The 72089-nt window shown below is 40.6% G+C and overlaps 3 protein-coding genes and 1 long non-coding RNA gene across 5 annotated transcripts; 2 read left to right on the top strand and 2 right to left on the bottom strand.

Moving 5' to 3' along the window:
• The first annotated feature begins 38937 nt into the window (after nt 1–38937).
• Nucleotides 38938–39917, top strand: LOC120105188. Its single transcript, XM_039117425.1, has 2 exons — nt 38938–39249; nt 39343–39917. Exons 1-2 carry the CDS (start codon nt 38957–38959, stop codon nt 39449–39451), a joined length of 402 nt encoding a protein of 133 aa, XP_038973353.1. The 5' UTR covers nt 38938–38956; the 3' UTR covers nt 39452–39917.
• A 22759-nt stretch (nt 39918–62676) lies between these two features.
• On the top strand, nt 62677–63752 carry LOC120105185. Its single transcript, XR_005507558.1, has 2 exons — nt 62677–63432; nt 63540–63752. It is a non-coding gene; the product is annotated as an uncharacterized LOC120105185 (long non-coding RNA).
• Nucleotides 63753–65500: 1748 nt separating this feature from the next.
• LOC120105187 lies at nt 65501–67097 on the bottom strand. 2 transcript variants are annotated; one of them, XR_005507559.1, is made up of 5 exons: nt 66901–67097; nt 66625–66750; nt 66453–66546; nt 65942–66370; nt 65501–65857 (listed from the first exon to the last, which is right to left on the bottom strand). XR_005507559.1 is itself a non-coding variant. In XM_039117424.1 (5 exons), the coding sequence occupies exons 1-4, from the start codon at nt 66952–66954 to the stop codon at nt 66215–66217; spliced, it is 468 nt and encodes a 155-aa protein (XP_038973352.1). In that variant the 5' UTR covers nt 66955–67097; the 3' UTR covers nt 65501–65857; nt 65942–66214. The 2 variants fall into 2 exon arrangements, 1 of the variants encoding a protein (XP_038973352.1); XM_039117424.1 differs by having other exon boundaries at nt 66625–66788.
• Nucleotides 67098–67175: 78 nt separating this feature from the next.
• Nucleotides 67176–68901, bottom strand: LOC120105189. The gene is made up of 5 exons (XM_039117426.1): nt 68214–68901; nt 68029–68130; nt 67823–67912; nt 67484–67663; nt 67176–67400 (listed from the first exon to the last, which is right to left on the bottom strand). The coding sequence occupies exons 1-5, from the start codon at nt 68874–68876 to the stop codon at nt 67176–67178; spliced, it is 1260 nt and encodes a 419-aa protein (XP_038973354.1). The 5' UTR covers nt 68877–68901.
• Between the last annotated feature and the right edge of the window lie 3188 nt (nt 68902–72089).

Here is a 72089-nt window from a genome sequence, read left to right as displayed (position 1 = left end):
ACCAAGTTTCGGAAACTGAGAGCCGAGTCGACTCCGAGGAAGTTCGAGTCGACTCCAAGACTGGACGAGCCAAAAGACAGAGGATCGGGAGTTCGGGCTCTGAGATTCGAGTCGACTCCCAGGACAGTCGAGTCGACTCGAGAGGACAAAATTCAAAATTGGATCCACGGACTTCAGTGGAAGAGCCGACTCCAGAATTGCCAAGTCAGCTCCAGAAGTTGGCGAGTCGACTCCGGGTTAAGTCGAGTCGACTCCCAGTCGAGGCATGCACTTTAATTCAAATTTGGAACAGTGGCCGAGTCGTCTCCAGTAAAGCACGAGCCGACTCCTGCAACAGGCGAGTCGACTCCTGATCGCGCGAGTCGACTCCGATCCCAACGGTCATATTGTCAGGAGGTGCAGACTGGTTCCAACGGCTCTATTTTTGTCTCTAACGGCTATATTCTTGTCTCCACGCCATCTAAAGCTATAAAAACAAGAGGAGAGCTAGGGGAGAAAAAAAATGGAAGTGGGAGAAAACATTTAGGAAAGAGATTACAAGGGAAATCTCCCATAAGCACAAAAAGGGCCATCCAAAGAGAAATAGAGAGAAGAAGAGCTTCCAAGTGTATCCTAAAGCTTCCTCTCCATCCGTGTGCTGCCGCGGTGATCCTCTACTTCGTGCCAAATCAGAAGAAGGTCAAGTAAAGAAGAAGTCGAGCTCCTCCATCTTCAAAACTCGTTTGAGGGCTTCTCTTTACTCTATCTGTTTATATTGTTATATTTGCTTGTTTAAGAAGCTTTGATTTGTTTTATTCTTTGTTTTAATATCTTGTAACTTGATTCAATCAGGGGATTGAATCAAGGGGTTAAAGGTTTGTTGGTGAGCCAAAGGAAAAACCAACGGTGTAAGGTTTGTTGGTGAGCCAAAGGGAAAACCAACGGTGTAAGGTTTGTTGGTGAGCCAAAGGGAAAACCAACGGAGATAGGTTTGTTGGTGAGCCAAAGGGGAAAACCAACGGAGATAGGTTTGTTGGTGAGCCGAGGGTAAAACCAACGTGTAAGGGTTTGATTGTGAGCCCGGAAAAACAATCGGGGTTGGTTCTAGTCGGTGAGCCTGTGAAAACCGACCGAGTTCGTTGTGATCTCGCAAAACAACAAGTTGGGTTGTGAGCTTGTAAAACAACCGACTGTAATCTAAGGGATTATAGTGAAATTCCCAAGAAGTCTTGGGGAGTGGATGTAGGTGCTGGGGTGCACCGAACCACTATACATCTTTGTGTTTGTGATGCCTTATCTCTTGTATTTCATGCCTTCCATTCATGCTTGATTGTGTAATATCTCTAGCTTTGTTTTCTATAGAGTTATAAGTGATTTGCTTAGCTTCCACTCCATTCTTACCATACACATAGATTAAAATTGATCATACAACTATAAGTTAGTTTTAGATCAATTGCACCCTAAAGCCATAGTATAATTGCTCTAGCTTAATCTTCCACTGCTTTACTTGTAGTTGCCTAGAGCTTAAGTAATTAACATCTTATTATTCCGCTGCATTCTATTCAAAGTAAAAATTAGGGAACATAATTTTTAGAAAACCCAATTCACCCCCCCTCTTGGGTTGTCACCTTGGGCAACAAGTGGTATCAGAGCAGGTGCTCAAGATTGATTGTTGATCTCACGATCAAGAGCCAAAGATCATGACAACTCAAATAGATAGTTTTCTAGGAGAGGGACAGTTAATTGATAGGCCTCCACTGTTTAATGGCATAGACTACACATATTGGAAAGCACGCATGCGCATTTTTATTCAATCACAAAACTATTATTTATGGAAAATCATAATAAATGACCTTCATACACTCTCTCAAACTATTAATGAAAAAGACTTAGCACAATTGAATGCTAATGCTATGAACATATTATATTGTGCTATTCATGAAACAAAGTTTAATGAAATTTCTGCATGCTTATCTGCTAAGGAGATCTGGGATACTTTAGAAAATATTTATGATAAATCTCAGATTAGCTCACATGTGCTTCAATTGCGTACTAACAATGAGATTGCAGAATCCTCCACAGTAGCCGAGTCGACTCCCAGTTTGTCCGAGTCGACTCCTAGAGAAGAACAGTCTGAAAGGCAGAGACACAGTCTTGAAGACCCTGTGAACGAGTCGACTCCAAGTAGTTCCGAGTCGACTCCCAAGTTAGCCGAGTCGACTCCGACAAGGCCCGAGTCGACTCCGAGGCAGAACAATTCAAAAGACAGAGAACCATCTTTTAGGCCTCTGAGAACAAGACGTCTCCCGAAGATCTCGAGTCGACTCTCAAGTCAGTCGAGTCGACTCCAAGTAAACTCGAGTCGACTCGAGGAAGAAAGAACAGCAAGAAAATTCAAAAGCTTCCTAAAGACAAAGAAGAAGAGGAAGCAAGAAGAAAGAAAGAAAGAGATAAAAAGGAAGAACGCCTTGACCAAGGAAGAGTCAAGCAAGAAAATGAAAGCTAGGAGCAATAATGATGATATTAGCTCCAATGAACTACAAAAGGTAACTAACATATGTTTTATGGCACTAGAAGATAAAGTAGAATCTGAATCTAATGAATTTCATGAAGAATATTCTTATGATGAACTATTAAATGCTTTTCATAATTTGTATAGTGAATGTAGAAAATTAGCTATCAAAAATAAAAATCTTAAAAAGCTAAATCTCGAAATCTCAAAAGGAAAAAATTCTATTACTGAAATATATGACAAACTAAATTCTGAAAATAAAAGCTTAAGGTTAAATTCAGAACAATTGATTCAGAAAAATCAAAATTTAATTAATGAAAATCAAAACTTAAGTGAAGAAATTAACCAATTAAAATCTTTTATTAAACAATTCACTGTAAGTTCAGAAAGATTAAAAATAATGTTTGAAAGCCAATATGTTGCTTATGATAAATCAAAATTTGGCTTGACTCCTTTACTTAATAATAAATCTCTAGAGAAAAAGGTTATCAATTCACCAAGCAAACCATTAAATAAGATAACTTATTTCAAACATCAAAAGAATGGACATAACAACCTTACCTATAGTTCTAGTACAATTAAATCAAATGGAAAAGTTATTACTATTAAACAGATTTGGGTTCCAAAAGGAACCATATGTCCTAACTCTCAAGGACCCAAGCAAGCTTGGGTACCCAAAATGAAATTATGAGGATGTAGATATAGGTGTGCCAAGATACCCATGGAACAAATAGAACTTTCATGCAAATGGGTGTTCTAGACACACGTCAAAAATGAAACTTAAAACATACTTATGAAAAGTAATTTTAAATAATAAAATAATAATAATAATAATAATGAAATCAGTAAACCTTGCATTTCGTCATTATTTTTGCTTTAGTATTTGATCAAAATATGAATTGCAAGTATTGACCAATTTTATGATATAGAAAATACTTTTGAAAATATAATCAAATCACTTCTTTTTATAGTATACTTTACTCACTATTGGATAAGTTGCTAAAAGATTAATCAATTTATTAAGAATAACTCTATGAATTCTCTATATGCTTGATTGAGAGTTTTTATCCATGGCATTATTGTTTATTGATCATAGATATGATAATGTGTACTTGGTGTGCTTTTGAATATATGCACTATGAATACCAAGATTAAAGAAACCATCCTTGGCATATAAAATCAACTCATGCTAGTATGTACTTAATCTCAAAAGACCTTGCCATTAGCTTACTTAGATTATCTTCTGAAAGGTCAAAGTTTACTATGCATGCTAACTAAGGAAACAAACAAAAAATCAATTCCTAAATCTAAAGATGTTGTTTCCATCACTAAGTTTTCAAAAGCTTACATTGGATGTGTTCTTGGCAAATAAACTTGAAATATTTTCTGTATTTGCTAAATCTTGAAAAGTGTTTCAAATGATAAAGGTTTCCAAACTATGAAGATAAAGAGTATCATGGCACAGTGTTGAAAACCAACATCCTGATAAAGTCCATACAGAAATTAATTATTTCAGTACCAAGGACACCATAAGTAAAATAGGGTTAATAGAATTCTTGAAGAAATGAAAAAGACAGTTGTGTATGATAGTCATCTACTTAAATATTCTTTAAAGCTATCATCACTGCTTGTCATACATATGATTTCTATTAGATCTATTTTTGATGAAAACTCCTTTTGATCTTCTGAAAAATAGAAAATAAACTATTGCATATCTTTCATATTTATCAGTAGTATATGTTATACTTGATATGGTTTCTTGAAAGTAATGCCAAATCTGATAGAGATATGTCTATCCTTGGATATCATTCATCAAGCAATGCATATAGAACATTCAATGAAAAGATCCTAGTTGTAGAAATATCAATTCATTTTATTCTTTATGAGACTAATGATCTTTCATCAAGTCACTAAAATCAGATTATATGTGTATATGTTAATCTTTTTGCTTGCATATAACAATCTAAAACTAAAATACCTTAAGAAGAATGAGCAAGATTATAATTGGTCAAGTTAAACTAAATTATTTTTTAAAAAAAAGAAAGAGAATTTGAAATCTTGCCGATAAAATCGGAAAACTTGTTAATAATTAGAACCAAATTGAGTTTTCAGAAATGCACTTAATGAAGAAAAATTGGTGACTACTAAAAGATTCAATCAAGAAAAGATCTTGATGAAATCCTTGCATGATTAGAAGTAAAGATCACCATTATCATTTGCTTGCTTCATGAGCTTTATATTCTATCAAATGAATGTGTAGAATGCACTCCTAGGTGCTTATTTTATTAAAGAAGATATATGTTAAATAACCACCATATTTGAAAACATTCATTACAAATATGATAAAGCAATATATAATTTGGAACAAGCATGATATAAAAGCTTAAGTAACCTTTTTGATAGAAAGTAATAGTGATAAATCTATGCATCAAAAAAAAAAGAATTTGTGATATCTTATTTGCTCAAAATATGCATTGATGACATCATTTTTGGTTCTACTAATGAAGAGTTATATGAAGATTTTACTTAGCTCATGTAAGGTGAGTTTGAAATACGTATGATGAATGAATTAACATCTTCTCTCAAACTCCAAATTAAGACAAACAAGAAAGGGGATCTTCATTGACCAAAGTTAGTCCACAAGAAAACTCTTATAGAAGATTGGCATGAAGAAGGTATGTCTATAACCCCATCTTGTAGAATTTGAAAAGGATGAGCAAAGTAGATCTATTGTTTTAAAGCTGTAGTGAAGCATGATAGAATAATTATTTTATCATACAGCTAGTAGACCAGATTGTATGCTCATTATGTGACCTTGTGCAAGACTTCAATCTAACTTTAATGAATTATATTTTATTAATAACAAATAAATCAGAATCAGAATCTTGATAGAAACAACTGTTTAAGATAAAGTTGATTAAAACTTAGCTAACATGTCTTATTGATAATTATCTTAAGCAAATAGAATCTAAGCTAAATTGATTCTGAAAGTAAAAAAATTGATTTGACCTTGATAAATCTTTCCATTGCCTCACATGCTTGTCCTTGAACCAGCTTGGTTAATGAAACTATCTCTTTAGTTCAAGTGATATGTGCTTGCTTATATTTAGGCAATCTCTTGAGTAAAGTGACTCAACATGCAACTATTGTCATATTGAGTCATCTAGTTAAAAAAAAATATGTTGGATGAATGTTTTGTATCTTGAAGAAACCAATGACTTTCTTTCAAGAAAGAAAAGGAGTTTGTTAATAATGCAGGATCCTTGAGCAAGAAAATGAGAGATCTCAACTTGAAGAATATCTCCATGTAAGATACAATAAACATTCACTTGCAAACAAGAGAGAGGACCTTCTTCAGCCAAAGGTTCATACATAAGAAATCTAGTAGGTATTTGACTGAAGAATGCAGAATGGATTGGTAATTCTAGATACTTCTTGAGCAAAGTCAACAACTTAAGTCTTATTATGGCATGATTAAGTTCTTTAATTATTAACTTTTGATATCATGGCTCTATACATATTGATTGACTTATGCTCTTAGAAATTGTTTCATGGTTTGCCTAAACTAAATGATTTCTTTGCCTATATCATAACCATGAAATACACAAGTATATGCTTAAAAGTTTGATGTAAAATAACTTGTGAGAAGTTATGAATCCATGAGCATAATAAAAATGTTGTTTGCATGATATACATATATATGATACACAAGATTAATTCTTTATTCTGCTCTTTCATGTAAATTACTTGAGGATAACAAAAAGAGAGAGAGATAAAGAAAAGAAAATGAATATTATTCAAGAGGTGTAGAATCTAAGCAAAGGCAAATACTCCAATCTTAAGGAAAAGTAAAACAAGCATAATATATTTGGCACATTTGGAAGGGATAAAATCCATAATTAATTACACTTAAACAGGGAGAATTCGAAGCAAACATTTTAATCCTTCTATATTGCTCATCATAGGGATGGTGCCAATGGGGAGGCTAGTGGTAGTACCCGGCACTATTTGACCTAACTATTCGGTGTAGGACATATTAGGGACGGCACAAGAGGGAGGCTAGTGGTAGTACCTCGTGCCCCTTCCCAACTCCACCGGATAGGGAGCAAATAGAATATAAAGCATAAGAAAGTTAAAAATGAAAGACAAAGTAAATGAAAATATATAAGAAGAATCAAGTCTAATTATTAGTCACTTGGAAACACACCATAAGGATGAGGTCAATGCAAGATGATATTTAAATAGGGGGAGTGTATTTGAAAAGAATTGACTTTGATCCTTGACATGCTTGTTATTATTATTTTAATGCATGACTTAACACTTAATATATTTTGCATATAGTATGATGTCTTGATTTATGGGTTCTCAATATTTTGTAATGTTTCATACTTGGACAATTTGATTGAATGCATGAATTGCTACATAACATCTTTTGTTTAGTTTTATTGAAAAGAAATTTCAGATTTGTCATTCACAATCATTGTTAAAATCTGAAAGCTAAATAAAATTGTAGAAAGGAGAAGAGAAGAATATCTCTATTTAGGAAAAATAAATTAATTTTGATCTATCTTTCTACTCGCCTAACTTTGATACATAATGTCCTAATACTTGTTAAAATATCCTTTATTTTGTATCGAAACTCAAAATTAAACACAAAGATTCTGAAAGTGCTTTAATGGTATTGAAATATGTATTTTTCAATCATAATAATTTAAGATGAGCCACAATATGAAAGATACATATCTCAAATTATGACTTAAAAGGCCTCTATTGAAAATCTTTATGAAATTCAGAATTTGATTTTGTATAAAAGCTTAAACTCCATATGATTACTAAATAAAATGTTAATGTAAGAAAAACAGAATTTATTTTGATTGCTCCGATACGCATCCGAAACATATCTTTTCTTATCATTAAAATGTACCAATATTGGTCTAAATGATGTGTCTTTCAATGATCTTGATTGCAAGCAAAGATTTTTAAATATATGATTGTATTTTGATATTAAAAATATTTATTGTGCTTCATGCATACATTGCTGAAAAACTATGATTAAGAAATTGAGTTCTATAAATATCTATACCTCAATGATTATCAATATGTTTCTCTCCTACATTCTTAAAGTCTTCCATCAGTATATGTATAGAGTGAATGATCTTAAAGCTAGAAATATTTCAACTCACTCAAATGATTCTTAAAAGAAAGAAAATGTAAATACTTTTGAAAGGAACTGAGCTTCAAATGAATCATTTTCTGATTAATATTTCAGTACATTTTCTCAAAGATTAAGAGGAAGCATAACTTGTTCTTGAAAGAGTAAAAAGAGTGATTGCTATAAATTTTGAATAATTCTAGATCACTCTACATTCTTGATATCATAAAGTTTCAGTTTTACTCACGTTTATCATTAAAAACTGAAATTCAACAAAAGAAAAGAATGATTAAAGAAGAATGCATCTTTTTAGGGGGAGCTTTAGATATTCAGTACTTATCCTAAAGATACTTTAATTTGATGCATACCTTGAATTTTATGGATTGATTTTGATGAACCTCCTTATATTGCAAGACATGCTTTAATTACCATGAGATGAGTTCTATAAAGGTTGTCTTATCTCAAACCTTGAGTCTCATGAAAATAAGCTGAAACTTATAGAAAATATATTTTTGAGATTGACAATTTTGTTGAACATTATCTTAGGATTCTAAACTCTTAAATGGAATGATCAATTGAGGAGGAGAAAGAAAATTTCAGAAGGAGAGGTCTTATGGAACTTAATTACATACATCTATAACTAAAGGAGAGGGAAAGAATACTAAATGAAAAGTGATCCTAATACTCTCCAATTTATATTATCTGAAATTTAAATCTGAAAATCTTCATGATACACCTTGAGGCGTGTTAGTTGGTTAGGATATCTTATGCATCACTCATGAACCAAATTGCAAATCTTAAGAGCCTCTAATTTAATGAAAAAGGGGGAGAATAATGTGTTATATTTTCTTAGAAAATCTATTTTGAACTTTACTAATGAATCCTAATTGGCTTGCTCTTTAGAACTTCAATTCTGTGCCAATTCATCTTTTTATGTATCAAATTGTGCTTATGTTTTAAGGAATAAAAGAATAAGGTCTTAAATGAACAAGCTTTCATACTTATTGAAGAGAGGTTAGATTTCCACTCATGTTTTTCCTTGAATATCATTTGTGGTACTTCTTGAATTAACCTAAGGAAGATTCCACCTACACTTGATTAGAAAACTATCTGTGGTATCAAATTAGAAAACCTATTGAATTCACACTCGATGTGTTCTGCTCTGATCTTTGTGCTTAATGTTTCACTATCTTTTTGATGTTGTCAAAAAGGGGGAGAAATATCTAAGTATATGCTATATACTCATAATGCTTTATTACTTTGAATTGAATACAAATCAGCTTAAAATTTAAATATGTTGATTGTGTTAAGCTGATTAAATCTAAAGCATTATCATGAAGTATGTTTTTAAATATATATGTTTTCCACTTCATGCAACTTAGCTATGTATTACTTCTAGAAATCAATATCTTTTATATTGCATATACTCCAAGTTTTGTCATCATCAAAAAGGGGGAGATTGATGACCCAAAGATTGATTCATAGATTGATTTTGATGATCACAAAACCTTGAAGTATAGATACTAATGTTTATGTTGCAAGGAGAAAGATATTTATTTTGCAAGGAACATAGCAAGTTGGAAGAACACAAGAAGGCCTCCAAAGCTCTCAAGTTGGAAGAAAGCTACAATTTATTGGCCCAAGTTTAAAGTTCAAAGGATTCAAATTGGAGGAGTAAAATCAAAAGAAAAATTCAAAAGAACAGTCTTCGAGTCGACTCCAGTGGAATTCGAGTCGACTCCGGAGAAGTATGAGTCGACTCCTAGGAGTCACAGGCAGAAAAGTCAGAGAGTAGTTTTCGGGTCTGAGATTCGAGTCGACTCCAGTGGCACGCGAGTCGACTCCAATGGTTGGCAAGTCGACTCCAAAGAAAGCATGAGTCGACTCTAAGCGGAACACAAAGAAAAAGTCAGAGAGCATTTTTGGGACTCTGAGATTCGAGTCGACTCCCGCATTGCACGAGTCGACTCCGAGACTCCGCGACCATCAACAGACAGAAGACCAAGTTACTGCCTCTGAGATTCGAGTCGACTCCCAGACAGCTCGAGTCGACTCCAAGACAGCTTCACATCAAAAGGCAGAAGACCAAGTTTCGGAAACTGAGAGCCGAGTCGACTCCGAGGAAGTTCGAGTCGACTCCAAGACTGGACGAGCCAAAAGACAGAGGATCGGGAGTTCGGGCTCTGAGATTCGAGTCGACTCCCAGGACAGTCGAGTCGACTCGAGAGGACAAAATTCAAAATTGGATCCACGGACTTCAGTGGAAGAGCCGACTCCAGAATTGCCAAGTCAGCTCCAAAAGTTGGCGAGTCGACTCCGGGTTAAGTCGAGTCGACTCCCAGTCGAGGCATGCACTTTAATTCAAATTTGGAACAGTGGCCGAGTCGTCTCCAGTAAAGCACGAGCCGACTCCTGCAACAGGCGAGTCGACTCCGATCCCAACGGTCATATTGTCAGGAGGTGCAGACTGGTTCCAACGGCTCTATTTTTGTCTCTAACGGCTATATTCTTGTCTTCACGCCATCTAAAGCTATAAAAACAAGAGGAGAGCTAGAGGAGAAAAAAAAATGGAAGTGGGAGAAAACATTTAGGAAAGAGATTACAAGGGAAATCTTCCATAAGCACAAAAAGGGCCATCCAAAGAGAAATAGAGAGAAGAAGAGCTTCCAAGTGTATCCTAAAGCTTCCTCTCCATCCGTGTGCTGCCGCGGTGATCCTCTACTTCGTGCCAAATCAAAAGAAGGTCAAGTAAAGAAGAAGTCGAGCTCCTCCATCTTCAAAACTCGTTTGAGGGCTTCTCTTTACTCTATCTGTTTATATTGTTATATTTGCTTGTTTAAGAAGCTTTGATTTGTTTTATTCTTTGTTTTAATATCTTGTAACTTGATTCAATCAAGGGATTGAATCAAGGGGTTAAAGGTTTGTTGGTGAGCCAAAGGGAAAACCAACGGTGTAAGGTTTGTTGGTGAGCCAAAGGGAAAACCAACGGTGTAAGGTTTGTTGGTGAGCCAAAGGGAAAACCAACGGAGATAGGTTTGTTGGTGAGCCAAAGGGAAAACCAACGGAGATAGGTTTGTTGGTGAGCCGAGGGTAAAACCAACGTGTAAGGGTTTGATTGTGAGCCCGGAAAAACAATCGGGGTTGGTTCTAGTCGGTGAGCCTGTGAAAACCGACCGAGTTCGTTGTGATCTCGCAAAACAACAAGTTGGGTTGTGAGCTTGTAAAACAACCGACTGTAATCTAAGGGATTATAGTGAAATTCCCAAGAGGTCTTGGGGAGTGGATGTAGGTGCTGGGGTGCACCGAACCACTATACATCTTTGTGTTTGTGATGCCTTATCTCTTGTATTTCATGCCTTCCATTCATGCTTGATTGTGTAATATCTCTAGCTTTGTTTTCTATAGAGTTATAAGTGATTTGCTTAGCTTCCACTCCATTCTTACCATACACATAGATTAAAATTGATCATACAACTATAAGTTAGTTTTAGATCAATTGCACCCTAAAGCCATAGTATAATTGCTCTAGCTTAATCTTCCACTGCTTTACTTGTAGTTGCCTAGAGCTTAAGTAATTAACATCTTATTATTCCGCTGCATTCTATTCAAAGTAAAAATTAGGGAACATAATTTTTAGAAAACCCAATTCATCCCCCCTCTTGGGTTGTCACCTTGGGCAACACTTAAGGATAGAGCTAAGCAGTGGCTACATTCATTAGAAGCCAATTCCATTCTTTCATGGGCTCAAATGCAACATGAATTTCTAAAAAAATATTTTCCCATAGGAAGAACAAACCAATTTAGGCGTGCTATCACGAGCTTCTCCCAATCTGATGGGGAAGAATTTCATGAAACTTGGGAAAAATTTAGAGATTTACTCCGAAAATGCCTGCATCATCAAATACCCAAATGGCAATTAGTGCAATGTTTCTATGATGGGTTGTCTGAACGAAACCGTCAGATGGTTGATGCTTCTTGTGGGGGTACTTTCATGCTTAAAAGTGAACATGAGGCATGGCAATTGTTTGAGAACCTTAATGAAAATTCCCTCCACCATGCCTCCTCCGCTCGTCAAGCACCCCCGAGTTCTCAAAGAAAAGGAACCATATATGAAGTTAGCCAGTCCATAGGTCTATCTGACAAAGTAGATGCACTATCCCACAAGTTGGACCAGCTAATGTCTAGAGAACAGTTTCCAAACTTTCCCCAAGCACAAGTTTGTGCTCTTTGTTCTAGCCCGTCTCACCCTATTCATGAACGCCCTTCGGCAGCTCAATTCCCTGAATTTGTGCAAGAACAAGTAAATGCTGCCCAAACACAATCCCGACCGGGTAATGACCCATATTCTACCACTTACAACCTGGGATGGCGGAATCATCCAAACTTTTCTTGGAAGCAGCAAGCTTCGAATACTGCCCAACCCTACTCCCAAAATTTTCAAAACCCTCAGAATTTTCAAACCCCACAAAATATGCATCCCTACCGTCCCTCGACTTAATTTCAACACAATCCTCCTCCACCCCAAAGAAACACAGCCTTTGAGGAGAAAGTGTTGACCGCCCTTCAAGGTTTGGAAACCATTACATAATTGGTGCACTCTCACACGCAATCCATCGCCAAGCTAGAATCCCAAATGGGGCAACTAGCTAATGCACTGAATAAAAGAGAGGAAGGCAAGCTTCCAAGCCAACCAGTGAGTAATCCTAGGGGACAATACATGGCTCAAGAAAATCAATTAAATACAATTCATCATGAACAAGCCAATGCTTTGACTACCCTAAGGAGTGGACGTGTAGTAGATAATAAGATTGGGGAGAGAAACAATAAGGAAGGTCAAGAAGAGGATATAAATGTGTCAAATGAAAATCTAAAACCTTCTTCTTCTTCAGCTAGTCCACCTTCTGCCAAAACTCACATTCTAAAAGTCCCATTTCCTGAAGCTTTTAATTCACCCTCTCCCTTTGGCAAAAAGGGAACTTCACTAGAGGAGATGATGGAGATTTTCAAACAAGTTAAAATCAATCTCCCACTCTTTGATGCTATTAGACAAGTTCCCTCCTATGCCAAATTTCTCAAAGACCTTTGTACCCAAAAGCGAAAATCTAGTACACATGTGTCTAAAAAGGTCTTCCTAACTGAGCAAGTGAGTTCTATTCTCCAACACAACACCCCTCCGAAATTCAAAGATCCTGGTGCTCCCACCATCTCCTGTGTCTTAGGAAATAATTTCATTGATCGAGCACTCTTAGATCTAGGGGCAAGTGTCAACCTTTTACCTTACTCAGTTTATGAGAAACTTGGGTTAGGTGAGTTAAAACCAACCTCAGTATCCCTTCAATTGGCTGATCGATCTGTAAAAACACCACGTGGGATAATTGAAGATGTTCTTGTCAAGGTAGACAAATTCTATTTTCCAGTAGATTTCATCGTCCTTGATATGGAACATGAGCCTAATCCTAAGAAACAAATCCCCGTGATCCTTGGGCGCCCCTTTTTAGCAACAGCCAATGCGTGCATCAATTGTAGAACGGGGGTAATGAACATATCATTTGGGAATATGAAGGTAAAATTAAATGTGTTCAATACGGCCGACCAACCCACGAGGGAAGTTGAGTGCTTCCTAATAGACAAAATGGATGATCTTATAGAAGAAGCCCTTCCCTATATTTTGGCAGATGACCCTCTGAAACTATGCTTGACCCATTTTAACTTTAATATAGAAAAGGCCATAGAAGCAGTCAACTCTGTGCCTGGCAATCAGTTTCCCACAAATTTCCTTCCTTGGAGAACTCGACATGAATCCAGTATGATTTGATAGGGATGCACTACGTCTGGCTGAAGACGTTAAACTTAGCGCTTGTTGGGAGGCAACCCAATTCTCGTAGGTTATTTTTGCATATTTTCTTGTCGTATTTTTTTTTGTTATATTGCATTAACAGGATCCCTCATATTACTAATGCAACTACGGTAAAATGCTTCTATCCTCCATATGCATCATATTTTCGTCCAAAATAAAAAATATATAAAACAATAAAAATAATAATATAATATTCAAAAAAAAAAACATTCAGGACAATGTCTGATCTAGGTTGGGGGGTATAGGATTCGAATTTTTGAAGGAATTTTTCGCATTTTCGCATTTTCGCATTTTTAAGTGAATTTCAAAAAAAAAGTGAATTTCAAAAAAAAAAAAAAACCTATTTCTATGCCTTAGTGCTGAAATGATAATCACACAAAGTATATAAAATCTAAAAAGCCCAATGATTAGTCAGGAATAAGTCAATTTGAGTTTTTTTCATTAAAAATTCTTTTAGCGAGTTGTAAGATAATTTTTACTTTGAAATTTCACAACACGTATGGCCTGCACTTCTAAGGGTTAGGTTTAACATGATGTTGTTAAGTCTGGTAGCAACCTTGAGTCCTGATGAATCATACCTATCTAATTCGCTATTAAAAAAAGAAAAAAAAAGAAGTGAATTTAGTCAGGTACATCGAAAAGGGCTACCTATTGTCAAAGGTCAGCGGGCTTGCAATGATGAATCCGAGCATAGGTCCGTAGGGGAGTCTTGATGCCTAACACCTTATGCCATCTGGTGTGGGAGTGTTGACTGAATGCTCGTTACATGGAGGAATCATTACAAGAGTAAAAGTGCGTAATAAATATAAAATAATAAAAATAATAAAAAAATAAAAAATAAAAAAAAATAAATAAAAAAAGAGAAAAAGAGAAAATAATATTGACCTTGAAAAAGACGATAGTGTGAAAACCGTCGTTGTAAAAATTCGAGTAAACTGAAATATTACAGATAAAGCCCATGAGGTATTAAAGTAAACATCCACAACTCTCGAAATCCTGCAAGGTAGGATGATTTTGAATCAGTGATTAGGTCTTATCTTACCAATTCTTGGAAACTACTAGTTTTAGCAGTATTTTGGAGAATCTAAAGCCTTAGCTTGTGTATGGTCCAGACATCACCGAGCACCCAAGTATAAATTAGCCTTACAACTCTCTAACAGAAACTTAATGACTTCAACTTAAATTGCATACTGATTTAGGATTTGGGCTGACTTAGTAATTAAAACTTTGTGTGCTTTTAAAATTTTTGGCACTTATGCATTTAAAATTAGATTTTATAAAGCAATAAAACAAATTCATTAGATAGAGACAACAGTTTGTGGGTATCTGAGCCGGAAACCCTCACGAGACAAAACTCGTCCACTAGGGCCACCTAGGGGTTTAAAGCCTTATTGCATACGGTAAATGCAATCGCGATTCCTGCAAAAGTGAGTTAGTTTTTATTTTGCTCGAGGACTAGCAAAATGCAGGTTGGGGGGTGTGATAAGTACTAAATAATGCATAGATTAACCTTTTATTCATAGCACTTATCATTATTTTAATTTGCATATTTCGTAAATTTAACCATAAAATATGTGTTACCATCATCATTGCATTTTAAAAATTATCAGAGGTAATTCGAGTTGATTTAATTATTTAATGGTTGAGTCTAATGGATGCAGGTCAAGTCGAATTGATTTAGGATGATCTCTGAACCCAAATCGCATGCACCCCGCAAATCAAGACCCTCTGATTCAGTCACCTAATTTTCTTTCCACATGATCCAATTCTCCTATTTTAATCTCAAAAACAATAAAATCCCTTCAATTATTTGTCTCTCATATCTCAAAGCATATCATCATATTTGCACGAATCCCAAAGCTCTAAATCCCAAACATCTTCATCTCCCCTTCATTCCATTCAGCATCTATCAAATCCTAGCATTCGGATGAATCCCCTGCATCCCGGAACCAAGTTTTCTTTGCATTCAGCCGAGAATCCCATCCCCCAGCTCATATCACCTTGTCACAGCTCATCTCCCCTCCTCTTTGCCTGTAGGATAAACTCAAATCTCAACAGCTTCCGGATCACTTCACAACCATTCCCAAGCTTCCTTTCTTCCGGATTGAATCCAGTATCCACTGATAGTTTCAAATCCCAGCTGCCAGCCGTGAGCTTCATCCACATCATCCCCTGCTCCGGAACAGAGAATCATCCTTATCTTCTTCCGAATCAGGCCATTCTTCCGGATTACTTCGCACCTTTTATCCACGGAAGAGTTCTTCTTCTCCGAAAATCAGGCATCCGTTCCCAGCCATCCGTGTTTGTTCCCAACGACATCATCACCTTCTTCTTGTTCTGGACTCTTTCCATTCACAAACAAAATCCCAAAATCCCCTGTTCCGCGTGAGAACCAGCAACCGCTAGTTCCCAAGCGGATCCTCTTCTTCCTCCCGTTCGGAACCAAGACCCAGCTGAATCCAAACTTCCTCCCAAACCAACCAATCTTTATCCCAACTAGATTCCCAAGTTTCACGAATTAGAACCGGATCCTAGCTTCTTCCGCATCCTGTGCCATATCCAGCCTCACGTCATGTTGATCCGGTCTTCATCTCGCTCGTCAAGCATCCCAACGTCCAAATGCATCCTCCACTGCTTCAAAACTATCATCCTTATCTTCTCAGCTCCTCCCAACGTCTTTCCCATGATATTCTCCTCCGTGAGCATCGTCAACGTCGCATCCCCTGCTCCACGTCCGCAGCTTCATCCTCCCGAGCTTCACGGCATCCAAACACACTACCTTGCTCTGTTTCGAAACCAAAGTATGATAAGCTCTATTCGCATCCCCTGCATCCCAGATCCCATCTTCTCCGGATTATTTTCATTAGCAAGATCTCCTCCCAGCCGTTCCAAGCTCCCGAGTTCATCCTTATCCATGGATTCATCCCAGCGTCCGTGAGTTCTTCCTAGAGCTTCCGAGATCCTCTCAAACATCCACATTTTCATCCGTGATTGAAACGGCATCAGCCCACTCCCTGGATTAGATCACCTTCTGGAAATCTTTCATCCCGTTTACGTGCATTCCCCCTTCATCTCGGATCAAGCCAACACCCATGCAATCTCCCAGCGTACCAGCCGCATCCTTATCCCATCGTGTCTTCATCCTTATCTGCACTCGAAACAGGGGAGATGAGAAGGCTGGTGGAGGCTATAAAAGGGGAGGAGACGGACCCCATGAAGCATTCCCTCAGAGGCCAAATCCCACGGGAAGAAGAAAATAAGAGGAGAGATAGTAGTTTGGGTATTTCGGGAATGATTTTCCAAAGAAAAAAATAATGAAGTTCAAGAGGGAGAGGAAGCCGACGGGAGAAAAGAAGGAGAACCCAGTCGTGATGAAGGCCTTCTACATCGCTGCTGCTGTCGTCCCCCACTCCATGGAAGGCTAATCTCCTCTCCAGGGCCGGATGCAACCCTAGCAAAGGGATACATGTTTTTATATTTTATTTTATATTCTTGGGGTTGTATGAACTTATTGTTTTCAATGGATATCTTCTTTTGAATCATATTTAATTTCTGTTACTTCAAATATGAAGTTTATACAACTGCTCTTCATGATCATTAAAGTAAATATAAGATAGTCCATGCTTAGGGAAGATGCGATGTACTGCCACCTTAGATTAGGGTAGACATTTCATGCCAACTGAAGATGAATTATGCCTAAATTACTTTTGTGAATCTCTATTTAAATGCTTATTGGGCTTGTAGTCAATTTGCATGTTAATCCAAAAATAAATTAAAATATAATTAACCCTTGTTCCAATGTTAGTGGTGAATTCCACGCCCTAGGTTCTCTCAAACTCATAACGTTTTAATTGCATTTTTTTTATCAAATCTCTTAGTTTAATTTTCTTCACAAAACTCTTTCTTTTAAATATTTTTATTTTAAAGAAAAACAACTGTACCCCAATCCCTGTGGATCGATACCCGTAATCACTATCCTACCAGATACGTGCTATTGCGTGGTCTTTAAAATTGACTATCAATTAGCGATCTTAGAGAGCAGGTAGGAGCTCTACGGAGAGAGAGAGAGGTTCATGGACCATCTGTGCCCCAGGCAGCTGAGTCAAAGATTTCGGCACAGAGTCATCCAGCTCACCGAGCTCCACGCCAGACTCAGTCCCATCAGGCTCGACCTCCCCTCGCCACTTATGCTAGGAGGATGAGGACTAGATCACAGCCATTAGATACCCCCTAGGCTGATGTTAGCACCTTTGGTATTAGTGCCTAGAATTTATCTAGTTCTCATATGTATTTTGTGTTGATCATGTACTTTGTACTTTGATTGAAGAACATTGTTTTGTTTTGGCATTAATGTATTACAATGTTCCATTTTGATCAATGAAATTGAACTGTTTATTATTTATTGTCTCTACTTATTGTGTCTATTTGATGATAACAAAAAGGGGGAGAAGCAAGGAAAGAGAAATGAGTAAGCAAGGAAAGAGAAATGAGTTGACAAACAAGGTTGAACATTATATTAGGAAAGACTGTACATTTAAGGGGGAGTAATCTATAACAATGAAAATGTTAAAGTCTAAGATTTAAATCGAATTTCAGAATTTGGCACATAGAATTTCAGAATTTGGTACATACCTTTCACACCTCGATACATAATCTGAAACTCATGCTTTATCTCAAATTTTTGAAGTTTCATCTTTAATGAAATATAAAAGAAAAGGGGAGTAATTCAAAAGGTCAAATTGGAAACATTTGGATGAAATAGGGGGAGACTTCACTCTCAAATTTGAAAAGCTGAAATTCAGCAACTTGAGCCCTTCTAAAACTAATTTTAAGATAAGTATCAATAGGCTCATACTCAATATTTTGTAATCATCAAAAAGGGGGAGATTGAGGATGATAGTGGTATTTTGATGATTAATACAATGATTAAGAGTATGTTACAAGTTAATTCGATACATCATTAATAAGTCCGTCACTCTCGATACATTAGTATAATGAGATTAAGATGTATTTCAATGATTATTAATGAGATAAAATTTGCGATAGGAAAGGGATAGTGAATTCTAAATTTTAATTCGGCAAAGTTTCAAGTGAAACATACTCTTAACTGGACAATAGTAATTTTCATTGTTTGGAGTATGTAGCATTACCATGACATATATTCAAAATTGTTTAAAGTTTATTTCATTGATTATATGGATGAATCTAACCTTAAGTTGCAGCAAAGTGTGGATTGAGTCGACCCCAAGATTGATTGAGTCGATCCCGGCACATCAAGAAACCATCTGGCACACTTCTGCAGAAATGGCACAGATGAACAGTACTTGGGTCGACCCAAGCAAAAGATGAGTCGACCCAATCCTCAAGCCTCAAGAAAACAGTTCTCTGGAAACCCTGAGAGGGTCGACCCAAATGAAACTTGAGTCGACCAAAACTTGAGTCGACCCCGAGTTAACATGAGTCGACCCAAAGGCAATGATATTCAAAAATAGATTCTCTGGAAACCCTGAGAGGGTCGACCCAAGTGGAAGTTGAGTCGACCCAACTAAACCTTGAGTTGACCCAAAAAGTATTGAGTCGACCCAAGTGAAGGAAGGCTGAAATACAAGGTTCTGTGGTTTCTGAGAGGGTCGACCCTAATGTTGCTTGAGTCGACCCAAGTGAAAGTTGGGTCGACCCCAGTAAAAGTTGAGTCGACCCAAGCACGGGCAGAAGCATAACGGCTAGTTCTGCAGAAGTACTTTCAGACCTCCCAACAGTGAGTAACGGCTAGTTTTTGAATTCTAACTATTGGGGCTTGTCCAATGGATGAAGGATAAAGTGACACTATTCATCAGAGGAAACATCCTTTTTGCAAAATATCAAAGCTTACACAAGAAAGACAAGTGCCCTAATCTTCTTCATTCAAGTGCTTCTTTCTAGAGTCAAAAGGAAGTGGTTGAGCAGATTCCAAGAGATATTAAGAGCTCCATCCATCCTTGAAGAGTGAAGCATTCCTGACAAAGAAGAGAGAAGTTTCATCAAGCGATAACTATTCTCTAAACTCTTCTTTGTAGCTTATAAATGTTATATTTGCTCATCTAGGAGTTTCAACATTCTTCTTTCTTTTTAATCACCTTGTAAAGGTTTGTTGGTGAGCCCGTAAAACCAACGGTGTAGGTTTATTGATGAACCCGTAAAACCAATTGTGAAGGTTCGTTGGTGAGCCCGTAAAACCAACATAGGTTTTTGGTGATCCCGGAAAACCAAAGTGTAAAGGTTTTTGGATTGTGAGCCCGGAAAACAATCCAACTGTAATCCGCGGGATTATAGTGAATTTCCAAGGGGTCGCTTGGAGAGTGGACGTAGGTGCTTAGGAGAGCACCGAACCACTATACTTCTTGTGTGTTTGTATTGTGCATTGTTCTAATTTCACTCACTCATCAATTGACTAAAGTAAGATAGTAAAAATTAAGAGAGACCAATTCACCCCCCCCCCCCCTCTTGGCTTGTCACCTTGGGCAACACATATTTTACCAGAAAATTGAATAATCATTGAAATAAATTTGAAATATGTTTTTTTTTCTCTTTTCCTTTTTCTTGGTTACGATCTTTCATGAAAACTACAGAAAAACATATAAGGAGGAGATTGTGCTGATTCGGTTTGGTAATCTGATGAAGTTGTAATCAAGCTGAGGTTATAATTAAATTGGTTTTGGTCCTGACTCGATCAAAAGTTATAATTAAATTTGCTAAGGAAAACGTTTAATTAACCCTTTTTATTAAGTCATGGCCTTGTTTTTAGTCTTGACTGGTCGAGTTCGATCTGAAGCAGTTTAGCAATAATTAAATTTGAAGGACATTGGGCTCGAGAACAAGTCCAAGCAAATCAACGATCATGACCCACTGCAAATCCAAAGCCAATTTCCAACCAATTCGTTACCTGCCTTCATATAAAATTTATAAATTTAAAACAAAAAATAATAATAATAACTAAATATTCACGATTCACTGTTCATATGAACAGTGTTCCGTTAAAACACTGTTCATATGAACAGTGTTAAAAAAATGCCGAAAACACTGTTCATATGAACAGTGTCCGCGAAAACACTGTTCACATGAACAGTGTCCGTAAAAACACTGTTCATGTGAACAGTGTTAGAGAAAAAAATAAAAAATAAATAATACATAATAAATAAATAAATAAATAAAAATATAAAAAAAAGACTCAGCCACTGTTCATCTTCTTCCTCCCCCGATGAACATCTCACGCGCAGCCCACCGTCCGCGGCGTCCTCCCGACGATCCCGCGACCAAATCCGCCGGCGACCAGTCCTCCGTGATTCCAGTCGGCCGCAATCAACCGCGTGCCCACCGTGCCCATGCGGTCGACTCTTCCCAGCAGCGGACTCCAGCCCCTTCGCCATCACTGCCCGCGTCTTCTCCTCCGAGATCAATGATCCACTCCTAGCAGTCGAAATCCCAGCATCTCCGCCTCTTCCTCCGCCCGTGACGCAGCCTGCAGCTGAGCCGTGCGAGCGTGAATCCCCAGCTCCTCTCCGTGATCCCAGCCTCCTCCGCGTTCGGGCATCCCGTGATCTCACCTCCGCATCTCCAGCGCGCTCTCAGTGGATCCATCAAGGGGGAGAATGGGTATAAAGAGGGTGGCCATCGGCTTGAAAAGGGGAGGAGGGGGCTCGGTTCAACAGAAAAACAGGCACTACAAGAAAAACAAGATTTGGCGACGCTTTTTAAGGCCTTTACCGATGCTTATAAGCGTTGGTTTGTTTCCTTTTGACGCTTTTAAAAGCGTCGCCAAAGGGTCGGCTATGTCGAAGTGGAAAAAAGAATTGCCGACGCTTCTAGAAAGCGTCGCTAAGATGGTTTTTAGCGACGCTTTTAAACGTCGCTAAAAACCCAGTTAGCGACGCTTTAAAGCATCGTTATAATTATTTTTTTTAAAAAAAATAATTTTAAAAATAATTTTCTCGATTCCTCCCCAATGTCCTCCCCAACACCTTCCTCTCTGCCTCCTCCATCGCATCCTGCAGATACCCCATGCTCGCAAAGCTCGGCGACACCAGGGGACTCGATCTGGGGAACAAGAGGCCCTAGGGGCCAAGATCGAGGGCCTTCTTGGCGCAGGCGGCGGAGAGCTCCGGAAGGCGGAGGATGGCCGGGGTGCGGGCGGTGTGTGAATTGATGGTGTCCACACTCTCTCTTATCTCCTCCCCTAAGCTAAAGCTAGGCTATGCCCGAGAGTTAGAGAAAAAAAAGAGGGAGTTAGAGAAAGGGAGGGGGGAGGAGGTCCGGGTCCTGATCTCGAGATCTGACCGGGGATCTCCGGTCGACGGATCCGGAGATGGACTTCAACGACCACGACGAGCCGGAGGAGGAGATCGGGTTGCCGGTGGGCTCCGGTTACGAGGCTCCTCTGGGGAATTCCGGCAGAGGCGCTGCCGGAGGCGGCAAGGTGAGCGAAGGCGGTGGCAGCGGAGGAGGGGAAGTGGGGATGGTGGCGGTCGTGGGGGCGGGGGCGCCGGGTAGCCGGAAGGTGAGCGGGGTAGGGGGAGGGAGGTACAGAGAGTGCCTCAAGAACCACGCAGTGAATATCGGGGGGCATGCGGTGGACGGGTGCGGGGAGTTCATGGCGGCCGGGAGGAGGGTACTCTGGACGGGCTGCGCTGCGCCGCCTGCAGCTGCCACCGGAACTTCCACCGGAAGGAGACGGAGGGAGGCGTCGCCCCCGGAGCCAGCGTGATCGGGGCGGAGTACCACCAGCAGTTCTTCCCCTACTACCGGACGCCAGCGGGGTACCTGCACCACCACCACCACATGGCGGCCGTGGCGGCGGCCGCGCATCAGCAGCAGCACCGGCCGGCGCCGCTGGCACTTCCGTCGACTTCTGGCGGCGTAGGGTACAGCAGGGAGGAGGCATCGGCGGCAGCGGCGGAGGGGGAGCATCGGGGTCGGGGAAGAAGACCTTGTTGGTGCCTTTAATGGTGTAGGAATCGAGGTCCTTCTTGCCGGGTTTGGTCTTGGCCATCGCCTACCTTCCTCTCTGCCTTTAATGGTGACCGATGTTTCTGGAGAGAGAGAGAGAGAGAAGACGAGGAATGGGCGAGAGAGATGTGGGTAATACTACTGGTTAAATAGATGTTTCTGGAGAAGACGAGGAATGGGCGAGAGAGATGAGGGAGGAGGGATGAGAGAGAGAGGGGCGGTGGCCAGGCAGAGAGAGAGAGACAAGTGTGTGAGGTGTGGTTAGGAGAGAGCTCATTGGTATTTAGCCTGAATCTTTTCTGTTGGCTTCCGACGACGCTTTTTAGCGTCGTCTTAGCCCGGAGAACTACACCGACGCTTATTAGCGTCGTCTGTTGCCGACGCTTTTTACAAGCGTCGGCAACTTTTGACGCTAGACGGAAATTTACCGACGCTTGTAAAAAGCGTCGGCAAAAAAGCGTCGGTAAAACCAACTTTTCCTGTAGTGAGGGGAGACCCCCTGTTTCGGTGAAAAGAAGAAGAAAGCCGAGAGGGAGAGAAAAAGAAATAAAAAAAAAGAGAAAGGAGGGGGAAAGAGAATATTTTGTGATATTTTGGGAAGAATGAGAGGGGAAGACTTTCACTTGAAGATGGAAGGTCGTCCGGAAGCCATGCGCGGCTAAACGTCTAGTCTAGGGCTGGATGAAGCCCTAGCAATGTATCAGGGCATTGTAGTTCTTATTTTTTTTATTATTTTGGAGCTTGTTTAAATTCTTATTTTCAATAAAATATTCCTTTATGATATTTAAACTTTGAGCATGCTAGTTACTAATCATGTTTGCTAAAGTAGTTTAAGATGATTCATGCCTAGGAAGATGAAGTATGCTGCATCCTAGATTAGCATACTTAGGTAGACACTTCATGCTACACCGAAGATGGATCTCCCTAACACTCTTTATGCTTTTATTTTAAAAGGCTTGTAGCCAATTTGCATGCCTCTCCAAAAGATAAAAATTAAGAACACAGTCCCTAATGCAATGCTACGCGGTGGATTCCAAACGCTAGATCTATCTACTTTGATAAATTTCAATTCGTACTCATAGATTAATTTAGTTAAATCAAGTTAGCAAATCCTTCTTCTTGATGTATTTTTAAAAGAAAAATAACTTATTCTTCAATCCCTGTGGACCGACACCCGTAATCACTATCCTACAGGATACGTGCTATTGCGTGGTTTATTTTTGAAATTGAAAGAACCGATCAGATGCTGACGAATAAGTAGAAGCAACAACCGCAGTCCGATGTGACATGGCCATATGGGCTTTTTGAGCTGCTTTTTTCTCAGCTTATTTCTTCCTACACTTTGAGATCTTATGACCTATTTTACCTTAATGGAAATACCATCCCTGAAATTTATTAGACTTTTCTTCAAAAAAAATAAGGAAACTGGATAAAATACTAGCTGATGTGGCCATAATTGAGGACCCAAACAAGACCTTCTCTTTTCTTTTTTTTTTTTATCTCTGAAATCCCTCAATATCCACCTACTCACATGGAGAAAGAAGGGAGCGGGTGATGTCCGCTCACGTACTCAGGAGAAATTAAGAGAGGGGTGGGCGGGATGTCCACTCATGCACTCAGAGAAATAAAGAAAGAGATGGGTGGGATGGGAACTCAGTAGGGTTGCCGATGTCAGAGGGACAGAGAATGGGGAAAGCTCGGCTCTGTCGTGTTTCCAATATCAGAGAAGGAGGAGACACTACAAAAAAAACTATATTTCCCAACTTTTATCTGCCGACGCTAAGTAGAAGCGTCGGTGAAGTCTGGCTTCCGCCGACGCTTATAAGCGTCGTCGCAACCCGCAGCTTGTGCCGACGCTTTTAAGCGTCGGCGGAAGCAAAAATCCTTTTTTTTTTTTCCCTCCCAACGACGCTTTAGAAAGCGTCGTCGGAGGCCATTATCCCCCCCTCCCCTCCTCCCGATCCCTAACCCATCCAGCCGCCCCCCTCCCCTTCTCTCTCCGCCGCTCGCCCCCTCCCCCCCTCCTCTCTACAAATCCCCTCCCCTCTCCCGATCCCTCAAACCCCCTCCCTTACAAATCTCTAACCCCCTCCCGATTCTTGATTAGGTTCCTTCCAAGAAGCGAGAGAGAGAGAGAGAGCGGCCACCCAGGCCCCCGATCCCTCTTCTCCGGCGTCGATGGAGTTCGATGGAACTTCCTCCCTCTTCTCCGGCGTCGGCTTCATGCCTTCTCAGGCCACCCAAGCCCCCGATCCTTCTTCTCCGGCGTCGATGGAGTTCGATGGAGCTTCCTCCCTCTTCTCCAGCGTCAGCTTCATGCCTTCTCAGGCCACCCAAGCCCCCGATCCCTCTTCTCCGGCGTCGGCTTCATGCCTTCTCAGGCCACCCAAGCCCCCGATCCTTCTTCTCCGGCGTCGATGGAGTTCGATGGAGCTTCCTCCCTCTTCTCCGGCGTCGGCTTCATGCCTTCTCAGGCCACCCAAGCCCCCGATCCCTCTTCTCCGGCGTCGATGGAGTTCGATGGAGCTTCCTCCCTCTTCTCCGGCGTCGGCTTCATGCCTTCTCAGGCCACCCAAGCCCCCGATCCCTCCTCCTTCTCCCCCGCCAAGGTACCCATCGCCTCTCTCTCTCTCTCTCTGTAGGAAGTCGAAGTCGAAGTGGGAGAAGAAGCAGCAGCAGCAGCAGCAACAGGGCTCCGCTGCTGCCTCCGACCAGCCCCCGGCCAACCCGCCGCCCAAAGAGGGCGAATGACCGTGCGATTCCCCGTCAGAAAAGGATGTTGCCCCGGTGACCTGTGCCGATCTTGCCCTGACGCCGGCGGCCACCCAGACACGTCCTCCATCCTCCGCCGAGGAGCAGGCGAAGGCCGCGGCGGATCGGGCGCAGCAGAGGAGGCGACGGCGGCCACGGCGATGGCTTCGGCGGCGGTTTTCTTGGGTATTTTTATATTTTTTTTTGTGTAAAAAAAATTTATGACGACGTTTTAAAGCGTCGCTAATTGAACTGGTTGAGGAATTTTAGCGACGCTTAAAAGCGTCGCTAAAAACAACTTTAGCGACGCTTAAAAGCGTCGCTAAAAATAACTTTAGCGACGCTTTCCAAATGCGTCAGAAATTTTTTTTCCACTCCGACATAGCCGACGCTTTGGTGACGCTTTGAAAAGCGTCGGGAAGAAAATTACCGACGCTTATAAGCGTCGGTAAAAGCCTCAAAAAGCGTCGCCAAAGCTCCTTTTTCTTGTAGTGAGAACAGCCCCTACTCGGGTGTTGCGAGGGTGTCTTCAATGCACAGAGAGAGAATGTTGCAAGGGGAAAAAGCCCCTGCTCAGGTCACTGCTATGAGTTGAAGGGGAGAACGGCGAGGGAGAACCTCCGCGACGGCCTCCGCAGCCCCAAGGCGAAGACCAACTTCGGGTACTCGTCCGAGATCTCATCTTCCTGCCCTTGTCACGGTTGCTGCTGCCGCGCCGATGAGGTCCTTGGGCCTGCTGCAGTGGCGATCGGCCTCGGTGATGGCCCTTAGGCTTCAACCTCAAACTTCCCGCCCCTCTCTTCTGAGATAGATCCGACGGCCCAGATTCCTCCTCCAGCCTTCATAGGGTGAAGAAGAAGATGCAGCAAGGGGAAGAAGAAGACTGAAGAAGATGTAGCGAGGGGCGAGGGGGGCTCTGGGATCTCGGAGGCTCTCGGCCACGAGGGGGTCTTGCCGGTCTCCATCGGGACGACGGCGGTGATCCGGAGCCCCGGCGGTGGTGCGCAGGCGGCGGTGGTTTGGCTGTCTTTCTCCTAGGCGAAAGACCGTTGGCTAGAGAAGGAGCAAGACCTGTCAGGCTAGAGAAGGAGGTCCCATACCAGGTGAAGCTCTGATACCATGATAAAGTAGAGGAAGAGGAGAGAGACAGAGGAAGAGTAGAGAAAGCAATCTTTATTTGAAATTTTTGTACACAAGTGTCATAGCCCTTCCCTTCTTTTATAGTTGAGGAGAGGCATATACAGCTCGTATTTAGTCTAATCAATACAGTTCATACCCAATTGTTATACAGCTAAGTTACAACTATTATACAGCTAAGCTATAGTCTTACATGTTAGTAATATATTACTTAAATAAACAAATAAATCTATAATCACAATTAATAGAAATTCTTAAAAGAAATAATATACATATATTTTCTTTGGCATCAAAATAAATCATTTTATCACAAATGAAATCTATTCTAGTATAAAATAAAGGGGAAACTAATTACCGGTCCAGTGTTGGACCGGAGTATAAGGAATAGTCCCTGTTGACCGAAAATGAAACTCCCGGTCCCGAGACTCACGAAACCATAATTTTCGGTCCCTGGGAGGAGAAATGTCCAAGAAAATTTGCCGAATATGCCCCGATTCAGTATTTTGAAGGCGGAAAATGGAGACGTTTGGAGTTTCCATATTCCCTGGCCAACGGAAGAGGAGATTCGGTTTGAAGGCGGGAGGAACAATGTCGTTTGGAGTTCTTTCCAATTTCCTGTTCGCGTGGCCAACAGAAGGCGGGAGAGGAAGACCGTTGGAATTCCAGAGAAGACTTTGGAGCTCCACAAGCATTCTGCTCTGTTCTTTGAGGTTCCAACGGACTGTAGGGCAGTCGAGGGCCAACGGAAGGCTTTTTGGTTTGATGTCCTCTGTTCTTTGGAGCTCCACAAGCATAGTTTTCTGTTCTGTCAAGTTCCAACGGACTGTATGCTTATCGGCCCATCCAATGGAAGGATTTTTAGAGCAAGACCTCTGTTCTTTGGAGCGACACAAGCATAATCCTCTGTTCTTTCAACGGACTGTATGCTTATCGGGGGGCCAACAGAAGGCTTTTTAGAGCAAGACCTCTGTTCTTTGGAGCGACACAAGCATAGTCCTCTGTTCTTTCAACGGACTGTATGCTTATCGGGGGGCCAACGGAAGGCTTTTTGGTTTGAAGGCGGGAGAAGGTGTGGGGAATTGTTGCCCAGAGATGGTCACCCAAGAGGGGGGTGAATTGGGTGTTTTAAAAACTTTTTGCCTAATTAAAATAAAACACACAAATATATGAACTAAAATAAAGATAAAGAGATAAGAAGAGACAACCACAAACACACGGTTTTATAGTGGTTCGGAGCCTTCACCGCTCCTACATCCACTCCCCAAAGCGCCTTTGGAAATTTCCACTATAATCCAAGATTACAGTACGGTAGTTTTGCAAGTTCACTACCCAACTCGTTGTTTTACACCGGGCTCACAACAAACCCAAAAACTCCCAATTTCACTTAGGCTTGGGACGCCTTTCCCTTGTTCCAAGTCCCTTGACTGGAACAAGCACCACAATAAAAGAGTTTACAAAAGGAAATAAAAGCTCTAAGAAGCAAATATAACAATTATGAATAATGTAACCCGGAAGAATCCTTTTGCCGTTGGAAGCGTGGGAGATGTTGATTCTTCCGAGATGGAGCGCGTAGGGTTGAGTGTGAGCTTCGAATCCCGAGCGCACGAGAGTGGTTGAGCTTGAAATCGCTTGGGAGACTTGAGAATACTTGATTTCCTTCCTTGAATGCACTCACTCCCTTGAGCTTTTCTTTCTAACTTCTCTCTTGAATGATCTAGCTTTTTGGTTGGTAAAGGGTTGTTGAGAACCACTTAAGAGGTCCCTTTTTATAGCCCAAAAAGCAAATATAGCCGTTAGAAACAAAAAGAGAAGGATTTAAAATTCAAACCAAACCTGAAAAGCTGTCAGTCGCGTCCCAGGCGCTCCGGGGACGTCTCCGCTTCAACGGGAGACGTCTCGGCTACAAGACTTTACTTTTTCCGTTGTCTGGGGTCGACTCGGCACTTTAAGGGGTCGTCTCGGCGTGTTAGTACTTTTTGAGTGGGGACGACTCCGCTGCTTTGGGGACGACTCCGCTTCTTTATCTCCGAAAATCATGTTCTCTGGAATTTCCTGAGAGAGTCGACTCCGCTCTTTTAGGGGACGTCTCGGCTTGTCTGCACTTTATGCGTGGGGATGACTCCGCTGTCTTGGGGTCGACTCCGCTTCCTTATCACCGAAAAAACATTCTCTGGAAAACCCTGAGAGAGCCGTCTCGGCTATCTTGGGGACGACTCGGGAACTCTCCTTTTTACCTGCGGGGACGACTCGGCGTACAGTGGGGACGTCTCACGCATATCACTTGAAAACTGCCTTTCTGCCGCCACTGAGAGAGTCGACTCCGCTACTGAGAGAGTCGACTCCGCTAACACGGGGACGACTCGGCAGGTGCCGGGGACGTCTCCAAGTGTGCCAGTTCTTCCTGTTTGTGCCAGAGACGTCTCTGAAACTATCAGGAGACGTCTCGGCTGTCCCTGAACTTTTTCTTTAGCTCAAAATATTTTTCAATAAATTCATAAAAATTATGGGAACTTGCCTAGACATTTCTTAACAATATTCTTAATAAAACACATGAATTCCTCAATTAAATAGTTAAGATATAATGGAATTTTACTCTAGTGTTTTGTATTCATCAAAATCCATTAGGGGGTCAACAATCTCCCCCTTTTTGATGATGACAAAACATTGAGTATATGCAAAATTTGAAATTTAACATATACACAGTATTTGCTCAAATGTACAAGTATAATGTTTTGATTAGAACTGGATACAATGTGCATTAATTCAGAATATTCAATTTTCAGTTCTTCCCTTATGCATAAAATTGATCTTTATAGCTCTTAAGTAAATTTAGCATATCAACTGAAATTGAATCAAGTTAAAATGAAATATTGATGCTAAATATAATTGAGAGCAAAGTTCTTTTTGACTCCCCCTTTCTTTTCCAGAAGGGCAATTATCTTAAAATCAATATTCTTCAATTTTATCTTTTCTAATTCAACTTTGGAGTATGATTAAAAATTTTGCATTCCATATTCAATATCCATGTCTACTCCCCCTTTCATACTCCCCCTTTCATACTCCCCCTTTCAATATCTCCATATTCAATATCTATTATAAATTTTGCATTCCATATACTATCTACTCCCCCTTTTTGTCAGCAACATGAAGGGGACAAATTATCCTTAGGTGCTTAAGACTCAATTTATAGTGGAATTCAGCATTCATTTTACTCAAGGATATTCAAGTTGTGCTCCCCCTGTCCAAGTCATTTCTGTTAATGTATTCATATCACTCCCCCTTTGTTTTGGAATTCATTTCAGACTCATCTTTTAGTTTTAACATAGTTATCACAAGATGTGCTCCCCCTGTTTTATGTGCATTGTTTTTTTGTATCAAATTTGACCACTCAAGGTATGTGGTAAGATTTATATGGCATATTATACAATCACATACACAATCACAGAAACACATATGCAGAATTGGCAATGTACACAAAGTGTTCAAAAGAGATTGTATTCATTCATATGTCATCATAAACCTTTGAAGTCAGTACATAGTCAAAAGAAGAAATCATTACAAGTATTGATTTCTAATACAAAAGGTGTTTCAAAATAGCCTAGGATTTACAAAAAAAGAAGATCCTACAAGATATCCATCATCGGCGACGTTGCTCATGGGCCCTACCAGCTGTATTTTGTTCATAAACCTTACAAGCTGCATCTATGAATGTGTTGATGGAATCCATGAGGGTCTTAAATTGATCTCCCTGTGACTTGTGGAAACCTGCCACAAGTGCCTCAAACTCTATAGTTGTCATTTCAATTCTTCCTCTGAGTTGGGCAACTAAGGTGCTCACATTACCATCTGGTTTTGTTAGCTCTTTAAGACTCTTGGAAATGCTCTTCAAGCTGTCCTTGAGCTCTAATGATCTGATGGTTTGGGTGGTACTCACACCAATTATTTCTTGTGTTGTAGCTTCAATTTGACTTCTAATATCCTTCATCTCTTGTAGAAGCCCTTCATGTGAAGCTCTAATGGGGGCCAACTCTGTGGAGATCATGGATCTCATCTCCTCCCTCATCTGCTGGCAAATGGCAGATGCTAAGGTGCGCATCTGATCCTCTGACAGGAAGGAGGGCCCACTGACTGGAGGAGGTGGTGGCATGGATGTGGAAGGTCCAGCTGAGCTGGAGGGAAGATCAGGGATGTTCATGTGGCTAGGTGGAGGAGAGTGATGGTCAGACTCATGATGTGGGATTTCAGGCTCTATGGTTTGTGCTTTTCTTTTTGGAACCTTGACCCACGACCCATCTATCTTATGAAACTCCATTCTTCTCATTGTGCCCTCATTGTAATAGTCGGTGTTTCTCAAGGGCTTTGCAGGTTCATTTGTTGGAATGGGAACCTTGAAGTGTTTAAAGATTAAGGTAAAGATCATGCCATAGGGTATACTAAATCTAGAATACCTATGACATAGGGCAATGTAATTTAGCATGAGTCTAGGAAGGTTTAGAGGGATCCTTAGTAGGATATGATGCATAATAGCTAAGTCTCGCTCCGAAACAAAATCGAAGCGACCGGTTTTGGGAAACAAGACCCGGTTGACAATACTTAAAAGTAATCTCATTTCGGCGTTTAGGTCTTGGGAGTTGATAACATCAAGAGGGCCGCAGTCCTCTTGTCCTAAAAGCAGATTTAGGGCTAATTCCCTTTGGGGAAGTGAGGTTGGAGCCTCACCGTCCTTAGGGATTTGTAGGACAGTGGATAGGACATCTTCATTTACTTCCACTAATGTCCTCCGGACACATCCAGTGTACCCTTGGTCCCCTAATGCCATATTGCTAAAAAGCTCTCTAACTAGGCCGGGGTAGGTCGAGGTATTTAGGGTGCAAAGGTGCTCCCACCCTTGAGCTCGGAGTCTCTCTCCAATAGAGAACCCCTCATGATCTAAAAAGGAGAAATCGATGTACCTACCAGTCGTGACTGTGCGATTTGCACAGGAAATCGTCGTGGTCGGCGGAGCAACCGGAGGAGAAGGCGCGGAGGGTTCTTCCCGCCGTTCCTCACCGTCGGCCGCTACTCTAGGTCGCCTCCCACGGGTTGTCCTAGCTTTCTTTGGTGCCATGGATGCTAGGGTTTGTGATTTAGAGCAAACGGAGGCTGGGATTTGAGATGGAGAGCAAATGGAGGCTAGGGTTTTCCGTTTTGGTCGGGAATGAGGGAGAAAGCTCGAGTCGGCTCGAGCGATTTCGACCTATTTAAAAAGCCCTCATTCGGTCCTCGAGACGTCTCCGCGACTAAGGCGAGACGTCTCCCCTGGGGGGGACGTCTCTGCGATTTGCCAGAGACGTCTCCGGCACTGAAAAATTTCAGACTGAATTCTTTCTTCTCCCAATTTTTTTGTTTAATCACCCTAATCAACATGATCTCTTTTGATAAACTTAGAGTGAATTTGTTTGTGATCCTCCCCCTTAATGATACATCCTATAATAATTTGATAATGATTTTTGAATTATTAATGTTGAAATGAGGAATGTTTGACCAAATTTCGAATACCCATGATATACGCTCTGAAAATATCTCTATGAAGAGTCCAAGGGAGGGTAACCATCCTCCGGAAAGTCAAACAGTTCGTCATTTAGCTTAGATGAATTCATGTTTTCACTTATGTTTACTTTGAGGTGGATTACTAGTTTGAGTAGCAAAGCAATGCAATACAAGTTCAATTCATTTGCTAGGATCATACAAGCTCAAAGCATTCCTTAAGAAATTGAATCTATCTTTACAAAGGGGCTTTGTAAATATATCAGCTAATTGATTTTCAGTACATACATATTCAATCATCACATCATTTTTCAGCACATGATCCCTAATAAAATGATGCCTAATCTCTATATGCTTTGACTTAGAGTGTTGGACAGGATTCTTTGTTAAATTAATTGCACTTGTATTATCACACTTAATTGGTATATTATCCATTTTGATACCGAAGTCTTCAAGTTGTTGCTTAATCCAAAGAACTTGGGCACAACAGCTTCCAGCTGCAATGTACTCAGCCTCAGCTGTGGACAAAGCAACTGAATTTTGTTTCTTGCTAAACCAAGAAACCAAATTGGCACCCAAGAATTGACATGTGCCACTTGTGCTTTTTCTGTCGAGTTTGCACCCGGCAAAATCAGCATCGGAATAAGCAATTAAGTTTATGTCAGATTGTTTAGAATACCATAAACCTACATTAGATGTCCCTACTAGATATCTAAAAATTCTCTTAACAGCTTGCAAGTGTGATTCCTTAGGACATGCTTGGTATCTAGCACACATACAAACACTGAATAATATATCTGGTCTACTAGCAGTAAGGTAAAGTAAAGAGCCTATCATACCTCTGTACAATTTGCAGTCTATACTTTTACCTTTTTCATCTTTGTCAAGCTTGCAACTTGAGCCCATGGGTGTGCTGATTTCTTTTGCATCCTTCATCTTGAATTTCTCCAACATTTCTTTGATATACTTGGACTGACTGATGAAGATGCCTTCCTCTGATTGTTTTATTTGCAGCCCAAGGAAGAAGTTGAGCTCACCCATCATGCTCATTTCAAATTCTCCCTGCATAAGCTTGGCAAACTCTTGACAAAGACTATCATTAGTAGCACCAAAAATTATATCATCCACATAAATTTGTACAAGCAATAAGTCATTTCCTTTTCTTTTAATAAAGAGGGTTTTGTCTACATTTCCTCTCTTAAATTTGTTCTCAATTAGAAAATTACTTAATCTTTCATACCATGCCCTAGGAGCTTGCTTAAGTCCATACAATGCTTTATGCAATTTATACACATAATCTGGATGTAAGTGATTTTCAAAACCTGGAGGTTGTCCTACATAAACTTCCTCCATTATATAGCCATTTAAGAATGCACTTTTTACATCCATTTGATAGAGTTTAAAATTCATGAAGCATGCATATGCTAAAAGCAGTCTAATAGCCTCTAACCTAGCAACAGGAGCAAAAATTTCATCAAAATCTATTCCTTCCTTCTGATTATATCCTTTGGCCACTAGCCTAGCATTGTTTCTTATGATTATTCCATCTTCATCTAGTTTATTTCTATACACCCACTTGGTGCCTATAATTGAAATATTAGGGGGTCTTTTCATTAGAGTCCAAACTTCATTTCTTTCGAATTGGTTTAATTCCTCTTGCATAGCATTCATCCAATTATCATCTTTTTCAGCTTCTTCTAGTGATTTAGGCTCTATTTGTGAAACGAAAGCAAGATAATTACTAGTGTTTCTTAAAGAGGATCTAGTTCTTATACCTTGTGAAGGATCACCAAGGATTAGATCCTTTGGATGACCATGTGCATACCTCCATTCTTTAGGAAGATCTTGATTTCTTGATGGAGGTTGATCTTCATCATCTCGCTGATTTGTATCTTCTTTGATCTCATCCTCATATTGTTTGTCTTGAGTGAAGAGTTCCTTCATTTGGTCTTCAAGTATACCTAGATCACCATCTTCTTCTTTTCTAGAAGAATCTCCATTAGTTTCATCAAAAACAACATGAATGGATTCTTCAACAACGAGAGTTCTCTTGTTGAAGACCCTGTATGCTCTACTAGATGAGGAATAACCTAAGAAGATCCCCTCATCTGATTTAGCACTAAATTTACTGAGATTGTCCTTTCCATTGTTCAAAATAAAGCATCGACAACCGAAAACATGAAAATAACTTATATTTGGTTTCTTACCTTTTATCAACTCATACGGTGTTTTCTTTAAGATGGATCTAACTAAAGCACGATTTAAGATATAACATGAAGTATTTATTGCTTCAGCCCAAAAATACTTTAGTAGATCCGATTCGCACAACATGGTACGAGCCATATCTGCTAGTGTGCGATTCTTCCTTTCTACCACCCCATTTTGTTGGGGTGTCCTAGGTGCCGAGAAATTGTGATTGATACCATTTTCGTCACAAAACTTTTCAAAGTGCTGATTTTCAAACTCGGTACCATGATCACTCCTAATTGCTTTTAGTTTAAGATTGAGTTCATTCGAAACCCTATTATGAAACTTGATAAAAGCAGGAAAGGACTCATCTTTATGTGCAAGAAATGAAACCCATGTAAAACGTGAAAAATCATCAACAATTACAAGACCAAATTTCTTACCCCCAAGACTAGCAGTTCTAGTGGGTCCAAACAAATCCATGTGAATTAGTTCTAAGGGTTTTGTTGTTGAGACTATGTTCTTAGACTTGAAGGAACTTCTTGTTTGTTTCCCTAATTGACATGCAGCGCAAATTTTATTCTTCTCAAAGTCTATTTTTGGTAGTCCTTTGACTAGATCTTTTGTAATTAATTTGGAGATTAAGTCCATGCTAGCATGCCCTAACCTACGATGCCATAACCAACTAGTCTCATTGACTTTGGGATTCATGGCTACAAGACATTGGCCATCCTTCATGGTGAGATCATCAAGATCTACCATGTAAACATTTCCATGCCTATGTCCTGTGAGTATGATCTCATTATCAATTGGACTACTAATTATGCATAGTGATGATTCAAATGACACTTTAAAGCCCTTGTCACAAAATTGACTTATACTTAATAAATTATGTTTTAGTCCATTAACTAACAATACATTATCAATAAATGAGGAGGGTGATATGGAGATTTTACCAATACCAATAATTCGGCCTTTAGCATTATCTCCAAATGTGACTACTCCTCCTTCTTTTGATTCCAAGGTGACGAAGAGACTCTTGTCACCGGTCATATGCCTTGAGCAACCACTATCAAGATACCACATTCTCTTTTTATTTCCGGCTGCAAGGCATACCTGCAAAATGATCATGTGAAGCTCTTAGGTACCCAAGTTTTTTTGGGTCCTTCGTGGTTAGTGTAGTTGGTTCCCTTAGGCACCCATACTTTAGTTATGCTTTTAGCTTTTACAAATGTATTCTTGTTAGTTTGGATTTTTCTTTGAATACAAGAGTAGGCTTTATGTCCGTTCTTTCCACAAAGAAAGCATGTTGGTTTTTCAGTTTTTACGTCTTTTGCTTTTACAAAGAAATTCTTTAGATACTTTTGTTGCTTATTAGTTTTATATCCTAATCCGGCTTTATTGAAAACAGCTCTTTGATTTGAAAGAATAAGATTTAATTTTTCAGAGCTTTGTGTGAATTTTTCAACAATTGGCTTGTACTTATGTACCTCATTCTTAAGATTCAAATTTTCTTTAACTAGTTCTTCCATATCCTTTTTAAGAGATTCAACAGTTTGCGCAAGTGAGGTATTATTATTGAGTAGGGAATTTACTTTTAGATTTAATTCCTTGATTAGTGTTTTTGCCTTTTCATTTTCAGTGCTAAGTCTTGAATTTTCGATTTTTAGGTTAGTAGTGTTCATATTTTTAACGCTCTCCTTTTCAATTAATAGGTTTTCAATATTTTCCTTTAGTTTTTGATTTGAGGCTTTTAATTCTTTATTCTTTGCTCCTAACATACTACAATCACCCATAAGTTCTTGAAAAGCATCATATAATTCTTCTAAAGTAAAATTTATAGTTGGGTTTTGACATACCTCGTCATCTTCGAACGCCATGAAGCATAGATTGGCGGTCTCTTCCTTCTCTTCCTCGGAGGATGATGTGTCACTATCATCCTATGTTGCCTTCAATGCCTTTTTCTTCTTCTTTCCAAAATGCTTCTTTTGTTGTGGGCATTCGGAACGAATATGTCCCGGTCTCTTGCAATCATAGCATACGATTGGGTCTCTTTCTTTTTCCTTTTCTTTTTCCCAATCATTTCTCCCTCCAAATTTCTTTCTTGGGAATGGTTTCTTTCTTCTCATGAATTTTTTAAATTTCCTTACTATCAAACCCAAGTCCTCATCTTGACTTTCTTCTTCACTCTCACTGCTCTCTTCTTCACATACACTTGAGGTAGCCTTGAGTGCGATTGTCTTTTTCTTTGGCAGCTCTTCTTCATGCTGCTTCATCGTGAGCTCATGCGTCATCAATGAGCCCAAGAGTTGTTCTAGCCCCAAGGTGTTGAGGTCTTTGGCTTCTACAATCGCCGTGACCTTTGCTTCCCATGCTTTTGGCAGTGACCTGAAAATTTTACTCACAAGTTCGGGGTTAGTGTAAGATTTGCCCAAGCTTTTTAGGCCATTAATAATTTCGGTAAAACGTGTAAACATGCATGTGATGGTTTCATTAGGTTCCATCTTAAACAATTCATACTTGTGAACTAGAATGTTCACTTTGGACTCTTCGACTTGATTTGTACCCTCGTGGGTAACTTCAAGCCTATCCCATATTTCCTTAGTGGAACTGCATGTAGAGACTCTATTGAACTCATTTACATCTAGAGAACAAAATAATGAGTTCATGGCTCTAGAATTGAGTTGAGCCATCCTATCATCATTCTCATCCCAATCCTCCTCAGGTTTGGGAACTCGAATGCCATTCACCACGTGTGATGGTTCTTGTGGTCCCTTGACTATAACCCTCCACAAGGCATAGTCTTGTGCTTGAATGAAAATTCTCATTCTTATCTTCCAATAGGTATAATTTGTCCCATTGAAGAGTGGAGGTCTATTGGTTGCTTGCCCCTCGGCAGGAACATTGTTAAAGGGTGTTGCCATCTAGATCTTTGGCTAAGACGGTTAGGTCTTTCAAGAAATATACAGAGCACCCGCTCTGATACCACTTGTTGCCCAGAGATGGTCACCCAAGAGGGGGGTGAATTGGGTGTTTTAAAAACTTTTTGCCTAATTAAAATAAAATACACAAATATATGAACTAAAATAAAGATAAAGAGATAAGAAGAGACAACCACAAACACACGGTTTTATAGTGGTTCGGAGCCTTCACCGCTCCTACATCCACTCCCCAAAGCGCCTTTGGGAATTTCCACTATAATCCAAGATTACAGTACGGTAGTTTTGCGAGTTCACTACCCAACTCGTTGTTTTACACCGGGCTCACAACAAACCCAAAAATCCCCAATTTCACTTAGGCTTGGGACGCCTTTCCCTTGTTCCAAGTCCCTTGACTGGAACAAGCACCACAATAAAAGAGTTTACAAAAGGAAATAAAAGCTCTAAGAAGCAAATATAACAATTATGAATAATGTAACCCGGAAGAATCCTTTTGCCGTTGGAAGCGTGGGAGATGTTGATTCTTCCGAGGTGGAGCGCGTAGGGTTGAGTGTGAGCTTCGAATCCCGAGCGCACGAGAGTGGTTGAGCTTGAAATCGCTTGGGAGACTTGAGAATACTTGATTTCCTTCCTTGAATGCACTCACTCCCTTGAGCTTTTCTTTCTAACTTCTCTCTTGAATGATCTAGCTTTTTGGTTGGTAAAGGGTTGTTGAGAACCACTTAAGAGGTCCCTTTTTATAGCCCAAAAAGCAAATATAGCCGTTAGAAACAAAAAGAGAAGGATTTGAAATTCAAACCAAACCTGAAAAGCTGTCAGTCGCGTCCCAGGCGCTCCGGGGACGTCTCCGCTTCAACGAGAGACGTCTCGGCTACAAGACTTTACTTTTTTCGTTGTCTGGGGTCGACTCGGCACTTTAAGGGGTCGTCTCGGCGTGTTAGTACTTTTTGAGTGGGGACGACTCCGCTGCTTTGGGGACGACTCCGCTTCTTTATCTCCGAAAATCATGTTCTCTGGAATTTCCTGAGAGAGTCGACTCCGCTCTTTCAGGGGACGTCTCGGCTTGTCTGCACTTTATGCGTGGGGACGACTCCGCTGTCTTGGGGTCGACTCCGCTTCCTTATCACCGAAAAAACATTCTCTGGAAAACCCTGAGAGAGCCGTCTCGGCTATCTTGGGGACGACTCGGGAATTCTCCTTTTTACCTGCGGGGACGACTCGGCGTACAGTGGGGACGTCTCGCGCATATCACTTGAAAACTGCCTTTCTGCCGCCACTGAGAGAGTCGACTCCGCTACTGAGAGAGTCGACTCCGCTAACGCGGGGACGACTCGGCAGGTGCCGGGGATGTCTCCAAGTGTGCCAGTTCTTCCTGTTTGTGCCAGAGACGTCTCTGAAACTATCAGGAGACGTCTCGGCTGTCCCTGAACTTTTTCTTTAGCTCAAAATATTCTTCAATAAATTCATAAAAATTATGGAAACTTGCCTAGACATTTCTTAACAATATTCTTAATAAAACACATGAATTCCTCAATTAAATAGTTAAGATATAATGGAATTTTACTCTAGTGTTTTGTATTCATCAAAATCCATTAGGGGGTCAACAGGAATTAACTTAACTATTTTCCATCTTGTTTCGTTTTGCCATAGGGTGTGGGGAATTAACTTAACTGTTTTCTTTGTTTATGAATGCCTTGTTCTGCTCCAGTGTGCCATCTTCTTCCATTTTGCCTTAGGGTGTGGGGAATTAAGATCAGGTGTGCCTCTAACTTTGTTTTAACAGAGATATTTTGCTGATGTGCCTCGGATTCTGCACTCTTCGTCTGACTTTGTTATAACAGAGCTGAGCTCCAAGAATTGTCGCCAAATCATTTGTGCTGATCCCTCCTATTTTCATTATGATGGCTTCAAAGAATAGTAGTAGCCCGGTTTTGATGGCCATTTGTTGTTACGGTAGTGAAGCTGTTATTATTTCCATCTGTGAGGACACAACTCTTGATCAAATATTCAAGGAAATAGTGGAAAGGTGGAGACATTTATCTTCTACAATGATAGAAATTAAGTTTTATATTCCAAACAAATCTAGAATGCTTGTTACGCTCATGAGCGATAAAGATGTTCATAACATGCATCAAATACATGTGAACTTAAATGCGGCAGTGATCGAGATGGTTGTTACTCATTCTCCAAGCTTGATCGAAGCTGCTGATGTGGTAATCAATACCAGGTATTCCATATTTGAAATTTTATTTTGTTCATTTGAAGCTAAAAGAACATTAATAAGTGTGCTGAAATTATGTTTATCGTTTTGTATGGACAGTGGCTCATCCCATGGTGCTGAAATTAGTTGGAGATCCAAAAATATTTCAAAGAGTAGCTCAAGTAATTTTGTCCAAGTTGTTGAAGAGACGAGAGCTGCAATTGAATAGGAAGGAAGTCAAAGAAATTCGTTGGATGCTTGGAAAAGTTGTATAGAGGGCGTTGGTCAGGAGTTCAGGAATGTCGAAACTCTTCGTGACAGCATTCGCAACTTTTGTATCGCAAATTGCAGAGATTTTGTATTCATGAAGAACGATCGTGAGCGAGTTACTGTGGAATGTGCATATGAAGAATGTGAATGGCGTATCCATGCTTCTCGACTTGGTAATGGTGAAAAGTTTGCAATTAAAAAAATGAACGGTAACCATACATGTGGAGGAGGGATGCAAGTCCGGTCGCATCCGAAGGCTTCAAAACGTTGGGTTTCGAACATTGTTAAAGATAAACTTCAAGATATGCCATTATATAAGCCGACTGACATTGTAAAAGATATTCGTCGGGAATATGGTGTTCAATTGCCGTATCATCAAGCTTGGCATGGTAAGGAGCTGGCTATGAAGGAGATTTATGGTGATAGATCGCTATCTTATGACCGAATTCGGTGGTATTGCGACGCCATTGTTCAAACCAACCCCGGCAGCATTACAAAGTATGAAACAATTGAAGGTCGATTCAGACGTCTGTTCATTTGTTTTCATGCTTCACTATTGGGTTTCATAAAAGGATGTCGACCTCTAATTTTTATGGATGGGACATTTATAAAACATAAGGATGGGGGTGTATTGCTTGGCGCCACTGCCAAAGATGGCAATGATGATATGTTTCCTATAGCTTATGGTGTGGTAGATACAGAAACTGATGAGAACTGGGAATGGTTTTGCCAGATTTTCAAAGAAGCTATTCATAGTTGCAGTGCGTATCATGGTCAAAAGTTCACATTTATGACAGATAGACATCAGGGAATTATAAAATCGGTGCCGAAGTACTTTCCTGGTTGCTACCACTCATATTGTATTCGTCATGTGAAAGAAAACTTCAAGAATCAGGTTTGCATCATAATATTGTAAATAATTTTAAGTAGAAAGTATCTAAGTAATATACCATCCGGTATGTTTGATATTTAATTGTGATCGCAGGTGCTTGTCCATTATCGTGCAGCTGACAGAAAGAGGCTGCTTGATTTAGTAAATGCTGTTGCGTATACTCCAAGGCTTAATGTTTTTCAAAAGCTAATTGGGAAGCTTACATCAGAAGCCCCTGGTGCTTCCACCTTTCTCCTACATGCCAACCCCGAGCATTGGGCAAACGCAATTTTTTCAGGTCCACGCTGGGGCACTATGACATCTAACATGGCTGAGTGTTTTAATAGTTGGATCTTGGAGGCTCGTCATCTGCCTATCCCTCATATGGTTGACCATATCAGGCTTCAAATTATGCAGATGATGCATGAACGGCGTAATCAAGGATATAGCATTCAAACCCACCTATGTCCAGATGCTGAGAAAGTGTTACATAAAAATGCAGAAGATGGTCGGAGATTATCCGTGTTTACGTCCAACATAATGATATATGACGTAAAGGATACAAACTACTCATGCAAAGTTGACCTCCAGAATTGCAGCTGTGTTGCCCAGATAGACAACCCAAGAGGGGGGGTGAATTGGGTTTTAAAATAATTTTGCAATTAAAAACGTTTGAGGATGACTAATTAATACTTTTGCAAGATGATTAATTAGTTGCTATGTGCTGTGAGTGAAATGAGAGTAAGAGAGAGAAACACAAGCAATCACAAACACAATGTTTTTATAGTGGTTCGGAGCTAACCCTTGCTCCTACGTCCACTCCCCAAGTCTCACTTGGGAATTCACTATAACCCCTTGGATTACAGCCGGTTGTTTTACAAGCTCACAACCCAACTTGTTGTTTTACGAGGTCACAACGAACTCGGTCGGTTTTCCCAGGCTCACCGACTAGAACCACCCCGATTGTTTTCCCGGGATCACAATCGAACCCTTACACGTTGGTTTTACCCTCGGCTCACCAACCAACCTCTACACTCTTGATTCAATCCCCTGATTGAATCAAGCAAAGACAAGATGGAAAGAACAAAGACAAACGGAAAAACAGAGCTTCTAAAAAGCAGATAAACAGCAATATAAACTAGAGAGAAGTTAAGAGCCCTCAAACACGTTTGAGTTGGAGTAGAGTAGGGCTTCTTGAACTTTTGGGTCTCCTCTTGAACGTCTGGTCGACTTGAAGGCAGGAGGAGACTTCTTTAAATGCTGGAAAGAGGTAGTTGGATGGAGTTTATGGCGCTCTTCCTTCTTTTCTGTTGAAAACCAGTTTGCAGAGAAAGGATGCTTGATTTCTTTGAGTGGAATAGTGCTTCTCTGCCTTGCTACAGTCCTCTGTGGCTATTTAAGCCATCCCCCACGGAACTAGCCGTTAGACACCTTTTTCTGCCCGTTCTGCACACTCTGCACATCCTGACAATGTGTCCGTTGGGGTCGGAGTCGACTCGCGCGATCTGGAGTCGACTCGGCTGTAGCGGGAGTCGACTCATGCTTTTCTGGAGTCGGCTCGGCAACTGTTCCGGATTTGAATTAAAGTGACCTCCTCGACTGGGAGTCGACTCGACTTAACCCGGAGTCGACTCGCCAACATCTGGAGCTGACTTGGCATTTTCGGAGTCGGCTCATCCCATTAAATCCGTAGATCTATTTTTCAACTTGGTCCACTCGAGTCGACTCGACAATCCTGGGAGTCGACTCGGCGCTCAGAGCCCGAACTCCCTATCTTCTGTCTTTTGGCTCGTCCAGTCTTGGGGTCGACTCGAACTGTTCCGGAGTCGACTCGGCTCTCAGTTTCCGAAACACACCCTTCTGTCTTTTTGGTGTAGCGCTGACTTGGAGTCGACTCGAGCTGTCTTGGAGTCGACTCGGCTCTCAGAGACAATAATTCGGTCTTTTGTCTTTTTGGGGTCGCGCTGTCTCGGAGTCGACTCGAGCATTGCAGGAGTCGACTCGAATCTCAGTGTCCGAAAACTGCTCTCTGACTTTTGCCTTGTGTACCACTGAGAGTCGACTCTTGTTTTCTTTGGAGTCGACCTACCAGCCATCGGAGTCGACTCGTGTTCCTCAGGAGTCGACTCGGCTCTCAGGGTCGAAAATCGCTCTCTGACTTTTCTGTCTGTAACTCCTTGGAGTCAACTCATATTACTCCGGAGTCGACTCGGTAAGCAGTGGAGTCGACTCGCGCACTTCAGGAGTCGACTCGCTGACAGTTTTTGAATTGTGTCTTTCTGTTCATCTGTCTGTTCTCAGTCGGAGTCGACTCGTAGTGTACCAGAGTCGACTCGAGCCTGTGCCAGTGCTTCTGATACGCTTGGAGTCGACTCGTAATATCCCGGAGTCGACTCGAGTCTCAGACTTTGGTTCAAACTGACTTCTTAACTTATCCAAAATATCTTGAACCAAATCTAGAAACACTTAGACAAGATTTTCACTGAAACACTCGATTGAATTCATTAGTAAACAAAAGATATACTCAAATGCTTTGAGCTCATCAAAATCAAATAAGGTTTTAATCAATCACTCCACAATCTCCCCCTTTTTGATGATGACAAAACATTGAGTATATGTAAAGTGAATTACTCAATAAACAAGGAAATAAAATCTATAAATGAATTCAAGTGTCTGGTTATTTAATTTATCCAAACTTGAAAGGTGTGAAACAATAAATTTTGGAGTTAAAGCTCCCCCTTTCATTTGGAATTATATAAGCCTTCATGTCATGCACTCAATTGTTTGGCTTATATATTTTTAATGATTTGGCTTTCTTAAAAATTCAGATTCTCCCCCTCAATATATGCATTCAACTTTGTTTTGATTCTCTGAATTTCCTTTTAATGCATTGAAGTTTTTGAACTTAAATTTTTGGTTTTAAGAGGAAAAATCTGTCAATTTGTTCTTGAGTAGGATTCAACTAATCTCCGAATGTCCCTTGAATAGATTCTGGAGATTACTCCATTAGGAGCCCCAACAGAGAGATAATGAGCCTCGAGGTATCAAATCCACTTAGAACAAATTATTGTGTGTTTTAAAAATTTTTCTTTTCATTGATTCGCATTGATTCCTTTTACATATCCTTTTACATATCTAATACATATTTCTCCCCCTTTTTGTCATCGTATCAAAAAGGAAGGGAATTGAACACACAAGCAAGTAGAGATCAATTGGCACACAATTGAAGTGAATATGTCTACTCATTGTATTGATGTATATGTAAGTACATTTGTGAATACAATGAGTAAAGCAAAAAGTACATGTCAAAATAAAACAAAATCAGCTAGGGTCTCCTCGAGGATGTGGCTCCTCCTCTCAATCTGTTCTGCTCCATGAGGAGAGTGACCCCATCTGTAACATTCCCAAGCTGGGAGATAATGGCCGAGGTGGCCCTGCTGTGTGTGGTGGAGAGCTCGGTCAGGGTCTCCTGCAGTGTGTCCAACTTGGCGATCAGCACATTCGCCAAGCGCTCTGCCCCCTGACTAGTGGTGCCCATATCCTGTCGGACGTCATCGCGCATCTGCCGTGTGGTGCGTGTGACATCACTCATGCTAGAGAACTGGGCTTGGATCAGGCTCCTGACATTGTAGATTTCTTCCCGCACATGGGCCGTCATCTCGGTCACGGCTGAAAGGGAAGGAACCAATGTAGAGGAGGGTGCAGGAGAGGGAGCAGTCGCTGGACCTCGGAGCTCCCTAAGCAGGTCGTCCCGAAGATCCCTCACGATGTCCTGTCGCAACTCCCGGAGCTGCTCAGGAGAGATCCGGACCTCCATCAGCTGAGTGGGTGGAGCGGAGGAGGAGGGTCCGGCTGAGGTAGTGGGAGCAGAGGTGGAGGAAAAGGTAGGGTAGTCTGAATCTGGGTCAGGACTGGGAGAATGTCTGGTGGTATGTGTGGAGGTAGATGATTTCCTAACCCAGGTTTCCTCTACCTTCCGAAACCCCATCCTGTGTAGGGTTTCCGGACGCATGCGATCTGTCCATCGCAATGCGCGAGAGGGTTCCCCCTCAGGAATAGGAATCTCGGCCTCCCTAAAAATGAGTGTGTATAGCATGCCATAGGGGAGGGTGAGCCTAGGTCTATCTAGTGGCTCACACAGATATCTATAGATCATTTTGGGAAAGTTTATGGGGGTGTCCTGGAGAATGTAGTACATGAGGGCTAGGTCCCTCTCAGACACAAAATCGAACCGGCCGGTCTTAGGGAACAAAGACCGAGAAATGATGCTCAAGAGGAGCCGCATCTCAACTGAAAGTGAGCTGGCGGACACCTCATCTAAAGGGGACTGGGGTGAATGCCCTAGAATGGCCGTAAGGGCCTCAGTCCTATCTTCGGGGTGTGTGGGAGCTACCCCTACTTGTGGAAGGTGGAGGATTTGGGCTATAAAATCCTCGGAAATAAACAATGGGACACCGGCTACGGTTCCCTCTATTCCCCCATTGCCCCAATGGACAGTACCATAAAACTCTCTAACTAGGCCAGGGTATGTGGAAAGATCTAAGGAACAAAAATACTCTAAACCCTAGGCCCGCATGTTAGATGTATGCCCTAGAAGCCAATTTGGCTGACACATTGTTGATTCTAGGGACATAATTTTGTACTTGACTATTTATTATTGAATAAATAAAAGGCATCTTTTTCATTCATATTGTTTATGTGTCTATGAATCGTCCAAGAAATTAATAAGATGATGATACATATTCTCAAGAGTTGAGAATTTGAGCCATGTATCATTGGTGATTAATTTCTAAATGCTCCTGATCAAAGGATCATCACGAGGACGGTGATCGATCCGATCAGTGCACAGATCACTCTCCTTCTGGATGGACGAGACTTGAGTCTACAGTGTAGGGACACTAAAGTGATAGTGCAGGTGCTTGTTAGAGAACAAGGGTACTGAGCGTGACCAATACAAGAAGTCACTTGGATGTCTATCCACTCGTCAGTGACTTGCTTGATGTTGCAGTAGTGTGACTGGTCCTTTGACCTGCGGCGCTTCGGCTACTCACAGTGAGGTTATTGTAGTTTGACTGCACACATACATGGTCTCTAGCCATATGGGTCCATGCAGTGTAGATTGGCTGCAGTAAGTTCACTGTAGGAGTAGGGTATGCACCTATATGGAATCTATCGACCATGATAGATAAGGAGAGATCCTATGTGATTTATAAGACTGAGTTCGTAAGACCTCGGCCGGGGCAGTATGCACAGTGGAGAAAGAGTTTTTCACTATCGAACTCGAGTCGAATAAATCTTGACATATGACAGACGATGGGGTTTGACGAGTTGTCCATGACCTCCGTCCTGTAGGGATCCACGATAGTAGGACTGTATCACATGTTAACTGCACCTAGAGGTTCATCATTCCATTCTGCTGGGTAGCCACTACATGCTGCTAGGTGTCACTGGTGGATGGTGGGACTCATAGGGATTATCTTGATGATCGATAAACCCTAATGAGTTGAGTTGGAATCGTTCCAACCCATTGAAAGGAGTTTTCAATGATATAGTGATAGAGATCACAATATATCTCACTACCAGTCAGAATAGAACCTATGGGGTCACACACACTAGAAGTATTGACCGATCCGATGGTTGAAATCGTGATTAGGAATCACAAGAAATCAATTTGATTGATAAGAAGTTAAAGAAGGAACAAAGGGAATTAATTAATTGGACTTAAACACAAATCCTACTTCGGGTAGGATTCCTAGAGTCCTAATTGGATTAGGACTGGGAATCCTAGTTGGAGTAGGACTGGGATTCCTATTTAGAATAGGATTCCTACAATACTAATGAGATTAGGAATTTTGAATCAAAATCGGATTCCTACTTGGAGTAGGATTCCTAGAAATCCTAATTGGATTAGGACTACGGATTCAAATAGAGTCCTAATTGGATTAGGACTAAAATTAAACAAATCCTAATTGGATTAGGATTCCTTAAGTCTAAATTAATTATTAATCTAATGAATCAACATGACTCCTAATTGGATTAGGATTGAAGAGTTCAATTGAGTCATGGTTCATTCAAGTCCTAATTGGATTAGGACTAGCATAGATTGAACCCAATTGGCTAATCCTAATTGGATTGGGATTAAACCATGAGAGAGGCACCTAATCCTCTTTGGAAGAGGATTAGGTTAACCAAGTAAGAGGGACATCAGCCCCTCTCACATGGCTAGGGCGACATGAAGAAGAGGGGGCCGGCGCCCCCTCTTTGGAAAATTGTCTTGGAGCTCCTAATTGTTAGGAGCTCCAAACCTTATTAAAAGAGGACTAGGGCCGGCGCCCTAGAGGAAGCCTTTTCTTCCTCCAAGCCGTGGCCACCCTCTCCCTCTCCTCCCTTGGTTCAGCCGCCATCAGCTAGGAGAAAAGAAGAGGAGGCGTCTCCCTCCTCTTGGTCTTCTTTCTTGGCTTCAGCGCGTGTGAAGAGAAGAAAGCTGCGAAGGGATTTGATCTTCTTCCTCTTCTTCATCCTTCTTCTTCTTCCTCCTCTCAAGCACTTTCAAGAGTTGAAAGAAAGAGAACAGATCAGCCATCAAAGGAGTCTTTGCAAGGGAGCTAGCACCCCGGAAAGACAAGAAAGCTTTGATCGGTTCTCTACTTCGTGTGGATACCCGTAGAGGCCGGACGTTTGAACGGCTTCAAACGAACCCTCTTCCAAAACCACGAATTCAGATTCGCGGTGATCATCTACCCGCGCAAGGTGAAGATTTGATCTTCCTATTAGTTCTAAAAGTTTTAATTCTTACCTAATTACGAAAGGTCTCGAAACAAGCGTTCATGCGATGAACGTCGAACCCGTGCATGCCGATTCCGCTGCCATCTGAAAATTTTTGAAATATCAGCGGCATGGGCGGGTTCCCAACAGTGGTATCAGAGCCTAGGCTTCGTAGATTAAGGTAAGAATTAAATATCTAAAGGCATATTAGATTTGAAAATTAAATGATCATGCATGCTGAAAAATTCTGCATGCAGATTTTTTCAGGGGTGCTGATTTTTACATGCTGATTTTTATGTGATAAAAAGATGATTCTAATTGCATTGTTAATGGGATTACAAAGTTTAGAATCATGATTAGCATGATCAGCGACCTATGTCATGATATAATCAGTTAAGTTTCAGATCTGAAAATTATAATTGTAGCATACGGTGATGATCATAGGATTCAACCCCTTTTGGTATCAAATGTAATGACCTGCGATGTGATCTGCGATGTCATGTAATTTTTCAGATGCTTGCATGCATCTTATTTGATGTTTTGAGAGGCCTGCGTGCCTCCTAAAAGGAGATGTAAATTATTTTTATTTTTATTTTACATCTGGTTGTATTTCTGTGATGTGATGTACATCAACGATCAAGTTGAAGCAAAGGCATGAGATGAAAGGTGATCTAAGCGGTTGATGGCGATGGGATCAAGAGTTGATCAAGGATCGAATCAAGGAAGCTTGGATCCAATTCAAGAGTTGAAGACCACTTGATCGATTGATGTGCATGTGCTTGTAATACGACCTAATTAGAATCCATGATCATCACCTAGTTAAAGTTTAGCTTTAATTATTGCCGCGATTATAACTGCCTGCAATGCGCCGTTTGCATGTGATGTGAATGAGAGTCGGGTAGATAGGTCTACATGTGATGTAGCAAACCCAATTGAGACCTAAATCAAAACCTCCTCAATCAAGTCGAGAGTGAACCGACATGAGCAAGTCATATTAGATTAATTGATCTAATTGGTGTCTAGGAAAGCATGAAAGGTGGTTACTTAATTAGGACCTTACTCTCTGAGTAAGGGGAGCCTCCCACCTGCTTACCTGGCCAATTGTTTGATTACCTCTTATGAAAGGCTCAAGTTGCAAACACTAAGACCTGATTAACCAATATTAAGTCAATAGGTCTTCCACTGTAGTAGAGCTGCTAAGGCCTTTCTGATGTTGACTTGTCTCGGCTGGATACAGTGGTCAAGTTGCATTGGGGGGCTGGACCTCTCTATAGACATGAGATGTTGTAGGGTAAAGGTGGGGTTGGGCACCAATAACTGTTAGGTGAGGACCCAATGACGACTTTATTCCTACGGTTATACGGTGGGTCTGACTTAACTAAGAAATGAGACCAATAACTGTTAGGTGAGGTCTTCATGGCTTAGAGACCAAGTTGCACTGCAACATGCTTGAGAAGCATTGTACAAGAGTTGTACACTCATCCATCTATGTGTCACCAATAACTGTTAGGTGAGGTGGCATGTAAATTGGTGGGACCGCAGTACCCACTAGAAACCCTAGTCGTGTGGGATTTCCGTTTTCCTACCAGGGGAGTGTGAGGAATTCGAGAAAATAGTGGGAGTCACATTTGTTCTAAAAGACCTTAGGACAGATTAGGATCAAGTACAAGAGTCTAACTAGAATCTTTACTTTCTGCAGATACAATGTCGGCTTCAAACCCTTTGACCCGTATTCTTGAGACCAACCGACTGACCGGAACCAATTACAAGGACTGGCTTAGAAATCTCAAAATAGTTTTGGACTGTGAGAAGATAGGCTATATACTCGATTCAGATATCCCCACATTACCAGCACGTCCCACTGATGTTCAGCGTGAGATGCATAAAAAGTGGTTGGAGGATGACATTAGAGTAAAATGCTATATGATGGCATCTATGTCTAATGAACTCCAATACCAGCATGAAAATATAAAGACTGCTAGGGACATACTGGCACACCTACAAGAGTTGTATGGTGAGCAGAGTCGCACAGCTCGTTTTGAAGTGTCCAAGAGGCTTTTCAAAGCGAAGATGCGCGAAGGGCAGTCTGTCCATGATCACGGTCTGACCATGATCAAGGACCTAGAGGAGCTTGAGAAGCTCGGTATAGACATGCACAAGGAATTGCAAGCGGATTTGATCCTACAGTCACTTCCTGATTCATTTGGTCAGTTTATAGTAAACTACCACATGAATAAGATTGAATGCACTAAGACTGAACTAATCAACATGTTGGTAACTGCTGAGGGAGCCTTGAAAGGTTCAAGGGGCAATGTCCTCGCTGCTGAGTTGACTTCTGGTTCCAAGAGAAAGTCTACTTGGAAGAAAATGAAGTCTGCTAAGAAGCAGAAGAAAGACAAGAAGCCAAAGAAGGAAGTTCAAAAGAAAAAGGCTAACGACAAAGGAAAATGTTTCCACTGCAATGTCGAAGGCCACTGGAAGAGAAACTGTCCTTCATACCTCGAGAGCCTGAAGAACAAGAAAGGTGACACACCTTCAGAAGGTATAGACTTGCTCATTATTGAAACTAATCTAACGGTTTCTTCTACTTCTAGTTGGGTTATAGATTCTGGTTCTAGTGCTCATTTGTGCACTACCATGCAGGGTCTAAAGGAAAGTAGAAGGCTGGCGGAAGGTGCGGTAACCCTTCGGGTTGGCAACGGGGCAAAAGTTGCTGCTATGGCTGTGGGCACCTACCATCTGCGACTACCGTCTGGATTTAGTTTAATACTTAGAGACTGCTATTATGTACCTGTTGCTAGCAGAAATTTGATTTCTGTTTCATGTCTAGCACAGGAAGGTCATGTTTTTACATTTGACAAAGACTGCTGTTCTATTTATTTGAGAAATAAAATAGTCGCACGTGGTTTTATGATTGACAGTCTCTACCATTTACATATGGATGTATCTGTGAATGTTACCGAGCAAGATGTGAGTGCCAAAGGATCCAAAAGATCCAGAGATGAGATAAACCAAAGATATTTGTGGCGCCTCAGACTTGGCCATATTGGAGAAGATAGAATGAACAAAATGGATAAAGATGGGCTCTTAGGCTCATTGACTTCCGAGTCATATCCAGTTTGCGAGTCCTGTCTTCAAGGAAAGATGACCAGACTACCCTTTGTAGGACATGGGGTGAGGACCACTGAAATACTTACCCTAGTACATACAGATGTATGTGGCCCATTCGATGTGCTAGCCAGGGGACGTTATTCTTACTTCATTACCTTTACCGATGATTATTCACGGTATGGGTATGTGTATCTTATGAGACACAAGTCTGAATCCTTTGAAAAGTTCAAAGAGTTCAAAAATGAAGTAGAAAAACAAACTGGAAAACCTCTTAAGGCTCTTCGATCAGATCGAGGAGGAGAATACCTTAGTGGGGAATTCCGGGACTATCTCAAAGAAAACGGCATAGTCTCACAATGGACACCTCCGGGTACACCTCAACTCAACGGGGTGTCAGAGAGGAGAAATCGGACCCTATTGGATATGGTCAGGTCCATGATGAGCTTCACTGATTTACCTATGTTCCTTTGGGGAGATGCCTTACTCACAGCGATTTATTTATTGAATAGAGTTCCCTCTAAATCCGTTCCTACCACACCGTATGAGATATGGCATGGTAAGAAACCAAGTCTGGGTCATCTCAAGATTTGGGGGTGTCCGGCCCACGTCAAGCGACTACAGGCGGACAAGTTAGAGGCTAGGACCATAAGTGCTCGTTTTATAGGATATCCTAAAGAGTCATTAGGATACAATTTTTACGTCTCAGAGGATCACAATGTGTTTGTGAGCCGTCATGCCATCTTCTTGGAAAATCAGTTTATCCTTGATAGAGGCAGTGGGAGGAAAATTGAGCTTGAAGAGAAAGTCTCTGAAAAGCAACGAGTCATGGATCCTATAGAACTTATTCATAAGGAGCCAGTACACGATGTCCCTCAACCACCTCGTAGATCTAGTAGGGTCTCCCATCCTTCCGATAGATACTTAGGTATACTAGAAGAGGATACCGAGGAAATGTTCCTAGTGGGAGATAGGGATCACATACAGGATCCCAAAACCTACAACGAGGCGATATCTGATATCGATTCCGAGAAATGGCTGAAAGCTATGAAGTCAGAGATAGACTCCATGCATTCCAACCAAGTCTGGACCTTAGTAGATCCACCAGAAGGTATTGTACCTATTGGATGCAAATGGATCTACAAAAGGAAGATAGGTTCGGATGGAGAGGTAGAGACCTATAAGGCAAGGCTTGTGGCGAAAGGGTATAGTCAGCGCGAAGGTATTGACTATCAGGAGACCTTTTCACCTGTAGCCATGCTAAAATCCATCCGGACATTGCTTGCCATTGCAGCATTTCATGACTATGAAATCTGGCAGATGGATGTGAAAACTGCTTTCCTGAATGGATATCTTGATGAAGATATCTATATGGAACAGCCTTTGGGTTTCACTTCCAGTGATGGAGATCACAAGGTCTGCAAGCTGCAAAGATCCATCTATGGACTAAAGCAAGCCTCTCGGAGTTGGAACACTCGTTTCGATGATGCAATCAAAACGTTTGATTTCATCAAAAACGAGGAGGAACCATGTGTTTACAAAAAGGTTAGTGGGAGTGCTGTCGTTTTTCTCGTACTGTACGTAGATGACATTCTCCTGATTGGGAATGATATTCCCATGCTAACCTCGGTCAAGGTCTGGTTGTCAAAAGAATTCTCCATGAAAGACCTTGGGAAGCATCCTATATTTTGGAAATAAAGGTCTATAGAGATAGATCTAAAAGAATGCTTGGCCTTTCACAGAAGATGTACATAGAGGAGGTGCTGAAGAGATTCAACACATGAGCAAGATTCCCTATGCATCGGCAATGGGAAGCCTCATGTATGCCATGCTGTGTACATAACCTGATATAGCTCTTGCTGTGAGTGTCACAAGCAGATATCAGTCAGATCCAGGCAAGAAGCACTGGATAGCTGTGAAAGAACAGTCTTAAGTACTTGAGAAGAACTAAGGACATGTTCTTGGTCTTTGGGAGAAGATCAGAGTTGAAGGTAGAAAGATGCACACATATTGATGATAGAAAGTCTACATCAGAATATGTGCAATTGTGGTTCAGTAAATTGGAAGAGTTCCAAACAACCGATCATTATAGATTCTACCTTAGAAGCTGAATGTTAAGCCGTATCTAAGGGTGCAGTGGAAACCTTCTGATTAAAAGTTAATTGCAGAATTAGGTGTAATGTCATTAGATGCCATAACACTTTACTGCGATAACATTGGCACCATAGCACTAGCTATGGAGCCATGGTCTCATCAGAAGTCCAAGCACATAGAACGGCGCTTCCATCTCATACGCGACTATGTGGAGAAGAAATATGTAGAGGTGCAGAGAGTAGACTCCGCGGATAACGTGGCAGACCCTTTCACTAAGCAGCTGAGTCAGCAAAAGACTGAAGCCCACCTTGAGAAGATGGGCCTAAGATATATGACCAATTGGCTTTAGTGCAAGTGGGAGATTGTTAGATGTATGCCCTAGAAGCCAATTTGGCTGACACATTGTTGATTCTAGGGACATAATTTTGTACTTGACTATTTATTATTGAATAAATAAAAGGCATCTTTTTCATTCATATTGTTTATGTGTCTATGAATCGTCCAAGAAATTAATAAGATGATGATACATATTCTCAAGAGTTGAGAATTTGAGCCATGTATCATTGGTGATTAATTTCTAAATGCTCCTGATCAAAGGATCATCACGAGGACGGTGATCGATCCGATCAGTGCACAGATCACTCTCCTTCTGGATGGACGAGACTTGAGTCCACAGTGTAGGGACACTAAAGTGATAGTGCAGGTGCTTGTTAGAGAACAAGGGTACTGAGCGTGACCAATACAAGAAGTCACTTGGATGTCTATCCACTCGTCAGTGACTTGCTTGATGTTGCAGTAGTGTGACTGGTCCTTTGACCTGCGGCGCTTCGGCTACTCACAGTGAGGTTATTGTAGTTTGACTGCACACATACATGGTCTCTAGCCATATGGGTCCATGCAGTGTAGATTGGCTGCAGTAAGTTCACTGTAGGAGTAGGGTATGCACCTATATGGAATCTATCGACCATGATAGATAAGGAGAGATCCTATGTGATTTATAAGACTGAGTTCGTAAGACCTCGGCCGGGGCAGTATGCACAGTGGAGAAAGAGTTTTTCACTATCGAACTCGAGTCGAATAAATCTTGACATATGACAGACGATGGGGTTTGACGAGTTGTCCATGACCTCCGTCCTGTAGGGATCCACGATAGTAGGACTGTATCACATGTTAACTGCACCTAGAGGTTCATCATTCCATTCTGCTGGGTAGCCACTACATGCTGCTAGGTGTCACTGGTGGATGGTGGGACTCATAGGGATTATCTTGATGATCGATAAACCCTAATGAGTTGAGTTGGAATCGTTCCAACCCATTGAAAGAAGTTTTCAATGATATAGTGATAGAGATCACAATATATCTCACTACCAGTCAGAATAGAACCTATGGGGTCACACACACTAGAAGTATTGACCGATCCGATGGTTGAAATCGTGATTAGGAATCACAAGAAATCAATTTGATTGATAAGAAGTTAAAGAAGGAACAAAGGGAATTAATTAATTGGACTTAAACACAAATCCTACTTCGGGTAGGATTCCTAGAGTCCTAATTGGATTAGGACTGGGAATCCTAGTTGGAGTAGGACTGGGATTCCTATTTAGAATAGGATTCCTACAATCCTAATGAGATTAGGAATTTTGAATCAAAATCGGATTCCTACTTGGAGTAGGATTCCTAGAAATCCTAATTGGATTAGGACTACGGATTCAAATAGAGTCCTAATTGGATTAGGACTAAAATTAAACAAATCCTAATTGGATTAGGATTCCTTAAGTCTAAATTAATTATTAATCTAATGAATCAACATGACTCCTAATTGGATTAGGATTGAAGAGTTCAATTGAGTCATGGTTCATTCAAGTCCTAATTGGATTAGGACTAGCATAGATTGAACCCAATTGGCTAATCCTAATTGGATTGGGATTAAACCATGAGAGAGGCACCTAATCCTCTTTGGAAGAGGATTAGGTTAACCAAGTAAGAGGGACATCAGCCCCTCTCACATGGCTAGGGCGACATGAAGAAGAGGGGGCCGGCGCCCCCTCTTTGGAAAATTGTCTTGGAGCTCCTAATTGTTAGGAGCTCCAAACCTTATTAAAAGAGGACTAGGGCCGGCGCCCTAGAGGAAGCCTTTTCTTCCTCCAAGCCGTGGCCACCCTCTCCCTCTCCTCCCTTGGTTCAGCCGCCATCAGCTAGGAGAAAAGAAGAGGAGGCGTCTCCCTCCTCTTGGTCTTCTTTCTTGGCTTCAGCGCGTGTGAAGAGAAGAAAGCTGCGAAGGGATTTGATCTTCTTCCTCTTCTTCATCCTTCTTCTTCTTCCTCCTCTCAAGCACTTTCAAGAGTTGAAAGAAAGAGAACAGATCAGCCATCAAAGGAGTCTTTGCAAGGGAGCTAGCACCCCGGGAAGACAAGAAAGCTTTGATCGATTCTCTACTTCGTGTGGATACCCATAGAGGCCGGACGTTTGAACGGCTTCAAACGAACCCTCTTCCAAAACCACGAATTCAGATTCGCGGTGATCATCTACCCGCGCAAGGTGAAGATTTGATCTTCCTATTAGTTCTAAAAGTTTTAATTCTTACCTAATTACGAAAGGTCTCGAAACAAGCGTTCATGCGATGAACGTCGAACCCGTGCATGCCGATTCCGCTGCCATCTGAAAATTTTTGAAATATCAGCGGCATGGGCGGGTTCCCAACACCGCAATCTCTCTCCTATGGTAAAGCCCTCTCAGGAGAGATAGTCAAAATCGACGTATCTCCCGGTGGAGACCGCCTTCCCGGCGCACGGCCTCGAGGGAACCTCCCTCGGCGGGGAACGAACCGGAGGTTGTGGCCTCGCGGGATCGTTCCGAGCCTTGGAACGTCGCTCGGTGCCGGTTGCGGATTGGGGCCTCTTCCGGCTTGGGACAACGGTTTTACGAGGCATGGTCGACCTAGAATGGGGTAAAACGCTAATGGACGGTGAAAGGTCGACGGGAAAAAAGCTTAGGGACGGCCGGAGATGATCTAGGAGTCGGCTCTAGGGTTTGTGAACAGTGGCGGCGGTGAATAGAAGTGTTGAGCAAATGCTTGAGTTAGGGTTAAAAGGTCGGATCCCGACTGCGAGTCGACTCCACTGAGTCGCGAGTCGACTCGACCTCGAGTCGACTCCAAAGTATGCGCGAGTCGACTCTCCTTATGCGCCTATTGACCTCGAGTCGACTCCCGACTGTATGCGAGCCGACTCCCCCTTACGAGCCGACTCTGAAACTTACTCGAGTCGTCTCGAGCTCTGGCACACACCTAAAAATCATTCTATGTTCGTGCCGAATGAGGGAAAATCACTAAGTTATGATCTGATTTGATGATCATTGAAAGGAAACTCTATATTAACCACAATCTAATCATCAAAATCAAAGAACTAGTGGAAAATACCACTAGGATGGATCAATCACTCCTAATCCCCTCCTAAGCACACTAAATCTCTCTTCACTTAAGGGTTTTGTAAAAATATCAGCTAATTGATCATCAGTGCAAACAAATTGAAGTGTCACATCACCATTCAGTACATGATCTCTTATGAAGTGATGTCTTATCTCAATATGTTTAGTTCTTGAATGCTGAATTGGATTTTTAGTTAGATTAATGGCACTTGTATTATCACAATTAATGGGAATTTTATCTTGTTTAATGCCATAATCTTCCAATTGTTGTTTGATCCACATGATTTGAGCACAACAACTCCCGGCTGCAACATATTCAGCTTCAGCAGTAGATAATGCAACCGAGTTTTGTTTCTTGCTAAACCATGAGATTAAGTTTTCTTCTAGGAATTGACATGACCCGCTGGTGCTTTTTCTATCAAGTTTACATCCAGCAAAGTCTGAATCTGTGTATCCTATTAAGTTCAGGCTAGATTCTTTAGAATACCATAACCCTATATTCTTTGTTCCTATTAGGTATTTAAAGATTCTCTTGACTGCAATTAGATGAGATTCCTTAGGATTAGACTGATATCTAGCACACATGCAAACACTAAACATGATATCAGGTCTACTTGCAGTAAGATATAATAAAAATCCTATCATACCTCTATATAGTTTCTGATCTACAGATTTACCTGATTCATCTTGGTCTAATTTGCATGATGAGCTCATGGGGGTGCTGATTGACTTGTTTCCCTCCATATCAAACTTCTTAAGCATCTCCTTGATGTATTTGGCTTGATTGATGAAGATGCCTTCTTCAGATTGTTTGATTTGAAGCCCGAGGAAATAATTCAGCTCTCCCATCATGCTCATTTCAAACTCACTCTGCATCAAGTCAGCAAATTCTTCGCAGAGGCGATTGTTAGTAGCACCGAAAATAATATCATCAACATAAATCTGCACTAATAGCATATCTTTGTTTTTCTTCTTTAGAAACAATGTTGTATCTACATTTCTCCTAGAGAACTCATGTTCTAATAGGAATTTGCTAAGCCTCTCATACCATGCTCTAGGTGCTTGTTTCAAACCATAAAGTGCTTTGTTAAGTTTATACACGTGATTAGGGTATTGATGATTCTCAAAACCAGGAGGTTGTTCTACATACACCTCCTCATTAATATACCCATTTAGAAATGCACTTTTTACATCCATTTGAAATAACTTGAAATCCTTAGAGCATGCAAATGCTAATAATAATCTAATAGCCTCAAGTCTAGCTACAGGAGCAAAGGTTTCATCAAAATCTATACCTTCTTCTTGATTATACCCCTTTGCTACTAGTCTAGCCTTATTCCTTATTACAATTCCATTTTCATCAAGTTTGTTTTTATATATCCATTTGGTACCTATGATTGAATATCCAGGAGGTCTTTCAACTAGATTCCATACCTTGTTTCTAGTAAATTGGTTTAATTCTTCTTGCATTGCATTTATCCAATTTACATCTTTTTCAGCTTCTTCTATGTGTTTGGGCTCAAAATGTGAAACGAAAGCTAGATGATTGTTTAAGTTCCTAAGAGATGCTCTAGTTCTAACAGGTTGAGATGGATCATCTAGAATTAATTCCTTAGGATGCCCGTGAGCAAACCTCCAAGCCTTAGTCAGCCCATGATCTACAATAGCCTCTTGGCTTGATGATGCACCTCCAATTAATTTTTGATTATCATCTTGTAATGTCATCTCATCTATCTTTTCTTCAAGAATTTCAGCATCATCATCAAGATTAACTCTCTTACTAGCAGAGATATCACTAGAATCATCAAAAACAACATGTATGGATTCTTCTATAACTAGGGTTCTTTTATTAAAGACTCTATAGGCTTTACTAGTTGTGGAGTACCCCAAGAATATACCCTCATCAGATTTAGAGTCAAATTTTCCTAGATTATCCTTCCCATTATTATGAACAAAACACCTACATCCAAAGACATGAAAATAATTTACCTTTGGTTTTCTGTTTTTCCAAAGTTCATAAGGTGTTTTCTTTATAATGGGTCTCAATAAAACTCTATTTAATATATGACATGAGGTATTGATGGCTTCTCCCCAAAAGTACTTAGGGAGGTTACCTTCACACAACATAGTTCTAGCCATTTCCTCTAGAGTTCTATTTTTTCTCTCCACAACTCCATTTTGTTGTGGTGTCCTAGGTGCAGAAAAATTATGAGTTATCCCCTTTTTACTACAAAACTCATCAAATAAATGATTTTCAAATTCGGTACCATGGTCACTTCTAATAGCTATAACTGAAGTATCTCTAGCATTTGTTACTTCCTTATGAAATTTCTTAAAGACTGAAAATGCTTGATCTTTATGAGCTAAGAACATAACCCAAGTGTATCTAGAATAATCATCTATAATAACTAGACCATATTTATTCCCACCTAGACTTGTGGTTCTAGTTGGTCCGAATAGGTCCATGTGTAGTAGTTCTAGAGGTCTAGAGGTAGAGACACAATTTATAGATTTAAAGGAGTTCCTTGATTGTTTGCCAAATTGACATGCTTCACATATTTTATTCTTTTCAAATTTTAGTTTTGGCAAACCTATCACGGAATCTCTTTTAACTAGTTTTGATAAGGTGTCCATGCTTGCATGACCTAACTTACGGTGCCATAACCAACTAGCATCATTATCCTTAGTTTCATTAACAACTAAACATGGATTATGTTTGGCAAGATCCTCAAGGTCTACAACATACACATTTCCACGTCTTATTCCTTTAAAGACTAAACTATTGTTATTTGGGTTTGTTATGATGCATAGTGATGGTTTAAACATAACATCATAACCCCTATCACACAATTGACTAATGCTTAGTAGATTATGCTTAAGACCATCAACATATCGAACATTATCAATAAAAGTTGAAGGGGTAATTTGTACTTTACCTATACCAATGATGTGACCTTGGTTATTTCTCCAAAAGTCACAGCACCTCCCTTCTTAGCTTCAAGGGTGAAGAATTGATCCTTGTCACCCGTCATGTGTCTTGAGCAGCCACTATCCAAGTACCAACAATTCTTGTCGACCTTGGCTGCAAGACACTCCTACACAAGCAAATCATATAATCTTAGGTACCCAAGTTTTCTTGGGTCCTTCATGGTTAGTAATGTTGGTTCCTTTTGGAACCCATACCCTTTTAATTTTTCTTTTAGTTTTTCCTTTCCTATAATCACATACATTTGCTTTATGTCCTACAGTTCCACAACAAAAACAGGTTATTTTCTTAGTTTTACTTTCCCCTGCTTTAACAAAGAAGTTACTAAGAAGTTTTTGTTTATTTTTAGGTTTATACCCTAAACCCGCTCTATTGAATACAGCTCGTTGACTATTAAGTATCATATTCAATTTTTCAGAACTATATGTAAATTTTTCAACCAAAGGTTTGTATTTTTCAAGTTCTTTAGTTAGTGTTTGTTTTTCCGTTTTTAGAATGTTCAAGTCTTTTGTGAGATTCTCGTTTAAGATTTGTTTATTGTTTTTAAGTTCTGAAATTTCCTTAGTTAGTTTTTCATTATCTTTACTCAAGGTATTAGTTTTTTGAATTAAGAATTGGTTGCTTGTCTTAAGTTCTAAATTTTCTTTGGTGATAAAGTCCTTATCCTTAACTAATTTATCGTATTTATGTAGGTAAGATTTATTAGCTAGCTTTAGCTCTTTATTCTTAAGATTTATAGCCTTATATTCAATCATTAATTCATTAAATGCATCATACAGTTCATCAAAGGTAAAATCTAGATGCGTTTCAGATGTTACCTCATTTTCATTGGCCATGAAGCAGAAATTAGCCTTTTCTTCTTGTTCCTCATCCGATGATGATGATGATGCGTCGGAGTCCGATAGGGTGGTGACAAGGGCTTTCTTCTTCTTGTACTTGCTCCCCTTCTTCAGTAAAGGACACTCAGCTCTGATGTGTCCCGGCTTCTTGCACTCATAACATCCAATCCCCTCATTTTCCCTTTTCTTACCTTTATCCTTGCGATAGGAATTTGAGGGGCCTCTCCTTTGATGAAAGGACTTCTTTTGGTTGATGAATTTTCTGAACTTGCGCATGAGAAGAGCCTCATCATCATCTCCCTCATGATCCTCTTCTTCACTGCTGCTACTGCAAGACAAGTCTTTGTTAGATGATGTAGATTTAAGAGCTATTACCTTTTTCTTATGGGAGGATTCTTCTTCGCTGTGTTGCTTCATTGTTAGCTCGTGCATCATTAGGGATCCAAGAAGCTCCTCAAGAGGAAGCTTGTTCAAATCCTTTGCTTCTTGGATTGCCGTCACTTTGGCTTCCCATGACCTTGGTAGACAGCGAAGAATCTTCCTGACAAGATCACTGTTAGTATAGTTTTTGCCAAGGCTTTTTAGGCCATTGACAATGTCAGTAAATCTAGTGAACATGCATGTGATTGTTTCATTAGAATCCATCTTAAATAGTTCATACTTATGAACCAATATATTTATTTTGGATTCTTTGACTTGATTCGTGCCCTCATGGGTCACTTCAAGTCTATCCCAAATCTCTTTTGCAGAATTGCAAGTAGAGACCCTATTGAATTCATTCCTATCTAATGCACAGTAAAGCACATTCATTGCTTTGGCATTGAGTTGTGCCTTCCTAAAGTCATGGTCATCCCAATCATTTTCAAGTTTAGGTACAGTGACACCCTCTACATAGATGGAAGGGATGTATGGTCCATTCAATATAATGGTCCACATCTCATAGTCTTGGGCTTGGATAAATATTCTCATCCTTGCCTTCCAATATGAGTAGTCGGATCCATTAAAGAATGGGGGTCTTTGGGTGGACTGACCCTCAATGTGGGAAGATCCAAATGGGGTTGTCATTTTGATCTTTTACTCTTAGGGTAGAAGAGTTTAGGCTCTGATACCACTTGTTGCCCAGATAGACAACCCAAGAGGGGGGGTGAATTGGGTTTTAAAATAATTTTGCAATTAAAAATGTTTGAGAATGACTAATTAATACTTTTGCAAGATGATTAATTAGTTGCTATGTGCTGTGAGTGAAATGAGAGTAAGAGAGAGAAACACAAGCAATCACAAACACAATGTTTTTATAGTGGTTCGGAGCTAAACCTTGCTCCTACGTCCACTCCCCAAGTCTCACTTGGGAATTCACTATAACCCCTTGGATTACAGCCGGTTGTTTTACAAGCTCACAACCCAATTTGTTGTTTTACGAGGTCACAACGAACTCGGTCGGTTTTCCCAGGCTCACCGACTAGAACCACCCCGATTGTTTTCCCGGGATCACAATCGAACCCTTACACGTTGGTTTTACCCTCGACTCACCAACCAACCTCTACACTCTTGATTCAATCCCCTGATTGAATCAAGCAAAGACAAGATGGAAAGAACAAAGACAAACGGAAAAACAGAGCTTCTAAAAAGCAGATAAACAGCAATATAAACTAGAGAGAAGTTAAGAGCCCTCAAACACGTTTGAGTTGGAGTAGAGTAGGGCTTCTTAAACTTTTGGGTCTCCTCTTGAACGTCTGGTCGACTTGAAGGCAGGAGGAGACTTCTTTAAATGCTGGGAAGAGGTAGTTGGATGGAGTTTATGGCGCTCTTCCTTCTTTTCTTTTGAAAACCAGTTTGCAGAGAAAGGATGCTTGATTTCTTTGAGTGGAATAGTGCTTCTCTGCCTTGCTACAGTCCTCTGTGGCTATTTAAGCCATCCCCCACGGAAACTAGCCGTTAGACACCTTTTTCTGCCCGTTCTGCACACTCTGCACATCCTGACAATGTGTCCGTTGGGGTCGGAGTCGACTCGCGCGATCTGGAGTCGACTCGGCTGTAGCGGGAGTCGACTCATGCTTTTCTGGAGTCGGCTTGGCAACTGTTCCGGATTTGAATTAAAGTGACCTCCTCGACTGGGAGTCGACTCGACTTAACCCGGAATCGACTCGCCAACATCTGGAGCTGACTTGGCATTTTCGGAGTCGGCTCATCCCATTAAATCCGTAGATCTATTTTTCAACTTGGTCCACTCGAGTCGACTCGACAATCCTGGGAGTCGACTCGGCGCTCAGAGCCCAAACTCCCTATCTTCTGTCTTTTGGCTCGTCCAGTCTTGGAGTCGACTCGAACTGTTCCGGAGTCGACTCGGCTCTCAGTTTCCGAAACACACCCTTCTGTCTTTTTGGTGTAGCGCTGACTTGGAGTCGACTCGAGCTGTCTTGGAGTCGACTCGGCTCTCAGAGACAATAATTCGGTCTTCTGTTTTTTTGGGGTCGCGCTGTCTCGGAGTCGACTCGAGCATTGTGGGAGTCGACTCGAATCTCAGTGTCCGAAAACTGCTCTCTGACTTTTGCCTTGTGTACCACTGAGAGTCGACTCTGTTTTCTTTGGAGTCGACCTACCAGCCATCGGAGTCGACTCGTGTTCCTCAGGAGTCGACTCGGCTCTCAGGGTCGAAAATCGCTCTCTGACTTTTCTGTCTGTAACTCCTTGGAGTCGACTCATATTACTCCGGAGTCGACTCGGTAAGCAGTGGAGTCGACTCGCACACTTCAGGAGTCGACTCGCTGACAGTTTTTGAATTGTGTCTTTCTGTTCATCTGTCTGTTCTCAGTCAGAGTCGACTCGTAGTGTACCAGAGTCGACTCGAGCCTGTGCCAGTGCTTCTGATACGCTTGGAGTCGACTCGTAATATCCCGGAGTCGACTCGAGTCTCAGACTTTGGTTCAAACTGACTTCTTAACTTATCCAAAATATCTTGAACCAAATCTAGAAACACTTAGACAAGATTTTCACTGAAACACTCGATTGAATTCATTAGTAAACAAAAGATATACTCAAATGCTTTGAGCTCATCAAAATCAAATAGGGTTTTAATCAATCACTCCACAAGCTGCTCTTGTGGCGAGTGGCGAATCTTCGGCATGCCATGTAAGCATGCTTGTGCTTGCATCGAGAAGGCCGACAGATCCTTGTACCAATTCACTGACATTTGGTTCCAAGCTGAATTGTATAGAACAACATATGCCGAAGCAATTAATCCAATTCCTGATATTGAGGAGCCGCACAGTGCATCTGAAGAGATTCACATTCTACCCTCTATGAAAAAGACACGTCCTGGCAGGCCTAAAAAGAAGAGAAGACCTTCTCAAGTTGAGTTAGTACGTGATATGAGATGTGGACGATGCGGGAAGCTTGGGCACAACAGAAGGACATGTTATGAGGTCATACTGTAAACAATATGGTGCTCTACTATACATTGAAGGTATGGAACACCTTTGGCACACCCTTGGCACACCTTTTGCACACTCTTGGCACACCTTTGGCACACCATTGCATACAGTTTTAATCCCATGGCACGCCATGGCACACCCTGTATTCTTATTATAAATGCCATTATACACCATGTTTTTTAATAGAAATCTGAAGAAGAAAAAAAACATCGCTTTAAGCTCTGTGCACACAGTTACCTGTTACCTGCTTCTCTGCACACAGTTACCTGTTACCTGCACTCAGATATGGTTTCTGTGCACACTTAAAACTTAAGCAATCTGATTTTTTTCCCTTACTTATCTGGTACTTTCAGATTCTAGATGGTCTAAAAGTGGTGCAATTGCAATGGCCAAATGCTTATCGATGGTGCAGTCGAGAATGTATGCCTAACCTTTCATGTTTATGTTTCTTTTTCTTTGCCTTTCTAATTTATGCTGCAAGTTCACATTACTTATATTTAGTATAAATTTTTCCATTGTCGTCGCAGATGGGGAAGGATGTGGTGACGTTGTAGTAAAGGAAGACCTTTTGAAGTAAAGGAAGTTGATTGTTGATGTTGTCAACTAATACAATTTTTGGATAATTTCAGAATTTATCAATGTGGAATACTATTAAGTTCCTTTTTCATATTAATTTGTTGATGTTAGCTGATGCTATGCCTTTTTGGGTGGCTGATTTATGTGGAGAGACCTTCTGTTGACTGGAATTGTTGAGAGAAAGCTTTTTTTTTTGGGCTAACTACAATATTTGATATATAAACATGGTGTGCCATGGCACACCATGCAACACAGTTTCAGATCCCCTGGCACAGCAGTGTTGCTTGGTTCATTAAGCTTGAAACATACTTAACAAAGTTAAGTTAAGGATTCCGATTTATGTAGAGTATGGCGCATACTCGATTAAACTGAAAACACACTTAATTAACCTTGGCACACACTAAATTTATCCCCAAACACAGCTTTCTGCTTTTTGCACACAGTTTAACGATTACTGCACACAGATATGTGCCATGTGCACACAGTTAAGTTAAACATTTCCTAATATGTAGAAATAATGGAATCAGTTACAAGAACGTCGTAGACACTTATTATTGTAAGCCTATTGTATGGCGCATACTCGATTATGCTTGAAGCACGCTTAATTAACCTTGGCACACACTAAATTTATCCCCGAACACAGTTTTCTACTTTTTGCACACAGTTTAACGATTACTGCACACAGATATGTGCCATGTGCATACAGTTAAGTTAAGCATTTCCTAATATGTAGAAATAATGTAATCAGTTACAAGAACGTCGTAGACACTTATTATTGTAAGCCTATTGTATGGCGCATACTCGATTATGCTTGAAGCACGCTTAATTAACCTTGGCACACACTAAATTTATCCCCGAACACAGTTTTCTGCTTTTTGCACACAGTTTAACGATTACTGCACACAGATATGTGCCATGTGCACACAGTTAAGTTAAGCATTCTGCTCTGTGCACACAATTTATTGTTTACTGCACACAGATATGTGCCATTTGCACACACTTATTATTGTAAGCCTATTGTATGGCGCATACTCGATTATGCTTGAAGCACGCTTAATTAACCTTGGCACACACTAAATTTATCCCCGAACACAGTTTTCTGCTTTTTGCACACAGTTTAACGATTACTGCACACAGATATGTGCCATGTGCACACAGTTAAGTTAAGTATTCTGCTCTGTGCACACAATTTATTGTTTACTGCACACAGATATGTGCCATTTGCACACACTTATTATTGTAAGCCTAGAGCATGGCACAAACTCAATTAACCTGGAAACATACTTAATTAACCTTCGCACACACTAAATTTATCCCCGAACACAGTTTTCTGCTTTTTGCACACAGTTTATCGATTACTGCACACAGATATGTGCCATGTGCACACAGTTAAGTTAAGCATTCTGCTCTGTGCACACAATTTATTGTTTAAATATGTGCTATTTGCACACACTTATTATTGTAAGCCTAGAGCATGGCACATACTCAATTAACCTAGAAACATACTTAATTAACCTTGGCACACACTAAATTTATCTCCGAACACAGTTTTCTGCTTTTTGCACACAGTTTATCGATTACTGCACACAGATATGTGCCATGTGCACACAGTTAAGTTAAGCATTCTGCTCTGTGCACACAATTTATTGTTTACTGCATACAGATATGATAGCTGCACGGCATGGCACAGTTAACATATGTCTATTTTATAAATCACTTACAATATGAACGACAGTTTCAATACTATCTGATTTTTGACCTGTACTTCCCATGGCACAAAATCATATGATAGCGCCACGGCATGGCACAGTTAACATATGTAACTAGACATTTTATAAATCATTACAACCAATTTAGAGCACGACAAGATAGACAATAATGCCAATCATCTCAATAATACAAATATATTCATCATAACTGTCTCATTGTTACATTACACAAAAAAAGAAAATGTAGGAGTAGGTTGCCTGCTCTAATCTCTCTTTCTACATATCTTCTCATACCAATTCCAGAATCTATCATTTGTACTGCAATGGTCATTCAACAAAATATTGCCTGCAACCCAGCTTCTATATAAAGAGGGATCCTTGAACTGTTCCAGCAATGGTCTCGAAGTGCCCCGTGTCAGTTCCTCCGCATACATGAGCAAGTATACCCCACAGTCGAGAGTATCCGGCATTTGCTGTGGACACTCTCGAATTTCATGAATGATAGTTTCCGGGATATGGTATCCTACGCGGTCGCTTAGCCAAAATCGCAGAAATGATGCCTACATGGATGTGAAGAATATATTATTTTTAATGTACCTGTGAATACAAAAAAAAATGTAACAAATCTTTCAACTGACACTCACAAATTTAATATTATAGTTTGCATCATTGAAGCTCCACATAGAATTGTAGCATTGAAAACACTGCTGCTTCAAGTCCAAAACAAGTAAATACCAATGCCATTCCATATTCATTGGAATGAATAGATATCTATAGTTTTGGAGATCACAGAGTTCTATGTCCCCTAACCATTTTATAATACTAGGCTGCAAGGACTGTAAAATACTTTTCGTAACATCAGCAGTTACCTCACCAATGCACAATAGATGTCGATTCACGGCAGCCTACAAAATTCATTATGTCAGAATACACATAATTTGTAGGAGAGTCTTAAAAAATTTTGGGTGATTCAAAACTTGTATTTCACAGCGCAAGAATATAGATGGGTTATCAACAGACTCAGTCTTTTCTCGATGCCAAAGCTCCATGACACGAAAGTAAACGTTGACGACCTGCATTTATTAAAAGAACTTCATCAAATAGAACCGTTGAGAAGAGAAATACATGTGAGGTATATGTCTTCAATTAACCTACATCACTGCGTAGTGGCCCATCATGTAGGAGCTGCTCTATAGCATCACCGTTGCATGATGGTTTCAAAGTATCTGCATCCTCCCAAATGGTGTGCCTACAAAATTCATTCCAATATTTAAGCTACTTACATAGTGATAAATGTGAAATTGCAAACTTAATTTAGGTAACTTACTCCATGTGATTTTCTTGAAGGAAGAAATCAATAGCTTCTTCATGGTACATAGGGAGCACACCTTCCCCCTTCCCGTAATACGTATGTTTCCTTGCCATTTTCAGTTTACTCTTTGGCGTCTCCACTCTTTCAACATCAATGAATTTAGTGGTTTCTTCTAAAAGCTAAGTGAAATGAAATGAGAATACAACAATTTTACTTACCAAAGAACATGATATGGATTAACAAATTGCATATGTACGCAGAATATTTAAGGAACAGAACAAATTTGTATACCTCTATAGGGGGTGATGTTTCTTTGTCGAGTGGAATTGACTTGCGGAGCTCCATAAGTGCAGTAGTGATAGGCTCCAATAATTTACTCGACCGAGTGGGCAAATCCTCCTTTTTAATTGCTAGTGCCCTACTACCTTCACCTAGAGAGGCTATTTTTTGTTTCTTTTTTGCCCTTCTATAAGTATTTGGAAAGTGTGCTATGGCCTTTGCTTTCTCTGTTGCCTTTCGCTCACGTGCTCCAAACTTCACGCGCCGGCATAAGGAGGAAACATATTTCATGGAGATAGGTCCACCTTTTTTCTCACCCTCAACATCAGTGGGCCAAATAACCTGATAACAATATGCATTTCATCTAATAAACAAGATAGTATAATGATAAAAAAAATTTTTATCAAAATCAAATAATTACATACCTCCACCTCATCTGCACTATCCTGAATCTCATCTTTCTCCACTACACCTTTGTCCTTAGCTTCAACTGCAGTATGCTCTTCACTCACCTAATAATGAGTTGTATTTAAGAAATAACAACAACCATGATCCCCACGACAACATAGTTAATAATTCGTCAAACATTGCTTACCTCGGTAAAATCTGTATCATGCTTAACATTTTCGTCATCCACTAAGAGACCATTATCTCGGAGGACCTTCTCAATTCTGGACACCCTCTTATCAACCAAAAAGAAATACCTCTCAGCCACTTTTAAGCGGGTATGTAAGCTTTCCAATGTAGGTCCTTCACTCTGGCTGGATGATGGAAACTAAAACAACACAAATATCCAATTTAGAGTATGTCTTTAACTAAGTGCCACCAAATGAAATTAAATGTGTACCAAGTGGTTATAAGTTTGTGCCGCAAAATAAAAGGTGCGTGCCATATGGAAATAAATCTATGCCAAGTACTTGTAAATGTGTACTACCTGACTTATCTCTTTCGGAGCTTCTAATAGTGGCCTTCCTCGCGAGAGAAGGTGCAACTCCTCCTCTCTAGGCTCTAGCTTCTCGATCACCTGTCGCAAGCAAAAACTTAAGTCTTGCATCATGTAAAAATAAATGTGATGTTACAAATTAATATTCAAACCTAAAATTTTTTTAAGTTCTTCATAACTTTGGCAATCACGTCCACCTTGCGAGGAAATTTGGCATTGCTCCAACGCAACAGACGTGGATACATAAACGGTGGCCGGTGGCTGCCTAAAAGGATATTCGAATGCTCAACAGCCCATACCTGCCAAAAAACAATATGAACATCAAATTTCAACACAATACATATCTTAACAATGAAATTTAAAAAAATATAAAGATGCTTACCACCAAAGCCACCGTGCATCCATCCATATATCCACCAGATCCATTCCCGCTGATGTTCCTTCTCCTGACACTCTCGGATATAGTAGGTATCTGCTGCCGAATAAAAGCAAAAACGGCAAGACCCCAACTATATGAACCTAACCGCCCTAAATCATCAATATATGAACATAATGCCTTTGGAACATTGTAGTGTACAGTTGGAAACAGAATAGTGACAAAGAGGTATAAAACCCATAATTTGGTAAAATCCTCTACATCTTGTCGTCCTCTCTTTCCAACTAGTAATTGTAATCTATTTTCTATTGCATCCCTACCGGCCTTTTTGTGGTCACCATCAAAAAAACGGATGATAAGGTCAGAAGTAACCCTCCCCTCTCTATACAATTCTACTTCATCACCCGTGGCACTCAAACCAAGGATGAGTGCAAACTCACTCCCTAAAAAAGGCACTAAAACTTTACCAAACCAAAAACCTTCGTCGACATCATCCCAAAAAGAGAGCAAAGTGTCTAGGACAGGCCTACTCTGCTTGATATAGGGCAAACTTAGCATATGTCCAAAAGGAGTTGCGGTCACCCTATCATTCTGCTCCCGAGACATAGACTGCACAAGGGTGGCAATAAATTGGACATAGCGGCTGAAGTAGCACCTTCCATTGACCATATTATTCGGGCCAACAGAACATGCTTTGCCTCTACTCTAAATTGGAGCCATATCAAATGTCTGCATCAAAAATATTAATGAAACACATTATCCATAAAACAAATCTTTCAAGAATGCATAGTCAAACAAATAATAAACATCAAATTAAGAATCACTGCAGGGTAAAATTAAAGAAAACAGCAACCTTATATCATGTATTCGCAGGAAACTATACCAATATATCACCTACCAATAATCTTCCCTGGGCGAAATCAATAATCGATTCCATAGCATTCAAAAACGAAATCAAAATATTATTCCGAACAAAAAAAACGGAAAGCAAGAGAGATTACGGTTTACCTTCCACTATAGCCAGCATTATGGTTCTCAAAAAGTAAGAACAAATCTTTCCTAAGCCAAATCAATATTTCATTCCGTAACATTCAAAACCCAAAAGAAAAATTTCTTCGGAAAATAAATTTGGGAAGCAATATTGATTAGGGTTTAGCTTCGATAATAGCAAGCATTATGGTATCCACTAGCATTGGGCGAGCGGAACCTTACCTGCGATTCGGAATGCTTATCGGGGCGGACTCGATGGGCAGGAAGACGACTCCGTCGACTGGAAGAGGACTCCGTCGACACGAACAGGAATCGTTCGAGAGGAAGAAGAAGAAGGGGTTCTTTCCGAAGGCGAGAAGAGAAATTCTTTCGGTCGAGAGGGAAAGGAAGACAAAGAAGGGTTTCTTCCTGGGTACAGAGGAAGAAGAAAATGAGAGGAAGAGGAAGAGGACTCGCCCGAGCGGAAGAGGAGCAAAGGAAGCCGGAAAGCCCAACGGATGAATAAAGGGTAGTTTCGTCACCATTTAGAAAGCCAAAAACTCTCGGGACCGGGGGTTTCATTTTCGGTCAACAGGGACTATTCCTTATACTCCGGTCCAACACTGGACCGGTGATTAGTTTTCCCTAAAATAAATGCATTTATTTAATAAATTCAATTCATAAAATTGCAAATCCTATAAATCTACTAATATTAAATTTAAAACAAAAATAAGAGAAAATAGCCTGATTGAAGACAGGTCGAAGCGCGTAGACGTTGTCCCAAAGAAGTGTTTGCCCCCATGTACGGATCTTCCGGCAATCCTCTTTAGAGATTCGACGATCCTAAACTTCTTCTTCTAAACGTCTCGAAAGAAGCCAAATCGAACTTGATCGGACTTGTAGATCCAACGAAGAACAAAATTAAAAGAATAAAATAAACTGAATATAATTGCAAAAATAAAAATCAGAAGTGACTAAGAGGAAGAACTTTTTTCTAGAATTTTTTTGATATTTTTCTCTAATTTTTCGTTTCCCGAAAGAGTTGAAATCAAGGGGTATTTATAGGTGTGTTTAGAGGGACATTTTGGTCTTTTTGCAGACGCGTCCGGACCTTCCGCGGACGCGCCCACTGTGATTTCGCGAACGCATTTTGCGAAATTCAAATGCGCACGCGGCCGGATCTCGGGCCTCATGCGCATTTAAATTTTTCCAACAATCTTCTACCAAAATTTAAATAATTTTAAAATCAAAATAAAATGCTGGACATCTTATATTATGTAATAGGTGTAAGTATCTTCCGGTTTGAACCTTCACATAGTGACAATTGATTACATCTTTAGAGCCAAGGTGGTCTTAGCCTTGAACCTCGGTCCATGGCTCAGATTAAATCAATAACACGCATAATATAGCTCGATCAGGTTCTAAGCGGGTTGCGCTAATATGGCCATGCGCAGATATCTTTCATGTGCTTTTTAGAAAATCGTCCATTTTTCATAATCGCAGCCTCACGACTGCACATATAGGTGAGTCCTAATAAGAAAGCTAGCAAGAAAGCTCCTGCTTCTTGGATCTCGGACTCATTAAGAGTTATGCAAACAAACTCATCTTACCGCTTGCTTTTATGAGCACTAGCTCCATAGGGATGACGAAAATATAAAACAGTGCTCCTCTTAGTTACACTCCGGTTTGTTTCTACCCATTAAACCTTTTAAGGTTGGGTTTCCATCATGGTGATCTATCTTTATGGGCTAAGCCCCATCCCCCTCGATGACTCTAGAACTACTGTTCTAGACACAACTTTTATAAGCTGATCAGCCAAATTATTTTTTCATTTTATAAAATTTAAAGCAATAACGTTATTTTTCAATTTATATCTTAATGATTTATGACGCACTTTTAAGTACTTGTTCATTTTTACATTGGCATTTTCTTGGTTGCACTTATCTATTGCAGATTTACAGTCACAATGTAATGAAACAGGTGGTAAAGGTGACTCATCTACAGGAAGGTCTATAAGTAGATCTCTGAGCCACTTAGCCTCAGTGCTAGTGGTGTCTAAAGCTATCAGTTCAGACTCCATGATACTCCTAGATATCAAGGTTTATTTGGTAGATTTTCAAGACACAGCAGCGCCTCCTAGGAGAAATACATATTCTGTGGTGGATTTAACATCTAAGGTATCACTAGAACTTGGTACCCTTAAGATACCTAAGAATTCTCTCTAATGCTGTCCAGTGATCTCTATTTGGATTAACAGTATGTCTGCTAAGTCTATTCACAGCATATGCTATGTCTAGCCTGGTGTAGTTTGCTAGAAATTTTAGTGAGCCTATAATTTGAACATATAGGCCTTGAAGGACAGGAGTTCCTAAGTTCTTCTTAAGATGTGTAGAGGGATCAAAAGGAGTAGAAACAGGCTGACAATCGGTATAATTAAATTTATTGAGAATCTTGTCAACATAATGACTTTGGGATAACTTAATACTATTTGCACTTCTAATTATTTTGATATTTAAAATTAAGTCAGCTTGTCCCAAGTTTTTCATATCAAACTTATAACTTAAGAATTGCTTTACTTCATCAACTATCTGAAGATCTATCCCAAAGATCAGTATGTCATCTACATAGAGGCATAAGATCACAAATTTATTTCAAACTCTCTTATGGTATATACATTCGTCTGTATTATTGATTTCAAATCCAAATTTCAGTATGGTTTCATCAAATTTCAAGTGACATTGCTTGGGTGCTTGTTTAAGACCATAGAGAGATTTGATTAATCTACAAACTTTCTTTTCTTGGCCTGAGATTATAAATCTCTCCGACTGGTCCATATAAATTTCTTCATTTAAGTCTCCATTTAGAAAAGCTATTTTCACATCCATCTGATGAATCACTAATCTATAGATGAAG

Source organism: Phoenix dactylifera, unplaced genomic scaffold, assembly GCF_009389715.1.
Source record: "Phoenix dactylifera cultivar Barhee BC4 unplaced genomic scaffold, palm_55x_up_171113_PBpolish2nd_filt_p 000220F, whole genome shotgun sequence".
Taxonomy (NCBI): Eukaryota; Viridiplantae; Streptophyta; class Magnoliopsida; order Arecales; family Arecaceae; genus Phoenix; species Phoenix dactylifera.
Note: the sequence above shows the minus strand (reverse complement) of the source record. Positions and strands in the feature narration are given on the sequence as shown.

What these genes read in the sequence shown, in the direction of transcription:
- LOC120105188 (XM_039117425.1), top strand. Translation starts at nt 38,957, where the DNA reads ATGGCCATTTGTTGTTACGGTAGTGAAGCTGTTATTATTTCCATCTGT. An exon ending in GATGTGGTAATCAATACCAG is followed by an intron (nt 39,250 to 39,342) that starts GTATTCCATATT and finishes TTGTATGGACAG; the next exon opens with TGGCTCATCCCATGGTGCTG.
- LOC120105187 (XM_039117424.1), bottom strand. Translation starts at nt 66,954, where the DNA reads ATGGAGCTCCGCAAGTCAATTCCACTCGACAAAGAAACATCACCCCCT. An exon ending in CTTCAAGAAAATCACATGGA is followed by an intron (nt 66,547 to 66,624) that starts GTAAGTTACCTA and finishes TGAATTTTGTAG; the next exon opens with GCACACCATTTGGGAGGATG. An exon ending in ATGGGCCACTACGCAGTGAT is followed by an intron (nt 66,371 to 66,452) that starts GTAGGTTAATTG and finishes TAATAAATGCAG; the next exon opens with GTCGTCAACGTTTACTTTCG.
- LOC120105189 (XM_039117426.1), bottom strand. Translation starts at nt 68,876, where the DNA reads ATGGTCAATGGAAGGTGCTACTTCAGCCGCTATGTCCAATTTATTGCC. An exon ending in GATGCACGGTGGCTTTGGTG is followed by an intron (nt 68,131 to 68,213) that starts GTAAGCATCTTT and finishes GTTTTTTGGCAG; the next exon opens with GTATGGGCTGTTGAGCATTC. An exon ending in ATGCCAAATTTCCTCGCAAG is followed by an intron (nt 67,913 to 68,028) that starts GTGGACGTGATT and finishes TGCTTGCGACAG; the next exon opens with GTGATCGAGAAGCTAGAGCC.